Raw genomic sequence first — 60,948 nt, forward strand, 5'->3', positions numbered from 1 at the left:
TCTCCTAATGTTATCCCTCCCTCCTCCCCACAATAGGCCCTGGTGTGCGATGTTCCCCCTCCTGGGTCCAAGTGATCTCATTGTTCAATTCCCACCTATGAGTGAGAACATGCTGTGTTTGTTTTTCTGTTCTCACGATAGTTTGGTGAGAATGATGGTTTCCAGATGCATCCATGTCCCTACAAAGGACACGAACTCATCCTTTTTTATGGCTGCATAGTATTCCATGGTGTATATGTGCCACATTTTCTTAATCCAGTCTGTCACTGATGGACATTTGGGTTGGTTTCAAGTCTTTGCTATTGTGAATAGTGCTGCAATAAACATACATGTGCATGTGTCTTTACAGCAGCATGATTTATAATCCTTTGGGTATATACCCAGTAATGGGATGGCTGGGTCAAATGATATTTCTAGTTCTAGATCCTTGAGGAATCGCCATACTGTTTTCCACAATGGTTGAACTAGTTTATAGTCCCACCAACAGTGTAAAAGTGTTCCTGTTTCTCCACATCCTCTCTAGCATCTGTTGTTTCCTGATTTTTTAATGAGTGCCATTCTAACTGGTGTGAGATGATATCTCATTGTGATTTTGGTTTGCATTTCTCTGATGCTTTGCCCACTTTTTCATGGGGGTTATTTGGTTTTGGCTTGTTGAATTGTTTAAGTTTCTTACAGATTCTGGATATTAGACCTTTGTTGACTGTATAGTTTGCAAATATGTTCTCCCATAGGTTGTCTGTTTACTCTGTTGATAGTTTTTTTCCTTTTTTGCCCTGCAGAAGCTCTTTAGTTTAATTAGGTCTCACTTTTCAACTTTTGGTTTTGTCACAATTGCTTTTGAGGACTTGTTATAAATTATTTCCAAAGGTCAATGTCCAGAATGGTATTTCTGAAAATTTCTTCTAGGATTCTTATAGTTTGAGGTCATATATTTAAATCTTCAATCTGGCTGGGTGTGGTGACCCTCGCCTGTAATCCCAGTTCTTTGGGAGGCTGAGGCAGGTGGATAACCTGAGGTCAGGTGTTTGAGATCAGCCTGGGCAACATAGTGAAACCCAGTCTCTACTAAAAATACAAAAATTAGTTGGGTGTGGTGGCAGGCACCTGTATCCCAGCTGCTTGAGAGACTGAGGCAGGAGAATCGCCTGAACCCAGGAGGCAGAGGTTGCAGTGAGCTGAGATTGTGCCACTGCACTCCAGCCTGGGTGACAAGAGCGAGACTCCTTCTCAAACAATAAAAAATAAGTAAATCTTCAATCCACCTTGAGTTGATTTTTGTATATGGTGAAAGTTAAGGGTCCAGTTTCATTTTCTGCATATAAATAGCCAACTATCCCAGCACCATTTATTGAATAGGGAGTACATTTTCCCATTGCTTATTTGTGTCAATTTTGTCAAAGATCAGATGGTTGCAGATGTGCAGCTTTATTTCTGGGTTCTCTATTCTGTTCCAGCCATTATCCTAAGTGAATTATGCAGGAACAGAAAACCAAATACTGCATATTCTCACTATATACCAGTACCATGCTGTTTTGGTTACTGTAGCCTTATAGGATAGCTTGAAGTCAGGGGATGCCTCTCCTTTTTTTGGGGGGGGGGTTGCTTAGGATTGCTTTGCAGTTCCATATGAATTTTAGAATAGTTTTTTTCTAATTATGTGAAAAATAACATTGGAAGTTTGATAGGAATAGCATTGAATCTGTAGATTGCTTCGGGCAGTATGGCCGTTTTAACGGTACTGATTCTTCCAACTTATGAGCATGGAATGTTCTTCCATTTGCTTGTGTCACCTGATTTCTTTCAGCAGGATTTTGTAGTTATCCCTGTAGAGATCTTTCATCTCCTTCGTTAGATGTACTTCTAGAGGCGTATGTGTGTGTGTCTGTGTGTGTGTGTGTGTGTTGTAAATGGGATTGCATTCTTGATTTGGCTCTCAGCTTGAACATTATTGGTGTATGAAATAACTATTTTCATACATTGATTTTGTATCCTGAAACTTTACTGAAATCATTTACCAGTTCTAGGAGCCTTGTGGCACAGTCTTTAAGGTTTTCTAGTTATTATCATATCAACAGTGAAGAGAGACAGCTTGACTTCTTTTCCTATTTGGATGTCTTTTCTTTGTTTCTGTTGTCTGATTGCTCTGGCTAGGACTGCCAGTGCTATGCTCAACAGAAGTGGTGAGAGTGGGCATCCTTGTCTTGTTCCTGTTCTTAAGGGGAATGTTTCCAGCTCTTGCCCATTCAGTATGATGTTGGCTGTGGGTTTGTCATAGACGGCTCTTACTGTTTTGAGGTATGCTCCATCAGTGACTAGTTTGTTGAGAGTTTTTGCCATGAAGGTATGTTGGATTGTACTGAAAGCTTTTTCTGCATCTATTGAGATGATCATATGGTTTTTACTTTTAATTCTGCTTATGTGGTGAATCATATTTACTACTATGCATATGTTAAACCACCTTGCATCCCAGGAATAAAGAAAATAGGCAGCTATTGTCAGGCAGTGGATAACAGAGAGTGCAAGACTGTTATCCTTGAGAGAAGGGAAATTCCCATGGTGAACCATACAACTATCTGCCTGGGGACAGTTCCCCATGGTGCAATGAGCTGAAGTCCAAGCAAAGCACAGGACTCTCACTAGGTGTAGAAGGGAGAGATCAGAGCTTGGGGCAGCTAAAGTGGCTGGAATGTGCAGGACAGGTCACTGAAGAGGGAACTGATAAGTGGAGAGGAGGGGTAGAAGTCTGTGTGGGAGTCCTTGGCCAAGTGGTGCTTGCTCAGTGAGACCCCCTAAAGCCTGCCAGAGAACCACTGCTATGGGGTTGAAACAGAGACAGTAGGGGCAGAGCAGTGTTGTAGGACTTTGGGGGAGGAGAGAGGAGAGATGTTGTTAATACTTTATTAACACCATGAACATCCTAAGGCCATTGCTTAGAAATAAGGGTCACGTCCCAGAGTGAGACCTACCCAACAAAGCTTAAAATCAATCCCTATCAAGATGAGCAGGGGAGACAGAGTTTTGAGGTTGTATTTAGAAGGTCATAGGAACTGATCTATCCACAGATCTACCTAATAGAGCATAAAACCAAGCCTTCTAAAGTTCAGGATAGTTAACAGGTCATTGAATTGCCTACTGGAACAAAAATCAACACAGTTCAGGGGAAAATAACAGAATACAGAGTTTCTACAAGTGTCATCAATAATAGCCAAGATATAATAATGAAAAATCTCTGGACAGTATGGTGGTTTTGAAAAATGGCTGCCAATTCTTTGACACACTTCCCATCAAGAGGCAGAGTCTCTGTCTTCTCCCCTTGACTCTCGGTGGGTGCTATAGTCTCGATGTGTCCCCCAAAATTCACATGTCAGAAACTTAATCCCCAGTGCAACAGTGTTGGGATGTGAGACCTTTTGGGAGATGTTTAGTCAGACCACTCAGGCCAATGCTGTGAGAAAGCCAAGTCACATGTTGGTAGTAAAGCCAGTGGGCCTAGATATCAAATCATCCTAACCCCAGCATCAGACATGCTAGTAAAGGAATGTCCATGTAATTCCACTAAGAATCGAGTCACCACTTTCTGGTCTTCCCAGCCACGGAACAGAGACAAACAATACTTATTGTGCCCTCTCCAAATTTCCTGACCCACAGAATCTATGAGAACCCATAAAACGGTTGTCGTTTTAAACCATTAAGCTTTGGAGTAGTTGTTTAGTTTTGTTTAATTTTACAAAGCAAAAATAATCAGTGCAACCTGCAAAGTAGCAGGAAAATGTTACTCAAGGAAAAAAAGCAGTCAATAAAAACAAACTCTGAATTAATCCAGATGTTGGATTTAGCAGACAAAGCTTTACTACGTACACAGTCATTCATGTCATCTGAAAAGAGAAACAGTTTTATGTCTTTCTCTCCAGTCCTCTCCAGTATCTGGTCCCTACCCCTTTCCTATCACCTATTCAATCAGAAATACTGTCAGCTTCCAGTATTTTATAGGTGCCATGGAAACTTAGGTGCTTGGGCATTGAGTATTTCTTTTTTGGCAAAAGGGATGATATTCAGATTAACCAGGGAGAACAAACACTAGTTAGGGGAGGAACGAACATCAGGGAGTCCTAACTGCTCTCAGTGAGCCCAGGTTTCCTAATCTACATGAATGACAGCCCCAGATACCAATTTGCAAATGAGAGGACTGGACCATTGTTTGTGATCTTTGAGAGATGATGGACATTATCAAAGGTGTCTAGACTAGAGAAATGGGCAAAAGTTATTCCAAACGTCAAGAGGGGAGTATAGTTTATTTTGCAAAGACTATACCAGCAAAGACTATACCAGTCCGCTATCAATCCTGTACAAAATTCTAGCAACAGTTTTTGAGGGCCTATTTGGAAAATTCTGACAAAAAAAAAAAAACTCTCATCAGAACCTTAAATTGCTTACTAAATTCCCCAGTATATTTTTATTTTTTAATTGCTGTTATAAATTGGCAAGTATGAGAACACAATAGCCTCAACTCCAAGATTTTTGACAATTTTGCACATGTTTGTGGAGAAGATGGAAATATATGGGCTGGATAAGGGCAATTGGGTGGATTAATAAACTAATAATCGCCAGGCACGGTGGCTCATGCCTGTAATCCCAGTACTTTGGGAGGCCAAAGCGGGCGGATCACCTGAGGTCGGGAGTTTGAGACTAGCCTGACCAACATGGAGAAACTCTGTCTCTACTAAAAATACAAAATTAGCCAGGCATGATGGCGCATGCCTGTAATCCCAGCTACTTGGGGGAGGCTAAGGCAGGAGAATCGCTTGAACCCGGGAGGCGTTGCTGTGAGATGAGATAATGCCATTGCACTCCAGCTTAGGTAACAAGAGCGAAACTCCATCTCAAAAAAAAAAAAAAAAAAATTAATTAAAATAAAAGAACCTAATAATCATAGTCAGAGGATTCAAATTAACGAATTGATATCAATGTTGGCATAAGTTTTTAATGAAGTGTCTCAAGGCTCTCCCCTTGGCCTTCTCATAGTCCATATTTTACATAGATTTGTTGGATGAAGACATAGAAGGCAGGATCATCAGTTTATGGGGGATACAAAGCCAGGTGAGTAAAAAGTATCTTGAGACAAACAAAATGGAACCACAACATGGCAAAACTTATGTGATGCAGTAAAAGCAATTCTAAGATGGATGTTGCTATTGTCTGGATGTGTTCTCTCTAAAATTCAGATGTTACCAATGTGACAGTCTTAAGAGGTGGGCCTTTAAGAGTTGATAGGTCATGAGGGTTCCTCCTTCCTTGATAGAATTACTACTCTTATAAAAGAGGTTTCACGTACCATTTGGCTAGCTTGCCCTTCTGCCTTCCACCATGTGAGGATCCAGCAAGAAGGCCGTCACTAGACACCAAATGCCAGTGCCTTGATCTTAAACTTCTCAGTTTCCAGAACTGTGAGAAAATAAATTTATGGTATTTATAAATGACCCAATCTCAGGTATTTGTTATAGCAGCACAAAACAGACTAAGACAGATGTTTATGGCAATAAATGCCTAGATTAAAAAAGATTCAGCAGAACATTAAGTCTAATAATTAAATACTAAAAAAAGAAAAAATGAAGATCTCAAATAATGTAACTTTAAACCCCAAGGAACTAGAAAAAAGAAGCAAACTAAGCCCAAAGTCAGCAAAGGGAAGGAAATAATAAAAATTAAAGCAGAAATCAATGAATTTGAGACTAGAAAAACAATAGAAGAGATAAACAAAACGAAGAGTTGGTTTTTTGAAAGAAAAAATTGACAAACCTAGACCAGATTAATGGAAAAAAAAAACAGAGAAGACTCAAATGATTAAAGTTATAAATGAAATAAAATTATGAATGAAAGAAAGACTCTACAATTGGTATCACAAAAAGACAAGATCATAAGAGACTACTATAAACAATTGTGTACCCACAAATTGGATAACCTAGAAGAAATGGATAAATTGCTAGAAACATAACCTATCAAGACTGCATCATGAAGACAGAAAATCAGAATAGAACATTAGTGAGTAAGGAGATTGCATCAACAATAAAAAATCTCCTCATGAAGAAAAGGCCATGCTCAGATAGCTTCGTGAGTAAATTCTACATGACATTTAAAGAAGAAATAACATCTATTTTTCTCAAACTCTTCGAAGAAAATTGAAGGGCAGACAGCACTTCCAAACTCCTTTTACAAGGCCAGCATTACCCTCACACCAAAGCCAGATAAGAAGAATATAGGAAAAGAAAATTACAGGCCAATATCCCCAGTAATCACAGATGCAAACATTCTCAACAAAATACCAGCAAACTGAATTCAACAGCACATTAAAAAGATCATACACCATGATCAAGTGGGATTTATCCCTGGGATGCAAGGACGGTTCAACATGCAAAGCAATCAATGTGACATACCATATAAATATAATGAGGGATAAAAATTATACGATCATCTCAACAGACACAGAAAAAGCATTTGACAAAATTTAGCATCCTTTTATAATAAAAACTCTCAACAAATTAGATATAGAAGAAATGTATTTCAACATAATAAAGACTATATACAACAAGCCTACAGCTAACATCATACTCAAAAAGCTGAAAGCTTCCCCCCAAAATCAGGAAAAAGACAAGAATGCCCACTCTTAGTACTTCTATTCAAGGAAGTATTAGAAGTCCTAGCCAGAGCAATTAGGCAAGAGAAGAAAATATTCAGATGAGAAAGGAAAAAGTTAAATTGTCTCTGTTTGCATATAACATGATCTTATATATAGAAAACTCTAAAAACTACTCCCCCAAACCATTAGAACTAATAAATAAATTCAGTAGGCCAGGCATGGTGGCTCACAACTGTAATCCCAGTACTTTGGAGGGCTGAGGCAGGAGGATTGCTTCAGGCTAGAAGTTTGAGACCAGCCTGGGCAACATAGTGAGACCCTCATTCTCAGGAGGCTAAAAATGGGAGGATCACTTGAGCCCAGGAAGTCAAGGCTGCAGTGAGCCATGACTGTACCACTGCACTCCAGCCTGGGTGACAGAGTGACCCTGTCTCAAAAATAAATAAGTTAAGTTAATTCATGCAGCAAAGTTGCAGAATACAAAATCAACATACAAAAATCAGTTGGATTTCAATACACTAACAATATATTATCTAAAAAATAAATTAAGACACATTTGTAATTGCATCAAAAAGCAAACAATACTTAGGAATAAATTTAACCAAGGAAGTAAAAGGTCTGTACACTGAAAAATACAGACATTGATGAAAGAAATTAAAGTAGACACAAATAAAAGGAAAGCTATCCTGTGTTCATGGATTGGAAGAATTAATATTTTTACAATGTCCATACTACACAAAATGTTTTACAGGTTCAATACAATCCCTCTCAAAATTCCAATGACATTTTTCACAGAAATAGAAAATACAATCGTAAAATTCAAATGGAACCACAAGGCTGGGCGGAGTAGCGCATCCCAGCACTTTGGGAGGCCGAGGTGGGCTGGTCACCTGAGGTCAGGAGTTCAAGACCAGCCTGGCCAACATGGTGAAACCCTGTCTTTACTAAAATACAAAAATTAGCCAGGTGTGGTGGTGCACGCCTGTAGTCCCAGATACTCAGGAGGCTGAGGCAGGAGGATCACTTGAACCCAGGAGGCAGAGGTTGCAGTGACTTGAGATTACACCATGAACTCCAGCCTAGGTGATACAGTGCGATTCCATCTCAAAAAAAATGGAACCACAAAAGAACTCAAATAGCCAAAGCAATTTGAGAAAGAAGAACAAAACTGGAGACATCACAATTCTTGATTTCAAATTATATTACAAAACTATAGTAATCAAAACAGTATGGTAGTGGCATCAAAGCAAACATATAGACCAATATGGGAACAGAACAGAGAGCCCAGAAATAACCCCACACGTATATGGTCAACTAATCTTTGACAAGGGTGTCAAGAATATGCAATAGGGAAAGGATAGTCTCTTCAATCAATAGTATTGGAAATACTTGGTAACCATATTCAAAGAATGAAGTTGGACCTTTTTCTTACAACCTATACAAAAGTTAACCCAAAATGTATTAAGATTTAAATGTAAGACCTGAAACTGAAACTACTAGAAGAAAACATAGGGGAAAAGCTTCTTAACATTGGTCTTGGTAATAATTTTCTTGATATGACACCAAAAGCATACAAAAGCAAAAATAAGCAACTGGGACTGTAAAAACCTTGTGCACAACAAAGGAAACAATCAACAGAGTGAAAAGGCAACCCACAGAATGGGAGAAAATACTTGCAAACCATATATCTGATAAAGAATTAATATCCAATATTGGTCTTTAACACAGAAAGAACTCATACAACTCAATACCAAAAACAAAAACAAAATCTGATTTTTAAAAACTGTCAAAGGACACAAATAGACATTTTATTCAAAGAAAACACAAGTGAGCAACAAATACATAAAATGGTACGCCACATTATTAATAATCAGGGAAATGCAAATCAAAATCACAATGAGACATCACCTTGCCTCTGTTAAAGTGGTGTTATCATGTTAAAAAAAAAAAACACACAAGAAATAACAAGTGTTGGTGAGTGTGTGGAGAAAAGAGAACCCTTGCACACTAGTGGGAATGTAAATTGGTATAGCCATTATGGAAAACAGCACAAAAAAAGTTCTATTAGAAACAGAGCTAACATATGACCCAGCAATCCCACGTCTAGGTATGTATCCAAGGGAAATGAAAGCAGTATCTCCAAGAGATATCTGTACACCCATGTTTATTGCAGCAATGTTCACAATAGCCAAGATATGGAAACAACCTAAGTGTTCATTGACAGGCCAATTAAGAAAATGTGATATAGATACAAAGATAGATATAGATATAGATAGATATGCAACGGAGTATTATTCAGTCACAAAAAGGAGGAAATCCTGCCATTTGTCACAACATGGGTGAATCAGGAGAACATTAGGACATTATGCTACTTAAGTAAGCTAGACATCAAAATAAAACATTATATGAGTTTTCTTGCATGTGGAATCTAAAAAGTCAAACTTAAAGAAGCAGAGAACAGGCCAGGCGCGGTGGCTCATGCCTGTAATCCCAGCACTTTGGGAGGCCAAGGCGGGTGGATCACAAAGTCAGGAGATCGAGACCATCCTGGTTAACATGGTGAAACCCCGTCTCTACCAAAAATACAAAAAATTAGCTGGGCGTGGTGGCGGGCACCTATAGTCCCAGTTGCTTGGGAGGCTGAGGCAGGAGAATGGCGTGAACCCGAAAGGCTGAGCTTGCAGTGAGCCGAGATTGTGCCACTGTACCTGGGTGACAGAGTGAGACTCCATCTCAAAAAAAAAAAAAAAAAAGCAGAGAATAAAACAGTCATTGTAAGGGGCTAGGGGAGATGTTGCTCAAAAGGTCAAACTTTAAAGTTGGTCAAACTTTCAGTTATAAGATGTGTAAGTTGGATCTAATGTACAGCATGGTGACTATAGTTAATAGTACTGTATTGTTTACTTGAAATTTGCTAAAAGAGTAGACCTTAAGTACCCCCACCACACATACAACACACACAATGATAACTGTGTATGGTGATGGATATGCTCATTAATGTGTTCGTGGTAATCATATACAATGTATATGTACATAAAATGATCATGTCATATACGTCGAATACATACAATTTTTTTTTTTTGAGATGGAGTCTCACTCTGTTGCCCAGTTAGAGTGCAGTGGCACCATCTTGGCTCACTGCAACCTGGGCCTCCCGGGTTCAAGCGATTCTCCTGCCTCAGACTCCCAAGTAGCTGGGCCCACAGGTGCCAGCCATTATGCCCAGCTAATTTTTTTTTTTTTGTATTTTTAGTAGAGATGGGGTTTCACCACGTTGGCCAGGCTGGTCTTGAACTCCTGACCTTGTGATTTGCCCGTCTCAGCCTCCCAAAGTGCTGGAATTACAGGCGTGAGCCACCGCTCCAGCCTACAATTTTTATTTGTCAGTTATACCTCAGTAATGCCGAAAAACACAAAAATAACAAAGCCAGGTGGGATAGAAAGCAGGTGAGATGACAGAATGGAGATCTGCAAGCCTCATGATGTGATGAATAGATGAGCTGAGAGAGGACGATCCCAGCCAACACTTAGGAGCCTTTAGCACACACTCGCCATTGTGCCAAGTGCCTTACGTGCTGTGTTTCACTTAATCCTCACCACACTTGTGGGAAGCAAGGTGAGGCAATTATTCCTGTATTACAGAGGGGGTGATCTGGTGCTTGAAGAGGGTAAGTGACTTGCCCAAAGTCACACAGCCAGCACGTGTTGGACACTGTTATAAGCCACTCTCAACACTGTGCCATACTAAGCAGGCTGAGTTGCCTGAGCTTCAACGCATTTTAAAATTATTTAAAGGACCATCACTTGGGAGTAGGTATAGGTTGCTCTGAGTGGTCCCAAGAGAAGGAACTGGGACAGATACTTGGTAGCTACAAAACAGATTGTAACTGAACATAAGGAAAACATTCTAATGAATAGTAAGAGTTGCCCAAAGATGGAAAGAGCTTTGGTGTGTGAAGGGGAAACTAGCTCAATTTCCCCAGAGAACTGATGTTTGCCATTTTTTTCCTATTAAGCCTAGAAATGGACCCTGCTTTTCTTAATGCTTAAAACTTACATTTGTATTATCTGAATTCCTTTTTCAGGAAAACTTCTGACTTCCAGATAATATGGAGGAAGTGAAACTCAAATCACCATATCCAAATAATGAGACACCAGACTCTTCTCCTTACTCCTCCATAATTCCTGTTTTCCTAACCAACCATCTGCTTCCTGTAGACCAATTGTTCTTCCTTACCCCTCCTTATTTCCTGTTTTCCTGTGGGTAGCTACAGCCCTTCCCCACTATATACACACCCAATTTAAGTTGGTCAAAGATTTGAGACTTATCTCCACTCATCTTTATTTGGCAGCACCAAAAAACCCTTCTTCCCCCAAAATACTTGATCCAGTGATTGGCTTTCTGTGTTGCGAGCGACGGGACCTAAACTGAACTCCCGGTGTTTCAGTAACAAAATATTGCATTCCCTACCTGTGAACTGGGGGTAATAGTAGCATGTGCTGCGTAATTGTTGTTTTAAGTAAGTAAGTGACTTGCAGAACTCAGAACGGTTCCTGGTAGTCGTAGCACAGTAATTTTTATAAGTGTTTCTTAAATTTAAAATGAAAATTAATGAACATGTCAAGCAGACATGGGACATTGCCTTAGTCAACGCAGAAGACAACTTTTCAGGATTTTCCCCAGTTACTACCACGTCCTTCCTCTAAGAATGGCCTCTCGTTCCATCTTCAATGAGGAGAGGGAAGGCCATGTTTGTAGCCCTGTTTGTGCCTCATGGTCTCTGTACACTAACCTCAGTTTAGGGTGGACACAGGACCAAGCTGGACTCATCAGAGTCTCTCTCGGTACTGATGGTCACTGTTCTGAGTTTCTGTTCATTGCTGCAGGTGAGGTGAGATAAACTTAGGCTCTGTACATGGAGGGCAGAGAACGTCAGACTCAGAGAAGCGTGAATCAGATGTGCAGAGAGAAGTGGAGATCTCGGACTACTTGGTCCCAGAAGAGAGAAGCGACAACTGGAAGACCAGCTGCCTGATTGCTGAGGGTTCTGCCATGTCTGGTCCAGGCTCTCCTAAGGCCCAGCCTCATTTCCTCTCTGCCTGTGAGTGCATGTGTGTAAACACGGTAGCTATTTTTTCTTTAAACCAATCTAAAATGAGTTTCTGTTGTTTGCAATCCACAGAGATTTAACTAGGACGAACCTAGATCACTGAGCTGCAAGGCAAGAACTCCATGAGAGGAATTCCAGGTAGAAGGACAAGTAGGTGCTCAGTGGAGAGATTTGAAACCAGAAAGTGTCAGGCAACTCCTGTCTTCACTCCTTCCCTTTCTCAGGGCCATGTTTGCACTGTTCTCTACTTCCTCTTTTCACTGTTCCATTTGTCCCCCTCTGCTGAACAGTTTCTCTCTGCTATCGTCCCCTTCCATGTCCTCTGGAGCTCACCTGGCTTCCCAGTTACACTTCCCTCCCTGACTCAGTTTGAGTCAATTTGCTGAGTCAGTTTGTTTCTCAATTCTGTTTTTACGTTCCCTAGGGAGAATATCTGATTGGCTATGCTTGGGCCAGGTGTTCATTATAGATTCCATCCCTAGTGAACAGGGGGTGTGGTCACCTGGGGGTTGCAGCTGCCCCTTCCAGGGATGTGAGCAGAGCAGATCCCATGAAAGGGGTACTCCGTGAAAGGGATATGGAGAAGGAGGAATCTTAGTGCAATGGCCACTCAGTTGGGATGCTGTAGAGGAGATTCAGGCTTCAAGTGGTTTCATGACTTCTAATCTTAGGAAAGGTCCTTCATTTCTGTTGCAATAACAACAACAACTAGCATTTATTGAGCTTGTACCATGTGTCAGATGCCCTTCTAAGCACTTCACATGCACTGATTTAACTTATTCGATGCCTGTAAAAGTATTTAAGATGGGCAGTAGTGGGGAGGGGAGGGCAACAAAAAACGATGGTCACTAGGGTGTTGCTATAGATTGGATGTTTGTAACCCCCCAAAATTCCTATGTTGAAATCTAATGTGATGACATTTGGAGGTGGAGACTTTGGGAGATGATTAGGACATGAAGGTGGAGCCCTCACAAATGGGATTAGTGTTCTTATAAAAAAGATCCCAGGCCGGGTGTGGTGCCTCACGCCTGAAATCCTAGCACTTTGGGAGGCCGAGGCAGCCAGATCATAAGGTCACAAGTTCAAGACCAGCCTGACCAACATGGTGAAACCCTATCTCCACTAAAAATACAAAAATTAGCTGGGCGTGGTGGCACACATGCCTGTAATCCCAGCCACTAAGGAGGGTGAGGCAGGAGAATCGCTTGAACCCAGGAGGCGGAGGTTGCAGCGAGCAGAGATTGTGCCTCTGAACTCCAGCCAGGGCGACAGAGCAAGACTCTGTCTCAAAAAAAAAAAAAAAAATCCCAGAGAGCTCCCTAACCCCTCCCACCAGGTGAGGACTCAGTGAGAAGATGGCTGTCTATGATCCAGGAAGTGGGCCCTCACCGTCTGGTGATGGTGTCTGCCAGTGTGGTCATCAGTGTCTGCCAGCACCATGATCTTGAACTTCTCAACCTCTAGAATTGTGAGGAATAAATTTCTGTTGTTTATAAGCCTCCCAGTCTGTGGTATTCTGTTACAGCAGCCCAGCTATTATACCTGTCATCTCATTCTAACATTCAACAAACTGACCAAAGTCCAAATCTCAATTTGATCCACTCTTACTTTTTTTTTTTTTTTTTTTTTGAGACGGAGTCTCGTTCTGCCACCCAGGCTGGAGTGCAGTGGCCGGATCTCAGCTCACTGCAAGCTCCGCCTCCTGGGTTTACGTCATTCTCCTGCCTCAGCTTCCCGAGTAGCTGGGACTACAGGCCCCCGCCACCTCGCCCGGCTAGTTTTTTGTATTCTTTTAGTAGAGACGAGGTTTCGCCGTGTTAGCCAGGATGGTCTCGATCTCCTGATCTCGTGATCCGCCCGTCTCGGCCTCCCAAAGTGCTGGGATTACAGGCTTGAGACACCGCGCCCGGCCGATCCACTCTTACTCTTAATGATCTATCTTATAAAAGAGAAACATATCTTCCTACCATTTTCATCCTCACATAAAAATTCTTCTATCTATTGATAAGGTTTTGATGTTTAGGCTTTTAAAACAAAGATAGTTTATTTCTGAAAAAAACTGAAAGGAGAACAAGAAGAAGATAAATCATAACGCACAATGCAATGAAACTTGGTTTTTAAAAATAGCCTTATTAACATATAATTGACTATACCCACTTAAAATATACAATTTGATTAACTTTGATCTATGTATTCAGCAGTGAAACCATCACCACAATCAAGATAACAAACACACCTATCACCTGCAGAAGTTTTCATGTGCTTCTCTGTAATCCCTTCCCTTCCTACTCAAACTCATGCCTCTTCTATCACAAGGTTTCTCCACTCTGGCTGTTGAGAACATGAACTAGATTGCCTGGCCAGTGCAAGCTCAGAAGTTTTTCTGCCGGCTTTTCTCTAGCGGTTGCCTCTGTGTCTTGGGAAGTTTCCTCACATGCATGTACCTGGTCGAACTTCTGCTGAAGACTCAGAGGAACCCTGCGCAGATCTCCAGAACTCCCTCCTTCCGTTGCACTCTCTCCTCTCTGGTACTCTAGCCACCCTGGCCCTGGCCTCCCTGAATTCTCAGCTCTATTTTCCAACTCAGATGCTATCTCGGTTCCCCTGTCTGCATTGCAGCTTGGAAACCCTCTCCAGGCAGCAAGCTGGAGCAAGCAGCATGTTCACTTCCTTTGTCTCCCTTCTCTTGGGCCCTGCATTGCCTGCTGCCCAATGTCTGAAACCACTGTCTCATACATTTTTTCCCATATTTTTCATTTCAGGCTACAGAGTAAGTCCAGTCCCTGTTGCTCCCTCTTGGCTGAAGCAGATGTCAACACTTATTTTTTAAAAATAGAAAATAATTTAGAACAAGCTCATTGTATAAAAAATTCGACAGATATAGTTTTATAAATTATAAAAGTCAATATTTCCCCTTCAGTACTCGCAACTTACAGCCCAGAAATAACCACTGCTCACAGTAAACACAACATTAAATAATTTTCACTTCTCCCAAAAAGGCCTACTGTGAAGTTGCAGATGCCGGAAAATCTTTGGTGGTGCTGGAGAGATTTAGAAATGAATGCACCTGAGAAATGCTGGCCTCTCCCCTGTCCACTTCCCTACCACGGAGCATGTGAGCTAGGGCTCACTCTGTACTGACTTCTCTTTCACTGTCCCAGAGGCAGGAGTGAGGTGGTCAAAGTCTGTGAAGTCCACGTAAAATCATGTATGTGAAAGTGTTTGGCAAACTTTGAAATCATATACAATTCTTAGTTACTATTACATATTATCATATATGTTATTTTAAATATTAATAACTTATATAACAACTAGTCCTTGGAGGGTTTGATGATACCCTCAGTCAGCATTTTCATCACTGGTGAAAGTTTCTCCTCATAACAATCCTGCTCAAGCTCTCCAAACGTTACGGCAAAAAATAAAAATAATAAATAAAAAGCATTATGTTGTTTCAAGGTCATCTTACAGTGACTGCAGTTGTATGGGATGAGTATCCCCTATGCGGAAGAATCTCCAGGTCAAAGTGGTACAGTCCAGACACAGCCTTTAGAGCTAAGAGACCATTTCTTTCAGCCTCAGAAATCACTCAAATATAGCCCTGCAAAAACTTTGTAATTTCTCCCTTTCATGGAATGGCGAGTAACATTGAGCTTTTTTCTTTCTTTTCTATTTCTGCCTTTTACTTTTACCTCCTACTCTGGTCTGGACCTGCAAGCAATGAGTTCCTAAATGTTAGCTCTGGAGATAATAAAAACATAGCAGAGACTGATATTTTCCCATCCAATTATTTATTCTTTCCCTCCTAAAATATACAGACACTTAACAATGCTCTATTTACAAAGTGCGCATCCACGCAAAAATTTCTGGACAGGCTAAAAACCATAAAGATGTGATCCATAATCAGGAGAAAAATGAATCAACAGAAACTGATTCAGAAATAAACAAGAGGCAGACGCTGCTCACAGAAGTCTAGAACTCCAAGGTGAAGCCCCCACTGGGTTGGACATTTTCTTATTCCTTATGTCATTTAAAGCACAACTCCCGAGATTTTACGTGACCTAACAGCTAGAGGCCTCTCCGTCACAGGTTGTAGAGATGACTCCCAGGTCCCTATGTTGGCTCTGTTCAGATTTTTAGTTATATTTGTGGAAATCTGAGTGCATGTTGTCACACACAACGACTGCTTTTTATGGGTTTTGTTTTTATTTTTAAAGACAGGGTCTTGTTCTGTCCCCTAGGCTGGATGGAGTGCAGTGGTGTGATCACAGCTCATGGCAGTCTCGAACTCCTGGGCCCAAGCGATCCTCCCAGCTCAGCCTCAGGACTTACAGGCGAGCACCAGCTCACCAGGCTTGATTTTTGTGTTTTTAAATAGACTGAATATCTTTCAGTACTTCCCATCCCCACCCCACCCGGCCCCGACTCCGTCACCCCTAACCCCGCCCCACTTTGTACTACCCAAGCACATCTTGGGAACCTGATGCGGAAAGTCAGGGACGCTGGAGGTGAAGGGCTCATGACGCTATACGGCGGTCCTAGGTGCGCGTGCCCCCTCTCTGGAGTAGTCCCTGGGGTCTACTAGGATTTGAAGAGAGGCCCTCCCTTCCCACTGCCCCCGTTCTCCCGAGTGCCAGGCCCCTGTGGACAGGCGCCCTGGGCAGGTCTAGTTGGTTGCTAAAGCCTGCTGGGCCCAGACATGAACTCTGCCCTGGCTGGGAAGCCGAGCGGGAGCAGAGCCGTTCTGAGGCTGCCCTCCCCCAAGCCGGCTCCCCCAGCCCTGGAGAGGCCGGCGCGAGACGCGCGGGGACAGGGCCGCGCGGAGGGGCGGGGCTCACCAAGGCTCCACCTCGCCGCGGCCACTGTTCGCACACCTGGTGCTGATCAGCACCGCAGCCGACTCGCCGCCACCCAGAGCGCAGCGGGCCGGGGCGGAGAGGCTCAGAGCGCCGCGCAGCCTCCGGAGAAGGCAAGGAGCGGTGCCCAGCTGGGCCGGCTATGCCTCCCGCTACCGCGGTTCCCGCCGGCGCCCGCGCGCCCGCGGCCTGGGGGAAGCAGCCAGGTTCCGGGGGTGCCGCGCTGTGAGGCCGGGGCCTAGAGTCAGCCGCGGCCGCGCAGGAGGGTCACAGGGTCCGCGGTCGCCGGCGCCCGCGTCCCCGCCTTCCTCCCGCGCTCGGCCCCGCCTCGGCTCGCTGCTCTCGGCTGCCGGCCGCCATGGCCTCCACCGCCCGGGAGAGCGCGGGCTCGCGGCGCCGGCGACCGCCGCGTCACGGGGCGCTGCGCGGGCTGCTGCTGCTCTGCCTGTGGCTGGCGAGCGGCCGCGCGGCCTTGCCGCCCGCGGCGCCGCTGTCCGAACTGCACGCGCAGCTGTCGGGCGTGGAGCAGCTGCTGGAGGAGTTCCGCCGGCAGCTGCAGCAGGAGCGGCCGCAGGAGGAGCTGGAGCTGGAGCTGCGCTCGGGCAGCAGCCCCCAAGAGGACTGCCCGGGTCCGGGCGGCGGCGGCTACAGCGCCATGCCCGACGTCATCATCCGCACCAAGGACTCCCTGGCGGCGGGTGCCAGCTTCCTGCTGGCGCCGGCTGCCGTGCGGGGCTGGCGGCAATGCGTGGCGGCCTGTTGCTCCGAGCCGCGCTGCTCCGTGGCCGTGGTGGAGCTCCCCCGGCGGCCCTCGCCCCCGGCCGCCGTGCTCGGCTGCTATCTCTTCAACTGCACGGCGCGTGGCCGCAACGTCTGCAAGTTCGCGCTGCACCGCGGCTACAGCAGCTACAGCCTCAGCCGCACCCCGGACGGCGCCGCCCTGGCCACAGCGCGAGCCTCGCCTGGACTCGGTAAGCGCACGACTGAGGGGTGGCCTTGGCGAGGGCGCTTGGGTCCCGCAGCGCCCTCGCCAAGTTGGAACGAAACACACTCGTGTCAAGTTATTTTAGGTGCGGGCACCCAGAGGAGTTTCTGGCATGGGTTTCTCTGTCTTAAGAGGAAGCCCAGTAGATTGGCAGAAGCGGGCGGGCGCGTTGAGGTGCTGCTGGAATTTTTCTAGGCTTGAAGAGGAAGGCTGATCTGAGAGGATTCGTGGAAATATGGTTTAAAAGAGGAGAAAAGCTCAGAGAAAAAAGTTTGTTTTAGTCTCATGGGTTGTATAAGGCATGGTTTCTGTTACGTAATTGCAAGAGCAAAATCTAATTAGATGCCTGGCTTCTCATAACACCCACTCCTGTTTCTTAACGTGGCTCTCCTGACTTTGCTTGCGGTGGCTTTCATCATACAAAAATGGGAGAAAAACTACTGCTCGCTTTTGTAAAAAGTGAAAAGAGGGGAATTGATTTTCATTGAAAATAGGAAACTTTAAGGCTGGGCGTGGTGGCTCATGCCTATAATCCCAGCACTTTGGGAGGCCGAGGCGGGCGGATCACCTGAGGTCAGGAGTTTGAGACCAGCCTGACCAATGTGATGAAACCCCATCTCTACTAAAAATACAAAAATTAGCCAGACCTGGTGGCATGCGCCTGTAATCCCAGCTATTTGGGAGGCTGAGAGGGGAGAATCGCGTGAACTCAGGAGGCGGAGGTTGCAGTGAGCTGAGATTGGGCCATTGCACTCCAGCCTGGGCCACAAGAGGGAAACTCCGTCTTAAAAAAAAAAAAAAAAAAAAGAAAGAGAAAATAGGAAACTTTAAAGCATGTTTCTTAAGGACTAAAAATGATGCTGAATCGATGGTTTGACTCTTTGTAGATGCTCTGAAGGAGAGAATCAGGACACATACAGGAGGCACAAAAATGGTAGTGGTTGGACACCAATGTCATGGAGGGAATAAGAGACCTTGACTGTGCCCACGTGTGGTCATGCTCTGTGTGTTTAATCTTGCCCTGTTGCCGTTTGATTTGTAATAGCAAGAATGATATCAGCAAGATGGGGGCAGAGCTCAGCCCCTTTGGAAGTGTGCATTCTCCAAAACCTGTGGATCCATTAAGAGAGTCGGGAAATCTGTGTCTATCACATCCTGCCTCCCTCCCCACCTCTACCTTAGATGAGGCTCAGAACCCTTGTCAGGGGAGCAGGTATTAAAGGGTCACCCTGTGACTGCTTGACCCTGAGGCAAACACTGGGAAGGACTCTGTAACTTTCCCGCTGAAGTGGGAGCAGGCAGCACTTTCACTTGGACCCCCACCAGCATCGCTGAGGCCCACCACGGCTGTTCCACACACATCCTCTCTGCTCAAACACAGACCAAAATATCCCAGCAGCAAAGAAACAAAGTCTCTTCTCTATGTTCTCACTACTTACCTGGAAGAAACTGACACTGCCTACATGAGCTTTCCTATAAACCCAGAGGAAACCTTTTAGAAGGAAAATAAACAAGGAAAGAATATGCCATAGAAAAAAAATTTAAAGTTTAGATTACTGTAAGAGGCTGGGCACGGTGGCTCATAACTAACCCCAGCACTTTGGGAGGCCAAGGCGGGTGAATCACTTGAGGCCAAAGAGTTAGAGACCAGCCTGGCCAACATGCAAAACCCCGTGTCTCCTCAGAGGTGGAAAAAGGCAGAAGAACAAGTTTCTTCCTAGGCAGGGGATTGTTTACTTGGCTTATTTAAATCACAGTTACTAGTCCTCACTCTTAAGTGACTGGAAAAGTGGGACATGTCTTCTCCATAGTTAATAATAGGATGTAAAAAGCAACTGTGCTTAATTCCTTGTGATGTGTTTTAGAAAAGGAAAAAAAAAAAGGCATCTTCCCTTTGTGACTGGCAGCAGCATTCTCATTCAGAAAAGCCCCATTCTAAGAGCCCCAGGCCCCTCACATAAATCTCCTTGTTCCTGGATGGACAAGATCCGGCTGCTTTTTCTCACAGTCTGATAATGAAATGCAGACAGACTGGGAAAGAAGGGAGTTTATTTCTGCAACTGGTGGCAGGAAGATGGTTGGAGTAACTCACCAGACCAACTCAAAGTTACAAGTTTTTCTTCAGTGCTTATTTACATTCGATTCCATCTCTATGCCTGCGTGAGAGTGCGCACCTACAAGCAGGAGTGTTTCATTCACTCTAATCTTTAGGATCTGGGGTCTGGAAAGTTTCTCTAGAGCCTTGGAAAGATTTCTTTAATTGTAAGTGGCCCTGATACAAGGTGTATGTGTAAGAATGCCTTCGATCAGATGTTAGGGTCTGAGAAAGCCCAGGTGAGGTCTTAATGTATTTGTTTTCACATTCCAGGCCTTGTACTCAGGCACCAGTTTCTCCAGCTTGAGTGTTTAACTTATACATTCATCAGAATTATAGGAAAGGGTTAGTGGAAACTGGCTGCTCTGGCTGCTAATGGCATTGGTGCTGGGCATTGAGGGAACCACTAGAAGACAAGAGAAACCTGGAGGGTTAGGTCCTAAACATCTGAAAGGCAATGGTAACTTGCTGAAGGGTTTTTCCTGCTGGCAGAATGACCCAGTCGGATTAGCATTCCAGAGGAGTCATTTCAGTTGCAATGTATCAAGAATGGTCACCCTTTGTTCTGTAATGAGAAACTGAGGTGGGATTCCAGTAAGCCCTGAAACTCAAGCACTGGGATGCCTGGCTTGGCCCTTTAGAAGTTTGTTTAGGTAGCAACATTGGGCCCTGTGGAGGAAAGTGATGGGCTCAAAAGCAGGAGGAGAGGCGGTGCCTTGCAGCACTGTGCAGGGTGAGCCAAAGAGGGGCAAGCCCAGCCAGCACTTGAACCAGAGTTTTGGCACTGAAGGAATGGGGAAGTGGATGCCAAAGAGGGTGTATTACACAAACCTGTAGAGTTTTTCCAGTTCTGTTGCTGCTGCTTTAAAATATGTGTGCATTTGGGTGAATTTACTAAGAAGCTTACATCAATTAAAATTTTGGTAACTATGCTCTTAGAAATGTTTTCTTTGTGTAGCTTATCCTTTCAGTCATCCCTGTAGCAGCTGTCAGTCAAGTATTAATATTGAAATAAACATAATTAACCTTATATTATTTAGTACCATTCTAGGTTAAAGGTAAATATAGGCTGGGTGCAGTGGCTCACACTTGTAATTCCAGCACTTTGGGAGGCTGAGGTGGGAGGGTCACTTGAGGTCAGGAGTTCAAGACCAGCCTGGGCAACTCTCACTACAAAAGAGTGAAAATAGCTGGGCATGGTGGCGCATACCTGCAGTCCTAACTACTCCAGAGGCTGAGGCAGGAGGATCACTTGAGCCCAGGAGTTGGAGGCTACAATGAGTAAGCTATGATTGTGCACCAGCCTGGATGATAGAGACCCCGTCTCAAAGCAAAACAAAACAAAACAAAACAAAAACAAAGGTAAATACAGATTTGTTTTGCTGTTGTAGTCATCTGAGCATGCTGGCTTCTGTTATAAAAATTAGTTGTTAGAGACCAGGTGTGGTGGCTCACGCCTGTAATCCCAGCACTTTGGGAGGCCGAGGCAGGTGGATCACAAGGTCAGGAGATCAAGACCATCCTGGCTAACGTAATAAGACCATCCTGGCTTAAAAAAAAAAAAAGTTACAAAAAAAAAAATTAGCTGGGCATGGTGGCAGGTGCCTGTAGTCCCAGCTACTTGGGAGGCTGAGGCAGGAGGATGGCGTGAACCCAGGAGGCAGAGCTTGCAGTGAGCGGAGATAACGTCACTGCACTCCAGCCTGGGCGACAGAGTGAGACTCCATCTCAAAATAAATAAATAAATAAAAAATAAATTAGGTATTAGAAGCGGTGGACCTCTTCAATTTTCCTAGATGAAAAATTGGATTCCAGAGAATTTCGATGCAGGCTTTATTTTGTATGGCTCTGAGAATCTGCCTTAACTTTTCAAACTTAATATATTTTCCATTCATTGAATACTTTATATCACTCCTATTTTTAAAGCTTGAAGATAAGAAAAAAAGAAAATCCATATTAGAGTGAATTTGGTGTTTTTCAGGTTTGTTTTAATAATCTTTTCAAGGCCAGGCGCAGTAGCTCATGCCGGTAATCCCAGCACTTTGAGAGGCCGAGGCAGTTGGATCACCTGAGGCCAGGAGTTCGAGACCAGCCTAGTCAACATGGCAAAACCCTGTCTGTACTAAAAATACAAAAAATAATTAGCAGGATGTGGTGGCACACACCTGTAGTCCCAGCTACTTGAGGCAGGAGAACCGCTCGGACCTGGGAGGCAGAGGCTGCAGTGAGCCGAGGTCGCGCCATTGCACTCCAGCCTGGGGGATAAGAGCAAAACTCCATCTCAAAATAATAATAATCTTTTAAAATAAATTTATTTAATAGTACTTTGAACTTAAGTGATTTTAAAATTAAGTGAAAAATCCACTCTAGAAAATAAAACTGCTTCTCCATATTTATACATTGGTGGGACCTAGTATGCTGCCTTGTCCCCAAAATTGCTACCAGCCAGCACTCCACGCAGCCTCTCCTGCGCATATTATAGCAAATTCCACAGTCTTAAAATAAATAGAAAGACCATTTCCATTTAATATGCATTCTCTTAGCAGTTCTTTGCTGCATCATATCTATTCAGCAAACAAGATACCTCTCCATAAATTAGAAAAAATAAGAAATCATCTTTTATGAATTATTTATTTTCTTTCTTAGAAAAGGATGCGCCTCCACTTAGCAAGGCTGGGCAGGATGTGGTTCTGCATCTGCCCACAGACGGGGTGGTTCTAGACGGCCGCGAGAGCACAGATGACCACGCCATCGTCCAGTATGAGTGGGCGCTGCTGCAGGGGGACCCGTCAGTGGACATGAAGGTAATGCATGTTGTCACTCAACAAAAACAGATATTTCAGTGAAGTGGTCTTTTGTAATGTCCTGCCCCTTCATGCTCCCTAAATGTCTGTACGCTAGCAGAAGGCATAAAATGAAGAATGTGTAAAACGGATTGTGCCAAAATGGTTTATTATCTCAGTGTGCTTTTCTGCTGAGTGAGCAGCAATCTCGATCATTTGTCTTGGAGCCTACCCTCCTTCTTGCTGATGTTTGTGACTTGTCTAGAGGACAAAGACACTTCAAGGAAAAAGACTCATACTTTGTTTTAATGACTCAGATTACTTTTTTAAAGTTCTATTTCTTTTTCTTAGCTCAAGATCCAGGTAGAAAATTTGAAAACTACAAAAGAGTCTAAAGAGGACAATAACAATAGGATGAACTTATCCTTCACACGAGCCAGAAAGTAAACAGCTTACCTGGCAGCGAGGTCTGCTGGGGTGCACCAGGCCTGTGAGGGAGGGAGGCCAGCATGCGGTGCTCCGGCCGGGGGCCCCTGGGATTGCAGCCGACGGAAATCAGCCATGTGCCCGGTGGCTGCCTATGCTCAGGAAGTCTTGAGTGGTGAGACAAGTGGGTTTTCATTCACCCTGTCAGGGTGAATTGCTGGCTTAGGCAAATAAGCACTTCCTGACTTAGGCAGGTAAGCGGCATCCAAACCACTTCAGTTAGGGGAAGTGGAGAAAGAGGGTGAGGTAAGGAGGCACTGATTTATATTCTACTGGAACCAAAACAAAAACAGATCAGGAAGTCCCTCACCACTGATTTAAGTAAGAGTGGTTTTACTCCCCGATTATATTGTGTTAGAATTGGACTCACCCTTGTCCAGTATGGTTTGCCTTTGTCCCCACCCAAAAATCTTATCTTGCATTGTAATCCCCATAATCTCCATCTGTCAAGGGAGAGACCAGGTGGAGGTTATCGAATCCTGGGGGTGGTCTCCCCCGTGCTGTTCTCATGATAGTGAGTTCTCACGAGATCTGCTGGTTTTATAAGTGTTTGGTAATTTCTCCTGCCATCTTGTGAAGAAGGTGCCTTGCTTCCCCTTCGCCTTCTGCCACGATTGTTCTAGTAAGTTTCCTGAGGCCTCCCCAGCCATGCAGAACTGTGAGTCAATTAAACCTCTTTCCTTTGTAAATTACCCAGTCTTGGGCAGTTCTTTATAGCAGTGTGAGGATGGACTAGTACATCCAGCATCCTTCCCAGCCTCTCCTCCAAACAAGAGCGCCTTCCACAACACCTCTTCCAAGGCTCATCTACCGTCTGCCTGACTTTTCCAAGGGCAGAAGCTCACTGTTTCACATCATGTCCATGACATTGCTCATCACTGTATTGGGCAAGCAGGCTGCGCCTCCCCTTCCTTCTGTGCATTGGTGCTGGGTCTTCCCTTTGGAAAAACACTGAACTCATCCTTTTATCCTGTGTAAAAGTTTTGGAGGTCTTTGGGGAAAAAAAAAAGAACATCACCACTTGGTATGCTGTTCTCAGAACTCAGCACCCCATGATTTGTCAGATGTTCCTCATATGAATTGATTTTCAGGCCCACCACTATCCTGCCTTGTCTGGATTTTCTCGTATTAATCCGTACCCTTCTTAACATCTAATACCCCTAATTGAACCCCATATTTAAACTTTGGTTTTCTGACTCATCCATTACCTCCTGTGATCCAGATATTGCCTCTGCTTCTATTAATGAGCTTCATTACATGAACTAGCTACATCACACAATAGGTTCGTGCTGCATTTTTTCAGTCATGTGTATAACAGCGACGGCAGGTAGACCTCAAGTTATGAAGCCATCTAAATGACAGAGCCTACACTAGGGAAAGCATCTGTTACCAATTTGTAACTGTCTTAGAATGATATACATTCATGAATGTCCCCCAAAGTTAACACTCATCCTGCTGAGACTTCATCACAATCAAAGCCCCCATGGGTTGACCACCCACTGAGTGCCAGGCAGCTTAGAGAGCTCTGTAATCCACTGGGACACCCTCACTTGTAGGCACATCCCCATTTGGTGGATGAAGACTGTCAGGAAACACTGTGGAAGACTTTGAGGTGGGCAAAAGGTTACCAAGTACCTTTCAATGGAATGCTGGGGTTGGTTAGTGGATCCTTCAGGGTTAACATCTGTAAGTTGCAGAAAACTGATAGTAACCAAATGATTCTTGTCCATAGAAATGCAAAAAAACAAAAATTTGGCATATAGGGGTAACTGACTTTTACCCTGGAGAAAATAAGATTTCAAACATGACATTTTAGTACATGTAGATACTAACCAATCTATTAATAGATTCATTTCAGTACTGATTAGCAAACCCATTTCAGTTTTGCATCTCCTAGCAACTTCTTTTTCGCATTGATGATTGACTGTATATATGTAGTCTTCAGATTCTTTAAATCAGTTGAACACCTTATTGGTTCCCTCTTTAACTAATGTCTTTGAAAAATATTCATGCTATATTTGTGTGAGAGTCATAGCTTTACCATTTTGAGAATTTTCCTTTAACAGTATTTAACCTTCAGGAGCTATACCTCTGACCCCTTTAACCTGAGCAGCCTGATTTCACACCCCAACATTTCTGCCAGGAGAATTGGGCCTCTCAAATCAAATTCCTTTTTCTCTGAGAATGACTTCCTGCTGACTGGAACACTGATGCACTCCGCCCTCAAGCTGCAAAATGGGGCTAAGTTTGAAAGTTGCTGGGAATGGAGGGAGGGCAGTCACACAGCAAAACAGTTAAGTTAAAACCTGATGTTGGATGCCCTTGTTCCTAAGTCCCTTGACTGTCCCTAGCACCCAGGAGCATGCATTCATTGGGCTCTCCCTTGAGGACCCACCTCCTCCTCTTCTTGAGCCATTCATCCCTCCTCTCATCTCCCCTGCTCTCCACCATCTGCATGGGCTCCTTATCCTTGTTCTCTCTTCTCAGGCAGAGTAGTGATCTCTCCCTTTGTCTCGCGATACTTTAAGATCAGGCTCTAGGGCCCATCTTTGCATGTCCAAGTGACCCAGACGGTATTCAACCTGCAAGGAATTATGCTGTCAGATTAGTTAAGAAACAATTAATAGCGAATTTTTAAGCATCTGGTATGTGTCCAGTACTGTACTAGACGCTAAGCATACAGGAAAGCTCATGTTCCTGACTTGTCTCGTTCATTCATTATTCATTCATTCATTCATTGACAGGGTCTCACTCTGTTGCCCAGGCTGGAGTGCAGTGGCACAATCATAGCTCACTGTAGCCTCAAGCAGTCCTCTCACCTCGGCCTCCTGAATAGCTGGGACTATAGTCATGGCTAATTTTTTTTTTTAACTTTTTGTAGAGATGAGGTCTCACTATGCTGTCCAGGCTGATCTCAAACTCCTGGGCTCAAGCAGTCCTCCCTCCTTGGCCTCCCAAAGTGCTGAAATTAAAAGCATGAGCCACAGCACCTGATCTGTGTTTTTCATTTGTGAAGACAGAATAGATGATTGGTCAGAACCAAGAGGCTATCCACTGGATTTAAAGTTATATATTTTCTGCCCTTGCACAGGATATTTTACATCCACTTAACTGAATATTTATAATACATCAAAATGCAACATGACACATATTTTTCAGGCAGCCCATTAAATGACACTGACTTTCATGATTATTAAACATAATACATTTAAATCTGAAGTCAGAATGTAAAATATGACATTTAGGAACATGATGCAAAGTAGGATATTCAAGGAGATTTGGAATTCATAAATCAGTACATTGACTTACATTCATCAGTTGCTTAAAAGTTTCTAACTAAATGATTATCTTAGTCCATTTGGTCTTCTGTAATAAAACACTGTAACCCAGTGGCTTCTAAAGAGCAGAAATGAATTTATTTCAGTTCTGGATGCTGAGAAGTCCAAAATCAAGATACAATCAGATTTGGTGTCTAGTGAGGACCCATTTCCTAGTTTATGACCAGCCGTCTTCTCACTGCGTCCTCATAAGGCAAAAGAGGCAAGGCAGCCCTCTGGGGTCTCTTTTATTTTATATTTAAATGTATTTTAACTTTTATCTTAGGTTAAGGGGTACATGTGCAGGTTTGTTATATAGATAAATTTATGACTTAACGGCTTGGTGTACAGATTGTATCCTTACCTGGGTATTAAGCATATTACCCAATGGTTTTTTTTTCTCTAAACCTCTCCCTCCTTCCATCCTCCACCCTCAAGTAGGTCCCAGCGTTCTGCTGTCCCGCTTTCTCTGTCTGTGTGTTCTCATTTAGCTCCCACTTATAAGTGAGAACATTTGGTATTTGGTTTTCTGTTCTTGCGTTAGTTTGCTGAGAATAAGGACCTCCAGTTCCATCCATGTTCCTGCAAAGGACATGATCTTGTTGTTTTTTATGGCTGCATAGTATTCCATGGTGTATATGTACCACATATTCCTTATCCAGTCTACCATTGTTGGGCATTTAGGTTGATTCCATATCTTTGCTATTGTGAATAGCACTGCAGTGAACATATGCGTGCATGTGTCTTTACAGTAGAACAGTTTGTATTTTTTGGGGTATATACCTCGTAACGGGATTGCTGGGTCAAATGATAGTTGTTTTTAGTTCTTTGAGGAATTGTCACACCACTTTCCACAGTACACCACTTTCCACAATGGGTGAACTAATTTGCACTCCCACCAGCACCGTGTAAGCATTCCACCAGCATCTAGTGGTTTTTGTTTTGTTTTTTACTTTTTAATACTATGGGGCCTCTTTTATAAGGGCACTAACATGCCCTTCATTCATGAGCACATATCTCCAAATGCCATCACACTGGGCATTAGGTTTGAACATGTGACCTTGGGAGGGCACTCAGCCATTCAGTCTACAGCAGTGACTTCAGAAAACCACACGTAAGGAAGCTTGCTAAAGGATGGACATTATTTAAACCAACAACTTCATTATTAAATTAAAACTAACTGCATCCTGGCCTACCTGCTGTACATAATTTTTTTAAATAGGTACTACTAAGTTTTTGTAACCAAGTATATACAATGTGTGTGTGTGTGCGCGCATGCGTGTGTGTGTGTAATTTAGTCTATACGTATATGAGAAGCCCAAACGTGTATTCCTAGCCACTAAATTCCTAGCTAGGAAGATGGGGTTGAGTCAGAAAACAGGCTGAGTCATTCATTGATTTGGCCAGAAGCCAACCACCAAAGGCTGCTACTGTTGAACAGGGATCTTGAGCAGAGATTGGAAGCTCCTGGTTTCATGATCATGTCTGTTTCCAGGTTACAAATTGGATATGTTGTGTGTACCTATGTAGATAGTTTTTTATCCTGAAACTTGAAACATGTCTGTGAAGCACTTTAAACCCTCTCTCCAGTGTCATCTTAATGGGAGAAAATGTATAGAAGGGTCACCTGGGCCCTTAGAGGGAAAGCATCCATGTGACAGTTCTACATCTTCTAAATCACCGAGTGCAAAGAGAGACAGCTCTCGTTAGCTAAAGAAATGAAAGGAGCCAGAGAAGGGACACTTAATCTGGATAGATCTAAATTGGAGTGTGCTCAGGAGGCTGAGGTGATTATCATAATCTGCATCTGGACCCAGTGTTGCTGCATCAGAGAGGCAGTGCCTGGGCAGGCAGTGGGGAAGCATGCCAAGGCCAGGTGTGGGGATGGCCCCTGACCCAGGGATGCTCTGTCCTTTCAGCCCCAGTGTTGACAAGAGGCTTCCTAGTGAACTGCAGGCCTGCAGAGTTTTAGTCTGACGTTGGCACTCTGAGTTTTGATGCCCAGAAGCTCAGTGACTCACTGACTTGCAGGGAGCTCTGGCACAGGGTGACGCCAGCAGCCCTCATGGATGGCACATCCAGCTCCTTGGCCTCAGTGCTTCCTTGGTTTATTTTATTTTATTTTATTTTTTATTTTATTTTATTTATTTATTTTTTTTTGAGATGGGATCTCCCTCTGTTGCCCAGGCTGGAGTGCAGTGGTGCAATCTCAGCTCACTGCAACCTCCACCTCCTGGGTTCAAGAGTTTCTCATGCCTCAGCCTCCCAAGTAGCTGGGACTACAGGCACACACCACTTGGCTAATTTTTGTATTGTTAGTAAAGATGGGGTTTCACCATGTTGGCCAGGCCGGTCTCAAACTCCTGGCCTCAACTGATCCGCCCACCTCAGCCTCCCAAAGTGGTGGGATTACAGACGTGAGCCACCATACCCGGCCCCTTGGTGTTTTTTAAAATCTCTGTTAACTTTGTCTCCACTCCGATGGCCACGCTCAGAATCTGGTCATGACTCGGCGTCCCCCTGTCACACCCACCTTCTAAATCTCTGCTCTGAATCAATCCTGCAGCCCAGCCCTCCACTCACATACCATGGCGGGGGGCCAGCACTTGCTGGTCCCTGGCAGTCTCAGGGCTTCTTGTCTGCTTTCAGGCCGAGCAGCTGGGACAGAGCAGCTTTCTTGTATCACCTTACTTGACTGAAGGCTGCAGGGCCTCACCTAGACATTCTCCAGCATGCCTGTCATTTGCAGCCATGCTCCCTTGTGTTCCTCAGTCCCAAGAGACAGTAAATGAGGGTGTAAGCTATTGTACTGCTGCCCGCCAGCAAGGTCTGCCTGGTTCTGAGCCAGGCTTAAAGAGAGCCAGAGCCTGCCACATACCCGCCCACCCCTCCACTTAGGCAGCTCTGAGCTTCTTACCCTGTCTTTGTCTCACCTTGGTTCAGCCTGGTGCCCATAGGAAGAGGCCATAACTGACCCTCCTCTCACTGCAGATGGAGGTAGGAGGGAAAGTTTCCAGAAAAAAGGAGACACCAGGCTCTGGTCCTACCAGAGCTCAGGCCTCCTGGCCACTGCAGTGACCCAGGCAAGAGACAGGGTGGGGTCAGAGCAAGGTGGTACCTGTGGACAGGGTGATACATGGTCAAATTCTGGATGTGTATTTAAGGCAGACCCCGTGGGATTTCCCAATGGATTGGAGGTGAGATATGAAAGAGGGATCATTAAATGCAATCTTGAGGTCTCAAACCAGAGTTCTAGTCTTGTTTTCAGTCTTATTTATCTGATTCTCAGATCTTATCTGACCGGATAAGATCTGGTCTTATCCGACAGATAAGACCTGAGCCCCAAGTCTTATCCGATCAGAATAAGACCTTATCCGGTCTTGTCCTGAGTCTCAGACTGACTTCCACTTTTATTTCAGTGGGTTCTGATTCCTAGCATCAGTGGCCCACTCCAGGCTCTTTGGAAATTCTCTTATTGTCATTAGAGTGCTCTCTGCTGCCCTTAGTATTTTAGCACTCACATAAATGACCCATTTGGCATTCTCTCAGTGTAGTTGGGCCTCAAGGTAATGTAACAGCATGGCAGTGAGCACTGCTTAACATCTCTTTGAAATAAACAACAAAGGGCAGGTGGCCATCGTTGCCAGCCCTCCAGAGTAAGGCTTTTGCAGGGAAAGTGATGGACAGCTTGTAGGCCAGTGTAGACTGTTTTACAACTCGAGGTCTCAATTCTGTCACTGTCTCAGTGAATGAAAATCACTCCATGGGGATTCATTTATTTATCTGTAAAGAGTCATTGTGTAATGTCCTTCAGTTAGAGATAAGAATCAACCAGTGGAGACAATGGATATATTTAAGCGCTTACTATGGCCCAGCTTACAGGCCCAGCTCTTTTACATGAGTTACCTTATTTGATCCTCATCAGGTAGGTACTGTTATTATTTCCATTTTACAAATGAAAAAAAAAAACGGAGGTTTAGAGACATTAAGTGACTTGTACATCATCACCCAGCTGGTATAGGGTAGGGCTGGCATTCAAACCCATGTCTATTGGACACCGGCTTCTGTGCTCTTAACCATGCACCAGTGTTTCTTTCAATGTGGATCATGGCTCACCTGGGTGGGCTGGGTAAGTGTAGAATCCTGGGTCCCGCTCTCCTGACCAACCCACTGACTCGGACTCTCTGAGGCTGGGACCTGGAAATCCATACCTTAGCTAAAGTGGCATAAAATATGACAACCACGGTATCTCATTGTATCACCTCTAAATGATTGTGAAGCATCCTGTGGGTGTGTATATGTAGTGCTGACAAATCCTCTAAGCCTAAGTCAGTCTAAATTCTAGGATTCCCTAATTAAAAACAAGCAGATGGTTCTTATAATAGTGCAATCCTCTGTAATTTCAAAAGTCCATTATTAATGCATCAATGTAATAGAATGTCGAATGGTCAGCATTTGGCAGAGGACACTATCCAGACTAGTTCATTTAAGCAGAAATGACTTTTTTTAAGTAGAATATTAAATGGGTAATAGAATCATTAGGAAAGCTGAAGAAATAGTCTTTTGGCTGAATGTCCAGCAAAATCCTACCACAGAGCTGAGCCTTAGAAGCTGTTGCTCCAGCGTGCTCAGCAAGCTGCCTGTGGATGTTGGGAGAGCAGAGGGCAAGCATGGAGCCCTGGGTTAGGGAGTGATCAGAACTGAAGCCCAGGAGGGCCTCTGCAAGGAATGAGTAGGGGAGCTTGGATAGAAAAGGAGGCCAAGGAAGCAGGGGTTTTCAAATAGCCAAAGTGGCCAGCGTGGCCAGATACAGTAAAAGGGCCAGTTAAACATGGATTTTTTTTCTTTTTTTTGAGATGGAGTCTCGCTCTGTCACCGGGCTGGAGTGCAGTGGGTGATCTTGGCACACTACAACCTCCGTCTCCCAGGTTTTCAAGTGATTCTCCTGCCTCAGCCTCCTGAGTACCTGGGACTGCAGGCACACGCCACCATGCCCAGCTGATTTTTGTATTTTTAGTAGAGATGGGGTTTCACCATGTTGGCCAGGATTGTCTCCGTCTCCTGACCTCATCGTCCGCCCGCCTCGGCCTCCCAAAGTGCTGGGGTTACAGGCATGAGCCACCGCGCCCAACCAAACATGGATTTTTAAAAAATAGTATTGCTGGTCTTGACACCTAGATGACTTTTGCTAGGTTAGTGAGTGACTTTTGCCAGCACTGTTTCAGGGGGACGGTGAGGAAAGCAGCTCCACCGGGTGGGCGAAGACTAAATGGGAAGTGAACCAACAGAAACGGCAAGTGCGGCACAGAGAAGCCTTTCAGTGAGCCAAGTGGAGATGGGAAGGAAGTGGGGCTGTGATTGGCGAGCCCTTGGAGCTCAGGGAATTTTTTTATTTTTTGTTTTGTTTGTTTGTTTCTTAGGATGAGAGACACCTGGGCATTGTAATAGCAGAGCCATTTGAAAGAGAAATGAGTCTATGTGTCAGTGTTCTAAAAGTCCTAGCAAGAGGGCAAGGACTAGAAGGAGGGGTTGGCCTGGAACACAGGAGGGATAGCTACTCCCTGCTGGCTCTCAGAAGGAGGTGACAGTGGGTACAGGTAGGGCCCCAGGAGGAGGTGGGTGGTGGAGCCCTAGTCATGGTCCTGATTTTCTCCCTGAAGCAGATGAGGCCCCCTGCTGAAACGGAAGGGCCTGGATCCTGAGCGTGAGGCTGGGGATGAGGTGCAGGTTTGGAGCAGCAACTGCTGCAGACAAGAGAAGGGATTGTCAGTCAAGGTCTTGGCCACCTAAATAAGCTAGAACTGATGAGTTCAAGGTGGGCCAGCTGCCAGCAGCGTGTGATGTAGTTCAGCAGCCTCAGGCTGGAGTGCAGAGGCAGGTCCCGGGGCTGCTCTGAGGACATGGACTTTCAGTCGAGGATGGTGTTGGACTCAGAGCTCAGGACTGCTGCTCAATGTGATGTGTCGCATCTGTGTGGCAGGTGCCTCAATCAGGAACCCTGAAGCTGTCCCACCTACAGGAGGGAACCTACACCTTCCAGCTGACCGTGATGGATACTGCCGGGCAGAGAAGCTCTGACAACGTGTCAGTGACGGTGCTTCGTGCGGCCTACTCCACAGGAGGTGAGAAGAAAGCCCTTCCCTCGCTTCCCACTGCTTAAGGAAGGCGGCGTCGGGTTGGTGCTTTGTCTTCTGGCTCTGCACTCCATGGGCTCTTTCACTTTATTTTTGGTTATTGCTGAATGAGAGAGTGTTTGCTAAAAATACAATAACAAAAGCAGGCTCTCTTCTGTTTTGGGCTTAGCTGATGCTACTGGGTTGGGATGGAGGGAGCACTCCTGGGGATGAGAAGAGATGCTCCCGCTTTTCTTGACTTCATCAAAGACAACTGCCCAGCTATTCTGGGAGAGGACTTTGTTTACAAATGGATGCTCCATTTGATGCATCTGTTCCAAGAGGGAAGCTAAGGAGTTTAGTGAAACCAGCTGAACTCGTGGAAGCAGAGAGTGGAATGGTGGTTACTGGAGGCTGTGCGGGGGACCGACTGGGAAAGGAGAGACGCTGGTCAAAGGGTACAAAGTGTCACTGAGACCGGAGGAACAGGTTCTGGTGATCTGTTGCACACCATGGTGACTGTAGTTAATGATAATGTATTACCTGTTTCAAAATTGCTAAAAGAGTAGGTTTTAAATGTTGTCATCACAAAAAGATTACAAGTAGGGGAGATGATAGATATATCAGTTAGCTTGATTTAATCATTCCACAATGCAAACATATATCAAAACATCACATTGTGCCTCATAAATATATACTCTCCTTTTTTGTCAATTAAAAATACATATAAAAAAACAAGGAAAAGGCATACCACAGGATTGAAGAAAGACTTGGCTCTTGGGTGTAATCAATTGCTGATATAATAAATCACTTCAAAAATATTAGAAAGAGAAAGAGTGCAGCTAAGGAGTACGGTTAAAATTAATTGAAATATGCAAAGGACACGTCAATTTGAAAGTACTGCCTACACATTTTCATAGACTACACAGATGCATAGCTATATTAATAATATAACTCTAAATACATTTGGTGGTTGTCACATTCTGTTGTACAATGTAACAATGTAAAACTTATTTCATTCATCTATGTTTCTTTTCTAAAGATCTACATTTTTTTTTTTTTTTTTGAGATGGAGTTTTGCTCTTGTTGCCCAGGCTGGAGTGCGATGGTGTAATCTCAACTCACTACAACCTCCACCTCCTGGGTTCAAGCAATTCTCCCGCCTCAGCTTCCCAAGTATCTGGGACTACAGGTGTGTACCACCATGCCCTGCTAATTTTGTATTTTTAGTAGAGACAGGGTTTCACCATGTTGGCCAACCTGGCCTCAGATTCCTGACCTCAGGTGATCTGTCTGCCTCAGCCTCCCAAAGTGCTTAGACTACAGGCATGAGCCACCGCGCCCAGCCCAACATCTACATTTCTAAGAAAGATTAGGTCATCAAATTTTTTTAAATATCCATTGCATGGAACTTAGCGACACTAAAGATATTGTAGTATTGTAGAGGGAACCCCTCACCACATACACGATTCACTTCTGGAGAGGTGCTAAGATCTTGTATATTTAAATATCCTGTTACTCGGGCATTATGTATTTTCTTAGTGTATGCAGCATGCAGGGACCTTGCCAGGCACTGGGGATAGAATGGTGCACTGGTGGCCCTGACTTCCTGTCACTAGCCATCACTCTGGTAAACTTGCAGTAAGTCTCTGACATTGTTGAATTCTCAGTATTCACTACTCAGGATCTAGATGGTAATTAAGCCAGCAGTGTGTAGAATGAGGATAAAAGAGTTGGAACAGGACTGTGATTTACTTGTACTATATTGGATCTAGACCTCTATCAAAAACAGAGGTTAGTATGCATACTCGAAATGAAATTTTCCAAGGAGTTAAGAGAATTTAGAATCCTAAGGACTTGTCCACTTTGGTAATTTTCTTTTTTTTTTTTTTATTTCAACTTTATTTATTTAACAAATATAACATTTGTGGGTATTTATGGTCCTTTAAATTTGAGAGTAATTATAAATAACATTATGGTGAACATCTTTTACAGCCAGAATTTATATCAGTTAATTTCCTGAGATAATTTCTAGACAAAGAATAAAAGGATGTAAGTTTAGAGTTTTATAGAAGACAATTAACTTTAGCAGACAGGAAAAAATATCCCACAACCTTGATAACTAGTATATCAAGAGTTGAATCTTACAACTATTTGAGCTTTATAATGAGCCACTTAAATGCATTAAAAATGTTAATTCGATTGCAACTTGTTTGGCTTTTCCTCAAAAATAGCCAGTTTTTGAACTTGAGTTAGTGTACATGAGTAAGCCCTTTAGTGTTCCAATTGATATGTAGACTGAAGTTGTCCACTAATCACCAAAGCCCCCAGTGCATTAAAGACAAGACAGGGAATATACCTCAATTCTTTTGACTTGCGGGGGGCTCTGTCCATTAGTTCCATTGGTCTCTTTGCCTATTTTTAAGCATAAAGTGGTGAAACGACAGCCTGTTCAACAAATGGTGCTGTGATAATTGGCAAGCCAAACGTAGAAGAATGAAACTGGGTCTTTATCTCTCACTGTACACACAAAACAACTCAAGATGGGTCAAAGACTTAAATCTAAGACCAGAACCATAAAAATTCTAGAAGATAACATGGGAAAAACTCTTCTAGAAATTGGCTTAAGCAAAGAGTTCATGACCAAGAACCCAAAAGCAAATGCAATAAAAACAAACATAAACAGATGGGACTTAATTAAACTAAAAAGCTTCTGCACAGCAAAAGAAATAAGCAACAGAGTAAACAGAAAACCCACAGATTAGGAGAAAATTTTTGCAAACTATGCATCCAACAAAGGACTAATATCCATAATCTTCAAGGAACTCAAACAAATCTGGAGTCCACATGGCTGTGTTTTTCCAGATAGAAAATCCACGTTGTGGCTGGGTGCCATGGCTCACGCCTGTAATCCCAGCACTTTGGGAGGCCGAGGCGGGTGGATCACGAGGTCAGGAGATGGAGACCATCCTGGCTAACACGATGAAATCCCGTCTCTACTAAAATACAAAAAATTAGCTGGGCGTGGTGGCGGGGGCCTGTAGTCCCAGCTACTCGGGAGGCTAAGGCAGGAGAATACTTTGGTAATTTTCTTTTCTTTTTTTTTTTTTTTTTTGAGACGGAGTCTCACTCTGTCGCCCGGGCTGGAGTGCAGTGGCCGGATCTCAGCTCACTGCAAGCTTCGCCTCCCGGGTTCACGCCATTCTCCTGCCTCAGCCTCCCGAGTAGCTGGGACTACAGGCGCCCGCCACCTCGCCCGGCTAGTTTTTTTGTATTTTTTAGTAGAGACGGGGTTTCACAGTGTTAGCCAGGATGGTCTCGATCTCCTGACCTCGTGATCCGCCCGCCTCGGCCTCCCAAAGTGCTGGGATTACAGGCTTGAGCCACCATGCCCGGCCAACTTTGGTAATTTTCATAGGCGACATTAAAAATTTGTTTGGCTGATCACTCCCTGCCCAGCCAGGGGTTAAGCTTACTGTAAGTTATAGAAGGAGGGTAACCATTCACAGACAGGACAGGCACCAAACTCCAGCCCATGCCAGCACTGTGAGGTCACCAGTGATAGCGACTAAACAGAGTCTGTCCAGCCCAGCCTGGATTCCATCAGCCCTGCCGATTCATTGCAGCTGGACAGGAGAGCCAGCCAGCTACTCAAAACATCATTGGTCCCTTGGCCACCAGGACCAGTGGAGACATGACACTGGCTCCAGTGGGGATGACTCACTTCTGTAGAACTGGGCGCCCTCTAGAGGGCTTTCCCCCTGGGTACGAGGACTCACCTGGACAGGGTCTGAGTCAAGTGCTGACTCTGGGAGGAAAGGACTGTTGGGAAGAAGACACAGATACCCTGTCATCCCCACAGAAATCAGAAAAGGATAGCTCTTGTACAACTGAGGTGCCTGGGAGGGAGGAAGGGCCTGCACTGAAATGAGCAGATGGCCAGCACCTCACCAGCCACTTGTTTGCCCTGGTTTATTTACTCAGGCAGCTTTCTGGGCTCCAGAGGTAAATTACCAGCTGTAAATTTCTGGCCCTTCTCCAAGATGGTAATAAACTGTATTTGAAGTGGCAGAGAGTGATGCATGAATCATTTTTGTTTACTCAGTGGCCGCTTGAGTATATGTCCTGTGTGGGTAACTTTATATGGAAAATAAAAAGGAATTGGTGTAGTACTAACTGCTGTCTAGAATCACTTACTGGTTATATTGGAATAACATGCCGTGAATTAAAGTTAATAAAACACCACAGAGAGACATTGGAAAATAGAGGTAGAAGAGACAAGTGTTTCCCTCCCGTCCACTGTATATATTGGTCTTGCAATGAATGACCCAGATGTTATGGTAACCAAGGGTGACACCAGCTGAGGTAGACAGATGAGCAGGTACCTTGCTTATATGAATATAACTTAGTTCAATTTTTAATAAGTTGACATTTTGAACATTTTTCATGTTTAGAAAAATGATCTATTCAAACAGCAAGCCAGCAAGCTCTTCCAACATGATCTAGCTCAGCAGTCTCCAAACAGGATGCCCCTGAGTTGTTCAAGACATTTTTAGGGTGAGAAAGAAGATAGCAGAGTTTATGTTTTTGTTGATTTTTAATTTTTTTCCTTAAAATTTCAGTATATTTCATAAGATACACCCATGTTAGTATAGTAGTATGCACATATTATTTATAAATAAACTGGACTAGCCGGATGTTGTGAGATACGCCTGTAATCCCAGCTACTCAGTAGGCTGAGATGTGAGAATTGCTTGAGACTGGGAGCTGGAGGCTGCAGTGAGCTGAGATTGTACCACCGCACTCCACCCTGGGCGACACGGCGAGACTCCGTCTCAAATAAATAGATAAATAAATAAACTGGAGATGCCTGTTCAACAATATATTATTGATCAGGATGCATGATCAAAAAAGTTTGGAGGCTGCTAATCCAAAAATAGAAAATTTACAAATATGGATCCATCTCCAAAACCACCAAGGAATAAATAAAACCTTGAGATATTTGGGATTTTCATGCCATGAATTTAAGAAATCTGATGAGGAACTGTATCCCACTTGATATCTAGCGTGTCCCCCACCTCCACTCACTGCTTCTTCCCAGTGGCCAGAGCTGACTCTCCTTCCGGCCCATATTCTCAGTCATGACTGCAGGCTCTCTGCTTCCTCTTCTTCCACAGGAGCTTCTATCAGCATTTATCAGCATTTATTTTCTTTAACCTCTCTTCCTCCTGGATCAGTATATCTACAAATTGCCTTACACCAAGATAGACTCCTTTCCCAACCTCTTCATTTAACCACTTCTCAGTAAAAGATGTGTCCAAGGCTGGGCGTGGTGGCTTACATCTGTAATCTCAGCACTTTGGGAGGCCGAGGCAGGAGGATTGCTTGAGTCCGGTAGTTCAAGACCAGCCTGGGCAACATAGTGACACCCCATATCTACAACAAACAAACAAACAAACAAGTGTATGTCCAAGATTTCACTTGGGTTTGTGAACTCTGCTCAGCCATTTGGTTTTGAAGGAATGTCATGTAATCTGCCACTCCCCCATGTTCCTGAGAGAATTGTCTAGTCCATTCTGTCCCTGTAAAACTGTGGAGCTCCTATGAGCTGCTTCTAGCCTTATGCTTTAGTCCATGTTGCCAGTACCAGATAGTCACCTGGTTCTCATCTAGCTAAGTCATAAAGTTGGCTTAATCAAGGGAGAGGAAAATGCATTTCAGGAAAATATTTGTAACTCCTATAAATTCCACTGCAAATTAAAAGCTCCTAAGAACTCCAGAAGGGAGAAAATGTCTTTTTTTTCTTTTTTCTTTTTTTTTTTTTTTGAGACAGAGTCTTCTTCTGTCGCCCGAGCTGGAGTGCAATGGCGCAATCTTGGCTCACTGCAACCTCTGCCTCCCACACTCAAGTGATTCTCCTGCCTCAGCCTCCTGAGTAGCTGGGACTACAGGTGCATGCCACCTCACCTGGCTAATTTTTTGTATTTTTAGTAGAGATGGGGTTTCACTGTGTTAGCCAGGATGGTCGCGATCTCCTGACCTCGTGATCCGCCTGCCTTAGCTTTCCAAAGTGCTGGGATTACAGGTGTGAGCCACCACGCCCGGCCAATGTCATTATTTCATGAAACGAAATTCATGCCAGCCCATAACTAAATATTTTGTTTATTCTCTACAAAATACAGCATCCTAGTATCAGGGATGTTATGATAATCAACAAATAGGATTCAGTAGTAAAAAGTTAATCTCAATGAAAAGTATTACTTAGGAAACAAGAATGTAAGACATAGCACATGTAAAATAGTACCTCTGGGCCAGGGATGGTGGCTCACACCTGTAGTCCCAGCACTTTGGGAGGCCGAGGCAAGTGGATCAGGCGAGGTCAGGAGTTCGAGACCAGCCTGGCCAACAAGGTGAAACCCTATCTCTACCAAAAAATACAAAAATTAACCAGGTGTGGTGGTGCATGTCTGTAGTCCCAGCTACTCCAGAAGCTGAGGCAGGAGAATCTCTTGAACCCGGGAGGTAGAGGTTGCAGTGAGCAGAGATTGCGCCACTGCAACTTCAGCCTGGGCAAAGGTGAGACCTCATCTTAAGTAAGTAAGTAAGTAAGTAAATAAATAAATAAATAAAATGGTACCTCTGTTAAAACATAGCCAACTGCCATCCATTGAGTGGGACGGTGTTAGGTGGCCTCCTGCAGAGCAATCAACAGCCAGAAGAAGTGGTTCCAACAATGGCGTGTACGAATGAATGTGGAGGGAGACAGCTGAGGCGGGGAAGCAAGGGTGGAGAGAGACCTGTACTGCTGCTTCTCTGTGCCACCTCCTGAGCAAGGCAAGCATGGAGAACAGCCCTCAGACCAAGAGCCCCTGAGGAGTCCAAAGAATTAAGTCGGGAGGCTCAAAAAGAGCCCTCCCGCCTCTTCAGAACCTGTTGCCCAAACTGTTAGGTTTGCCTGATTATTTGCATCTCTTCCCCCAAATGCATTTTATCATCCCCACGGACTCCCCTTTGTCATCCCCATCTTGATTTTATCATCCCCACGGACTCCCCTTTGTCATCCACATCTTGAGAATCTGAACTTCTCCTGCACTCCTGTGACTTGAGATTTGTTTACAAACAGGATGTTTGCACACTTGCTCGCGCTACCACTTCTTCTGTGACGATGGCTGCTGCATTGACATCACGCTCGCCTGCGATGGAGTGCAGCAGTGTCCTGACGGGTCTGATGAAGACTTCTGCCAGAATCGTGAGTTGGCTGTGTCACATTGCCAGGCAGTGGCTGGAAGGGATGGAGTTGGGAGGTCTGTGTTCTGAGAATAAAACGCAAATGCAGTGTCCTTCCCCTGCTTGATTTTGGTTATAACTTTACATGTAAAAGCTATGCCTTAAATGAGAATTCAGTATGTCTCCAGTCTAAGTCACAAATGTCAAATTTTCTTCTTTTTTTTTTTTTTTGAGACGGAGTCCTGCTCTGTCCCCGGGCTGGAGTGCAGTGACGCGATCTCAGCTCACTGCAAGCTCCGCCTCCTGGGTTTACGCCATTCTTCTGCCTCAGCCTCCTGAGTAGCTGGGACTACAGGCGCCCGCCACCTCGCCCGGCTAGTTTTTTGTATTTTTAGTAGAGACGGGGTTTCACTGTGTTAGCCAGGATGGTCTTGATCTCCTGACCTTGTGATCCGCCCGTCTCGGCCTCCCACAGTGCTGGGATTACAGGCTTGAGCCACTGCGCCCGGCCTAAATTTTCAATATTGCTTATGTTTTTAATGTTTTTCAATTTTCCAGGTTTTTTCTATCCTAAAAATGCTGCATATCATGTGCTTTCTTAAAAACTGACATGATTTGATGTTTTGTTTTGATACTTTTTTAAAGAAACTTTACAATACACCAGGGTATGGCTAAGTCAGAGCCAGAGCTGTAAATCAGTCTTACAATGTCATACACATAGAAATGCCCTGTAAGAAAGAAGAAAAACTGACAAAAGTTTAATGAAGTATGGATTTGAGGAAGGACAAAGAGTCGCAAAACCTTAAGTTTACGTTTAGTATTTGTCCATTTCTTTTTTTTTTTTTTTTTTTTTGAGACCAGTTCTCGCTGTCACCCAGGCTGGAGTGCAGTGGCATGATCATGGCTCACTGCAGCCTCGACCTCCCCAGACTTAGGCGTTTCTCCCACCTCAGCCTTCCCAGTAGCCAGGACTGCAGGCATGTGCCACCATGCCCAGCTAATTTTTGTTAATTTATTGTAGAGATGGGGTTTTGCCTTGTTGCCCAGGCTGGTCACGAACTCCTGGGCTCAAGTGATCTCCTACCTCTGCCCCCCAAAGTGCTAGGATTATAGGCATGAGCCACCATGCTGGGCCCTGTCAATTTCTTTATGTGTAACATTTGGAAAGCTGACTATTGGAAGAAGAAAGAACAAATTACCCATTTGAAAACAAGAGAGAATAGATTTTTATGGTCCTCTGACATGTCTTAGATGAGTGGGCTATTATATCCAAATATCCATGATTCTAAATGAGCTGCAGATGTAGTGCTTTCAGTATTAAAGCTCAGAAAAGAAATCCAGCAAGTAACAGTAGCTCTTCCACACTTCAGTGGGCCTGGACCGCAAGATGGTAACCCACATGGCAGCTAGTCCTGCCCTGCCAAGAACCACAGGGCCGAGTGAAGATGCAGGAGTTGACTCCTTGGTGGAAAAGTCTCAGAAAGCCATGGCTCCAAACAAGCCACCTGCATTATCAAACACAGAGAAGAGGAATCATTCCGCCTTTTGGGGACCAGAGAGTCAAATCATTCCTGTGATGCCAGGTAAGGATTCAGGGCAGGTTCTCAATGAAGAACCTTGTTTTCTGTAGTCAAACTTGGCTCACAATTAAGTTTATGTTTGAAGAGTATTAAGGAAGTATCTTGAAATAAGAGTTGAAATTAAGAAGTTAGCCAGAAAGGGGGGAAAAAACCTTGACATTTGCACTGATGTATAGTAAGGGACACTTACTAAATATACTCATACATATATACCTACTCCAGAGATACCAATACATTTATTTGTAAATACATTAACATTTAGCTTACAGAAACCAGTACCCTGAAGTGTTAAATTTTAGGTTGCTTTGAGATGAAACAGCATAATCATTATGTATTTGTGTAAATCCTCTTCACCCAAGCAAGGGAACATTTAAAAAAGTCATCTTGAAAGGGATGCATGTGCTAGTAATTCAATGTTATGCCTCCAATTTAACTAAATCTATCACTAAAAAAAGTAACGGTAATAAGATTATTTTATTTTATTTTATTTTATTTTTTGAGACAGGGTCTCACTCCGTTGCCCAGGCTGTAGTACAGTGACACGATCACAGCTCACTGCAGCCTCAACTTCCCAAACTCACATGATCCTCCCACCTCAGCCTCCTGAGTAGCTGGGACTATAGGTGTAGTAGCTGGGACCATCATGCCTGGCTAATTTTTGTATTTTTTATAGAGACAAGGTTTTTGCCATGTCGCGCAGGCTGGTCTTGAACTCCTGGGCTCAAGCGATCTGCCCACCTCAGCTGGCCTCCCAAAGTGCTAGGATTATAGGTGTGAGTCACTGCACCTGGCCTAAAATACATTCACATGACTAAAGCATTACAGAATTTAGCCAGGTGAAGTGACTCACCTATAATCCCAGCTACTCTGGAGGCTGAGGCAGAAGAATTGCTTGAGGTCAAGAGTTTGAGACCAGCCTGGGCAACATAGTGAGACTTTGTCTCAATCAATCAATCAGTAAGTATTACAGGATTCCATCATTTTTTTCACACTTATTATTTGCATGATTATGTGACATGAGACAGAAAGAGATTATCACATTTCCAAAAGCTTTTGTAATGTCTTTTCAGACTCCGCATAAATTGTATTGAAATAACCTGACATGATTTTAGTAGGTTTATTAAGAAAAATTTTTGTTCATTGTACAAGATATGGAAGATGCAAAATAATTTAAGGAAAGTGAACTTAAAATGCCACCTCTTTTGAAAACTGCTTTTAATATTTGTTATTTTCCTTCCACTCCTTTGTTTATGTGCCTTGTAGATTTTAAGTGCCTCCATAAAAATGTGTCTGCAAAACATTGCATTCTAAGGGGCTTTTCTTTCTGAGTTTTGGTTAAGTACACTGCAAGTGTCTGCTTTTTTGGTCCATTCCTTGTTGGTACTGCCACCTACTGGTAAAATCGGCAAAATCGGCAAGCCTTTGGATGTGGTTTTAGTGGGTTTTCTCTGCTTAAGACAGTTTGTATGGAGAAGAGCATCACAACCTAAGAAACAGAGTCAGGGGAGACCAGGCGTCTTTGGCAGGACTGCCAAAGGGGTGAAGAGTTTATGGAGAGATCTGTGTTATCAGAGGCCAGGATGGATGAATTCCTACCATATCACTGTGGTGGAGAGAACCGCGTGAGCATGAACAAATTAGCTGAAAGTAGAGTCGAGACCAAAGCCTGTCTTGGCTCTACCTTTAGAACCTTGAATAAGTCCCTTCATATCTCTGGACCTCAGTTGCCTCATCTGTTAATAAGGGACTTCAACCAGATGTCTTCCAAGGTGCTGTCCAGCACTGAGGAATGATAAATAGGCTGACATGATACTTTACCCCATCAGCCCTTACCCATGCTAGGTGTTGCTCATTTATCCCAGCACTGTCCCATGGGGAATGTGGACTTAGCTCAGAATCCTTTTGAAAATAGTGCTGCAAGCTAGAAGCCATTATTCTCAGCAAACTAACGCAGGAACAGAAAACCAAATACTGCTTGTCCTCACTTAGAAGTGGAAGCTGAATGATGAGAACACATGAACATATGGAGGGAAACAACACACACTGGGGCCTGTCAGAGGGTGGGAGGTGGGGTGAGGGACAGCATCAGGATGAATAACTAGTGGATGCTGGGCTTAATATGTAGGGATGGAATGATCTGTGCAGCAAACCACCATGACACATGTTTACCTGTTTAACAAACCTGCACATCCTGCACATGTACCCCAGAACTTAAAAGCTGAAGGAAAAAAAAGACAATAATGCTCCAGGCTGCCACCTGCAGCTGATGGGAGTCAGCACCCAATTTCCAATCTATTTATGATCTCCCCTTTTGCTTTTTAGATAACCAACCTTTGGATTTGGTTATGAAGATGTAAAGAACGGCCTTTCACAGATGCAGAGAGATTAGATGTCCAGTTATTGTAACATATTAGGGTTTTTTCAAATTATTAAAATACAGATTTACTGTAGAAAATACAGAAAAATACAAAGAAAGTTAAAAGCATCTAGCAAAACTCACCATTAAAATTTTGTTACATTTTCTTCTGGTTACTTTTATTCATACACATATACATATTCATTTTTAACAAAAGTAGGATAATGTTTTTATAAAACTTTTTTCTTACTCATGAGCGTTTTCATGTATTATTTCATCAAAAACACACTTGTTGAAAGTCCTGGGGTGAAGAAAGTGGGAAGAAAATAGCAAAACTTTGAAAATGTTAGAAAGAGCCCTCACAGCCTGTAGTTTCTGTTCAGACAGCAGCTGTCCCTGCCCTCCCCCTCTGCTATCCCTAAGACCACCAGACTAGAGTCCCCAGCCTCTGATTTCATGTAAGTTAAAGACCCATAAGTAGATTTAAAAGTGCATTATTGGCCAGGTGTGGTGGCTCACACCTGTAATCCCAGCACTTTGGGAGGCCAAGGCGGGCAGATCATGAGGTCAGGAGATAGAGACTATCCTGGCTAACACAGTGAAACCCCATCTCTACTAAAAATACAAAAACTTTGCTGGGTGTGGTGGTGGACACCTGTAGTCCCAGCTACTCTGGAGGCTGAGGCAGGAGAATAGTGTGAACCCAGGAGGCGGAGCTTGCAGTGAGCTGAGATTGCGCCACTGTACTCCAGCATGGGCGACAGAGCGAGACTCCGTCTAAAAAAAAAAAAAGTGCATTATTGTTCATGACACATGCCTGGAGGACCATCAGCTAGTACAATAAATATGGATGAGTTAAATTCACTGCTGCCTCCTTCCTGCACAGACATGTGGTGAGGACAAATAAGACTTAGCTCAGCTGGGCGCAGTGGCTCATGCCTGTAATCCCAGCACTTTGGGAGGCCGAGGCAGGCAAATCATGAGGTCAGGAGTTCGAGACCAGCCTGGCCAACATGGTGAAACCCCATCTCTACTAAAAATACAAAAAATTAGCTGGGCATAGTGTCAGGCACCTGTAATCCCAGCTACTCAGGAGGCTGAGGCAGGAGAATCGCTAGAACCCGGGAGGCGGAGGTTGCAGTGAGCCAAGATTGGGCCACTGCACTCCAGCCCAAGTGATAGAGTGAGACTCCGTCTCAAAAAAAAAAAAAAAACTTAGCTCATGGAAGACTTGTTAACAAGATACTAAAATTAATACTAACAGTGTAGCATGCAAAGTAGTGAGATGTAGTTTTTCACCTATGACATTGACAATGATGAAGAATTATAATAATTAATGTTTCTAAGAGTAGAGAGAAACAACTCTCACACTGCTGGTAGCAAGGCAGTTAGTCTGTCCTTCCAGAGGCCAGTTTCTGAAGTCTTTTTTTTTTTTTGGTTTTTGCTTCAAAGAGCTTTTCTCAAAGAGTAGGGATTTATTTTCATTACATGCAACATGGACAAACACTGTTCTGGTTTTCATGACAATTTGAATTCAAAGTAATATGTTTTTCTAAAATTCAGTGTGTTTATTTGAACATATGGATATTCCTTGTGTTCCTGGTCACATTAAAGGAACTGGCACTTTGGCAGCAAGAACAAATAAAAACTGGTCTTTGATTTGGGTCTAGGTTAATAACTAAAGAACCATTCAGCAATAACGGCTTGAAACATTTATACATCCTATGAAACTGCAATTAGTTAAGAGGCTACTGATTCTAATAACTCTGACACGAGTAAGGGAGTGAGGGGAGAACTATTAACTCTGGATGCCAAATTCACAGCAAAATATCTATTACCTCCTTCTCACTTTTGCAGTATCTATAAATAAAGTGTGTGGTGGGGAGAATTACATGAATAATGTTAAATAAAAGTGCATACAGAACTGAGAAATTTTTCATGGAATTTGCCACTTAGTTCAATAAAATGCTCATAAGGAAAAAACCATTTACGGCAAAAGACTAGTTACACTGCTGCTGTTTAGAGCATGAGAGCAAAATGAATAACAATCAAATTCTCTGGTTTAAACTTAATTGTCTTAAAACACGTTATTCTGTAAGTTGACATCTATGCCTTGAAAATTCAAGGCAGAAAGTAAAATCATTTAGAAAGTCAGAAATTCCATCAATACATCTAGACAGATGTTTGCTTGTAGTTTTTGGTATCCAAAACCTTTTTTCCACACATCACACAGATGCCTTTTTTGTAGGCACAGCCCTGGCAGTAATGAGAACCTGGTTGGTGCACAGAACTTTTACAAATTCTGCAAGTGGAAAACTTATTCTTTCCATATGGATCAAATCTTGCTTTTTTTGAAGTCAAAGCTTTATTTTCATTCAGCTTTCTCCCACCACTTTCTGTGGTATTCCTAGCACCATCTTTCCGTGTATCTGGAGTGATAACAGTACCAAGTTTCTTTTCACATTTTTCGCACACCATCCTTCCCCACGACAGTTCCCCTAGCCGCGACAGCAGCAGCAGCAGTCTGTTCTGAAGTCTTAAAACTGTATATGGTCAGGCGCAGCGGCTCACACCTGTAATCCCAGCACTTTGGAAGGCCAAGGCAGGTGGATCACTTGAGGCCAGGAGTTCTAGACCAGCCTGGCAACATGGCAAAACCCCATCTCTACAAAAACTATAGAAATTAGCTGGTCATGTTTACCTGTAATCCCAGCTACTTAGAAGGCTGAGGTGGGAGAATCACTTGAGCCTGGGAGGTCAAGGCTGCAGTGAGCTGTAATCGCACCACTGCACCCCAGCCTGGGTGACAGAGTAAGACCTCATCTCTAAAACAAAACTATGTGTGCCTTGACTCAATTATCCCACTTTGGGGGATTTATTCCACACAAGTTACTGAGGATAAAATGAAGGTTTGTGCAGACATTCGGTTACACCAGAGAATGCATGCTCAGTACACTCTGAGCCCCCGGGCAGGAGGAGCACAGAGCTCCAGTGTGGCCTGTGTTTGCTCAGCATGTAAAGGCACAATGGCTGGATTGTTAACCATGGTCACAGCCTTAGGGCCTGTTCTCTGTGTGGTCCAAGTCATTTATTAACAATTCCATCCTCTTGTATGCAAGCTACCCCAAGGAAACACATCTGGTTTCCAGCCCTACAAAGGGCTAGAAAAGTGGTGCTATATCCGCATTCACGTGGAATCTGATTTTTTGAAACTTGAGAGTTTGTGGACATGTTAAAGTATTTCTTCCGGATCATCCTGCATGCTCTGTGGCAGCTAGAAATGAAATGGAAACAGTTTCCCTCCAGCTGCCAACTCCCTCTGTGAATGTGTCGCCATGCATAGTAAACATAATACATTCAGAAGAGAGGAAAAATAGTTCCTAAGACATTAACTCTTCCAGAAGGATCATTACCAAAAGTAACTATTTCCAGGAGCAAGTGATGTCATTGTTTTGTTTTGTTCTGATTCGCCACACTGGCTAGAGCCTGTGATTGGATGTGTGAAAGTGAAGCATTTCTCTATGGCGTTCCTTATGCTGAAATTTAGGAAAAATGAATCAGGCAGTCTGGGAAATCATAGTGAATTCCTTCATGGAATGTAAAGCGCAGAAATTCACATTTCAAATACCCAGAAGGCAGGGCAAGGTCCCTGGGTAATCCCAGAGTCCATGGCAACTGCGCCTTCTGAAGTCTCCTGTGCACACTGCCCGCTGCCTGATACCTGATCCTCCCACTACCTACACCACCATCTTCCTCTCCCCAGGGAATAAGGGCATTTAAGAAAATGCTCTTAAAAAGAAAAAGAAAAAAAAGAAAAAAAATTAAAAATAAAGTGCTCTTTAATTTTGACAACTGAAGATTCAGAAAGAACTTGCATAGTTTTTTAAATGAACCCACCTCGAGGTTAGGTCCCTTTTGCAAGTACAGTTAGCCAGTTTCTCTACTGCATCCTTAATGAAGCTTTGTCCAAGACTTTCCCAAAAATAATTTAAAAGTGTGTGATTTTGCCTGAGTATGAGTAAATAAATATAGTATCAACTTGGTTCTTGGAGTAAAAGACTCATATTTGCTAGCTGTGACCTTAAGAGCAGTATGGTTCAATGGAAGACTCCTGCCTTGGGTCAGTCCTGGGTTCTAATTTGCACCACCAATTACTAGCTAGTAGGTAATCAGTTTCTCTAAACTTCATTTCCTTACCTGTAAGAGAATAATAATCTCAGCTGGGTGTGGTGACTCACGCCTGTAATTCCAGCACTTTGGGAGGCCAAGGCAGGTGGATCACCTGAGGTAGGGAGTTCGAGACCAGCCTGACCAACATGGAGAAACCCCATCTCTACTAATAATAAAAAAATTAGCCAGGTGTGGTGGTGCATGCCTGTAATCCCAGCTTCTCGGGAGGCTGGGGCAGGGGAATCACTTGAACCCAGGAGGCGGAGGTTTCAGTGAGCCCAGATCGTGCCATTGCACTCCAGCCTGGGCAACAAGAGCGAAATTCCATCTCAAAAAAAAAAAAAGAGGATAATAATCTCTCATAATATGACTACAAAGATGGCATGAGATATTATATGTAAACATAATTTATGTCTCTCAGTAAATGTTAATGCGATACGAATTTTTGCTAGAACATTCAAGTCCAGTGGTATTCACTAGGAAACCAGGGTAAGAGAGCACCAAGTGTATAAGGCAGTTAATTCAAATAAAAATTAGAAATAGTGGGTTGGGCATGGTGTCTCACGCCTATAATCCCAGCACTTTGGGAGGCCAAGGCGGGCGGATCATGAGATCAGGAGATCGAGACCATCCTGGCTAACACGGTAAAACCCCGTCTCTACTAAAAAAAGAGAAAAAATTAGCCGGGTGTGGTGGCAGGGGCCTGTAGTCCCAGCTACTCCAGAGGCTGAGGCAGGAGAATGGTGTGAACCCGAGAGGCAGAGCTTGCAGTGAGCCAAGATTGTGCCACTGCACTCCAGCCTGGGCGACAGAGGGAGACTCCATCTCAAAAAAAAAAAAAAAAAAAAAATAGAAATAGTGCAGTGGTGTTTCCAGTACCGAGTTCCTTTAAGAATTAAGATGAGCAAGCTCTCATCTTCATTGAGAAGAAACAGAGTGGGGTGAGCACTGTAAATGCAGTTATTTTATGTTTTTTTGTTGGGTGAAAGACAAACCAGTTAATCCTCTGAAAAAAATAGAGAGTTAGTGAATTTTGGCACTTTGTTTTTATTCCTGACTCATTTTTATTTTTATTTTTATTTATTTTTTATTTTTTTTGAGATGGAGTCTGATTCTGTCACCCAGGCTGGAGTGCAGTGGTACTGTCTAGGCTAATTGCAACCTCCACCTCCCAAGTTCAAGCGATTCACCTGCCTCAGCCTCCCAAGTAGCTGAGATCACAAGCGTGTGCCACCATGCCCAGCTAATTTTTGTATTTTTAGTAGAGATGGGGTTTCACCATGTTGGTCAGGTTGGTCTCGAACTCCTGACCTCAAGTGATCCACCCGCCTGGCCTCCTAAAGCACTGGGATTACAGGCGTGAGCCACCGTGCCCAGACCCTGGCTCATTATTTTTAAAAAGTAGGACTTGAGTTTCCAACCATGTGATCTTCCCACTTCCAAATTTATTATTGGAGAGAGAGATAAAGCAGAATGCATAGAAGTCACTTTGCAAGCTAACCTGGCATTATGGCATGGGCAGGAAGAAAAGGATGAAGGGAGAAGTGCCACAAGTGGTTTTTAGGTAATTTAGCAGTTTGATTTCCAAGCTGTTTCAGGGCTGCTAGTTTTGTGTGTGCGGCTGCTGGATGGACTCTTTTGCATATCAGTGATTTATATCTCTACAGAACAAATCTTGTGTTTCTTTTGGAGATCCACGAGCAACTGGCATTTGAAAAAATCAGGCATTATTAAGTTTAAAACACAGTAATGTTTTCTATATCTCTACCAAGCAAAAACTCAGGAACATTCACTGAAGTTGAGTGTCTGTAGTAATCTAAACAAGGCTTACATTGAACCTTCAAAATATTATTGAAAAGATTCATATTTTTAGGTCAGGTGCTCACACCTGTAATTCCAGCACTTTGGGAGGCCAAGGCGGGAGGATCGCTTGAGCTCAGCAGTTCAAGACCAGCCTGGGCAACATGGCAAAACCCCGTCTCTACAAAAAAATAGAAAAATTACTCAGGTGTGGTGATGCTTACCTGTAGGCCCAGTTACTTGGGAGGCTGAAGTAGGAGGATCACTTGAGCCTGGGAAGTTGAGGCTGCAGTGAGCTGAGACTGCACCACTGCACTCCAACCTGGGCAACAAAGGGAGACCCTGTCTCAAAAGGAAAAAAAAATACTCATATTTTCAATATGGATATCAACACCATGAGATTTGCACCATAAAAGCAGTGGTTAAATATGTACCTTTTAACTACCTCACCCTGAGAAAAAGTGTAAAAAATTACTGGCCAAAAAAATTGCACTCTGTCTACTAGCAGTAAAAGTATAATAACATAAATAAGCTTCATGGTCTTATTTTTCTGTATTAAATAGTGTTTTCCTATGTCAGCAGCTGTTTGCAATACTTGTAGTATAACTTCCTAGGCCAGAATCATATATAATAAAATCTTTTTTCTTTTCTTTTTTTTTTTTTTTGAAAAGGAGTCTCACTCTGTTGCCCAGATAGGAGTGCGGTGGCACGATCTTGGCTCACTGCAGCCTCTGCCTCCCAAGTTCAAGTGATTCTCCTGCCTCAGCTTCCCAAGTAGCTGGGATTACAGGCATGCACCCCGATGCCTGGCTAATATTTTGTATTTTTAGTAGAGATGGGGTTTTGCCGTGTTGGCTAGGCATGGGACACTGCATGCGGCCCTTATATAATAATATCTTATAGAACTACCTGGCCTGGGATCAGGTATGATATGAGAGAATCCAGGTGGCTGGAGAGGCCCTTGGTGACCACTGTCCTGGCTATTGCAGTGAGTTGGACACTAACAGAACTCTATTTGCAGGGAAATCTGATCCTGCAGCCTATGAGCAATGGCTGTGTTTTCCTCATCTCTCTCCTTCTGTCTGAGCTCAGAGTTTATGGAGAAAGCCCAAATTATTGGCTGTATGTAGGACCAACATACATGGATCTTTCTAGAGTAACAAGACACAGTAGACTGTCCCCAAAGTGCCAGGATTATAGGCATGAGCCACTGCACCTGGTGCCACTGCACACTGCAACTTTGTGACTTAGTAAATTTGCAAAATGCAAGTTACCAAAGAATTTTATATACCAACTTTAAATAGTCTTATTTCAGTTGCAGGAATTGGGAACATTTATGTTGATGCCATATGAGTAAAGAAGCTTTAAAAATGTTTTTGTTTCTCAATAAAATTTGTCATTAGATTATTTCTAATTCATTGCCATTAAGCATTGTAATATTCAAAAATCCCACTTGAGGCTGGGCGTGGTGGCTCACACCTGTCATCCCAGCACTTTGGCAGGCTGAGGTGAGCGGATCACTTGAGCCCACCTAGGGAACATGGCAAAACCCCATCTCTACTAAGAATACAAAAATTAGCCAGGCATGGTGGCATGCATCTGTGGTCCCAGCTACTTGGGAGAATCGCTTGAGCCCAGGAGGTCAAGGCTGCAGTGAGCCATGATTGCGCCATTGCACTCAGGCCTGGACAACAGAGACCTTGTCTCAAAAGTAAATAGGCCGGGTGTAGTGGCTCACACTTGTTATCCTAGCACTTTGGGAGGCGAAGGCAGGTGGATCACTTGAGGTCAGGAGCTCAAGACCAGCCTGGCCAACATGGTGAAACCCCATCTCTACTAAAAATACAAAAATTAACCAGGCATGGTGTGCACCTGTAATCCTAGCTACTCAGGAGGCTGAAGCAGGAGAATTGCATGAACCCAGAAGGTGGACGTTGCAGTGAGCCAAGATCATGCCACTGCACTCCAACCTGGGCAACAGAGAGAGACTCTGTCTGAAAAAAAAAATAAGTAAAATAATAATAATAATTTCCCCCTCAGTATTATAACGCAATAGTTAAGTAATACATCATTAAATTAGAAGTACTGGTTTCTACCAAGAAACCAGTTTGCATCCCAGCCCTGTGTGAAACTGGGTAGGAACCTGATTCTGAGCATAACCAGAAAAAAATTGAGCTATTTATACCTGCTATCCAGAGTTGTGGTGAGAAAGAGAAAGAGCCTTATATATACCATTGTTTGTTCTTCAAAGAAAAACCTTTCTGGTTTCTGCTTTTCACGGCATGATATCCAGAGACTCCCTGTGACTCTTCTAGCCTGAGATCTCCCTTCTCCAAGAGGCGTGGTAGTAGTTCTGGTGCAGGGTGTGTCTTCCAGTCTCTCTGTGGGTGTTTTCCTATTAGCTGCGTCCTCTGCTTTATTCAGTGGCTCACCTTAGTTATTTACTGCTTAACTATCAAACATAGGCCTTTGTTTAGTAGAGAAATAAACAATTCTTCTCTAAGGCCACCTTAAAAAAAAAAAAGGCTGTCTTTTCACATGTGTTTCCTGAAGTTTCTGATGCGTACACCTTCAATATATATTCTTTCTTTTCTGCAGATAGTAGTTCCTCAGGGAAGGACAGAAAAGAGGAAAATTACATTTTTGAGTCAAAGGGCGATGGAGGAGGCGGGGAACACCCAGCCCCAGAAGCAGGTAAATGTCCACCTTGGAAACTCTTTGCAGACTGTAGTCTTCTCAGAACTTCATGGCCTGTGGCTGAGGATATTCCCTGAAGCCATGAGAGCTCCTGACAGGAGCAGTCCATCAGTGGACTGGAAGAACTGGCTCCTTGTTGCTTGTATTGCACTGCATCTTTGGGCTCCTGATAGTAACCTACCATCTTTGGACCTCAGCTGCCTTTTCTATACACCCTTCCAGGTGTGACACCTGTGGAAAATGTCATACTTGTGGCATGGTGGGAGATCACAAACTTTAGAGTCAGATGCCACAATCCAAATCCTTGCTCAAAGCTGGGCACAGTGGCTCACGCCTGTAATCCCAGCACTTTGGGAGGCCAAGGCAGGAGGAGTTTGAGCTCAGGAGTTCAAGACCGGCCTGGGCAATGTGGCAAAATCCCATCTCTACAAAAAAGTACAAAAATTAGCCGAGTGTGGTGACACTTGCCTGTAGTCCCAGGGAGGCTGAGGTGGGAGGATCACTTGAGCCTGGGAGGTTGAGGCTGCAGTGAGATAAGATTGTGCCACTGCACTCCAGCCTGGGTGACAGAGTAAGGCTGTCTTAGAAAAAAAAAAAAAAAATTCTCGCTTACCCACTAAACTGTGTGACCTTGAGCAGGCTGTCTTATCTCCGTGGATCTCAGTTTTCTCTTTGGTAAGGTGAGGATAGTAACAATACCTGCCTCATAGGGTTGCTAAGAAGAATATATGGGATAATTAATCTAAAGCATTTAATGCACTGTGTGGCTCATATGATGAGCCAAATATAGAAATAATGGCAGTTATTACAGAGTTATGATGAAAGAAGAGTAAAGGTCTTAGAGTACCTGGTTCTCTTTCCAAGTGCCCTAGTGACAAAGACAGAAGACAATAGGAATGAGGGAAGGGTATAGGAAGTAGAATATTTACTAAGTGGAAGAAGAATACAATAATGTCATTAATTTTGGTTGATTTTAACTAGCAAGAAAAGACTTTGGACACCATCCTGTAGAAAGGCAGGCTTTAGTCTTAAATCCCACAGACTGAAAGAAGCTTTAGGAGAATAAAATACAAACTTAAGTTATAAACATTGAGAAAACTTTCTTTTTACCCTATTTATAATATCAGGACAGGCCGGGCGCGGTGGCTCAAGCCTGTAATCCCAGCACTTTGGGAGGCCGAGACGGGCGGATCACGAGGTCAGGAGATCAAGACCATCCTGGCTAACACAGTGAAACCCCGTCTCTACTAAAAACTACAAAAAACTAGCCGGGCGAGGTGGCGGCGCCTGTAGTCCCAGCTTACCCGGGAGGCTGAGGCAGGAGAATGGCGTGAACCCGGGAGGCGGAGCTTGCAGTGAGCTGAGATCCTGCCACAGCACTCCAGCCTGGGCGACAGAGCGAGACTCCGTCTCAAAAAAACAAAGAAACAAAAAATAATAATAATATCAGGACAATATGAAAATATAATGTTTAAACAAAAGATAGCTAAGAATAATCCAGATGTCAAGTACGTGAGTGACCCCCTTGGTCTGCTGGCCTCCTAGACTTAGCCTGTCCCAAGATATTTGAATAAAAGGGGCCCTGTGCCCTATCAAGGGAAGAGGGAAACCAGCCCCCCTCTTGCCTCTCCACCCATATGTATCCAGAGAGTCTCAGCTGTAGTTGACTGTTGCCTATTCTGGTTGTTACATATATATTTTTTTAAATTTTGTTGTTGAGATAGAGTTTCACTCTGTTGTCCAGGTTGGAGCACAGTGGCACGATCTCAGCTCACTGCAGCCTCTGCTTCCCGGGTTCAAACGATTCCCCTGCCTCAGCCTCCCTAGTAGCTGGGATTACAGGCGCATGCTACCATGCCCGGCTAATTTTTGTATTTTTAGTAGAGATGGGGTGTCGCCATGTTGGCCAGGCTGGTCTCAAAACTCCTGACCTCAAGTGATCCACCTGCCTCAGCCTCCCACAGTGCTGGGATTACAGGTGTGAACCACCACGCCCAGCCTGTTACATATTTTAAATGTCACCCCCATTCATATGAACGGAATACATAATTCATCACCCTAGCTGGTTACTGAGAATACCATCTTGGTGTGTTTTAGAAGGAGCTAGAAAGTTGTAAATCTCAAATTATCCAAACTAAGCCAATTAAATATTACAAGTCAAGAATAGTTTTCAATATTCTGGCAAGTACTTTTGGGAGATTTCATTTTCCTTGTCATAAAAGCATTAAACAGGAGTCAGATCAGACCATTCAGCAGCCTCATATCTGACTTAGCAAATAGAACATTTTCCCAGATCTTGTCTGTTTCATTGTTACCATAGCTAAACCTGAGCCCCGGCATTGGGATTGGCCTCTTCAACCACAGCTTCCTAACCCTTTAGCCTAAATGCTTGTGCTCATCTTCAAGCAAGTCCCCTAGACTGGGGCTGGGTGTTGCAGTCCAATTGGTGAGAAATGATTTGGGGTTCCTGGGGTTTCTGTGGGTATTGACCAAAGTCTCTTTTTTTGTCCCGTTCCTTTGTAACACATGCACCTTATAGGAAGGTGGAGGGAGAATGACACCTTGGGGCCACTTAGCCTTGTCAGAACTTCTTTCATCAGATGGAGACTAGGAGGCAGTAGTAGCTACTGAGGCCCCAAACTGCTGACATGGAGAGACCAGGCAGCCGTCTTGACACCTCCAGGGCTGCTGTGTGTGGAATGAGACAGCTGTAGAATCCAATGCCAGTCCATAGGTTTATCACCGATTTGTGTCTTTCACAATTCTCTGGAGGAATGCTGGCCTCTTCCAGAACTTTGTTTGATACCTAACAGTCTCTAAAGCAGCTTTCCCATCCCCTCCTCCGGCACCCAGACACTTTCAAACTGTTCTTGAGAATCTTGTTCAGGAGTTTTACCTGGGATTCTAAAAATACACCAGAGTTGAAGTGCCGTGAGTGTGTCATCAGCTCCAGGTCCTTTTGTCTTCAAGAGGCTGCCACCTATACCTGGGACCAGATTTAAGCCCAGTAAATCAAGACTGTCTGGAGTGAACTTCCTCAGCTACCTGCCCCCCAAATGTAAAAACTCATTTGGTTGCATTCACCCCTCTTCCTCTCCTCCAATACTAAAGGAAGAGGGGTCCCCTCTTTCCAAGGTCTCTCTCCCTGATCTGGATATAGCCCCTGATTTCCTCAGGTGCATTGCTCATCATCTCCTAGCTCTCCCACGTTTTTCATCTGTTTCTCTACTGGCTCATTCCCCTGACTGGAATCACCTTCAGATTTCTTAATATGTAAAGAAACAAAGTAACATCCTCCCTCTTCTGTCCTACCATAAATGAATTACTAATTGCTAAATCCAGTGGGCTCTCCAGGCTTTACCTCACTTGACCTCTCCTTAGCATTTGATTCAGCTGAGGACTTTCTTCTTGGACTAGTCTCTTTCCTCAGCTTCCAAAAGCCCACTCCCTACTACAGTGGTCGTCCTCCTGTTTCTCTGACTGGTCTTTTTCTGTTCTTTTTGGTCCTCTTCTTTTGTCTGCCCTCTAAATGCTGGTGTTTCCCAGGACCTTGTTCCTGGCTCACCTTCCTTCTTCCTTTCTCTCTGGCTGTCCTACCCACTACCGTGACTGCAGCTACCACCTTTATGCAGAAAGGCTCCCACATATTTAGGCCCAGATAATCCAAAAACCTAAGAGAAAATTCCACCTGACCGCCTGTAGGCATCTCAATCTGAAAATGTCAAAAAATAAACTTATCTCCTTCAACCACCCAACAGTCTCTATCATACATCAAAATCACTCAAGCAAAAATCCTACAGACCAGATAGATGGACCACCGATTTTATTAATACATCTATGCTTCATACATAATTTTATCATAGTAACATTAACACTTTGTTGCATTTTTTCCCATTTAAATGTCTGTCTACCCAGACTTAGTCATTCAAAAACTGTCTCATTTACATTTTGCAGAAGCAGAGTACCATAGTGGTTAGAACCACAGGCCCTGGGGCTGTCCTGTCTGGGGTTATTTACTAGCTCTACCACTTAACAATCTTAGACCTAAGTCACTTCAGTCTTTCTCTTTTTTTTTTTTTTTTTTTTTTAAGACAGGATCTTACTCTGTCATCCAGGCTGGAGTATAATTTAAGAGCTCACTGAAGCCTCTACCTCCCAGACTCAAGTGATCCTCCTGCTTTAGCCTCCCAAGCATTGGGATTATAGATGTGAGCCACTGTGCCCAGCTTCACTTTTTTTTTTTTTTTTTTTTTTTTTTTTTTTTTGAGATAGGCTCTCACTCTATCACCCAGGCTGGAGTGCAGTAGCCTGATCATGGCTCATAACAGCCTCAACTTTCTGGGCTCAGGTGATTGTCCTCCTTCAGCCTCTCGAGTAGCTGGGACTGCAGGTGCATGCCACAACTGGCTAATAATTTTTTGTAGAGACAAGATCTCGCCACGTTTCCCAGGCTGATCTTGAACTCCTGGGATCAAGCAATTTGCCCACCTTTGCCTTCCAAAGTGCTGGTATCACAGGCCTGAGCCACCGTGCCTGGCCTTCACTTCATTCTTGATACCTTACCTCCCTCATTTGTAAAATGGGGATAATAATAGCACCAATTTATGTGGTGGTTGTGAGAAATCAATGATTTCACCTATAAAGCTGGTATTCTTGGCATTAGCTTATCTTGCGGGGGGTGGTATTTATTTACGAATAAAAGGATTACCAGCATTTAGTTCAGTGTCTGGCACCTGGAAGAAGGCTTTTAATGAATGCAGAATGAATGAATAAATGAGAGCAAATGTTATAGAATGAGCTACACAAGGGAGATGTTTCTCCTCTAGTTCCGCCAGTCGGCAAGATCCCTACAGCTAAAAACAGTTCCACCATGTCATCTCTAGACCCGGCCTGGCCACAGAGTAGATCAGACTAAAAATAGAGCCTGCTAAGCTAGATAAAAAAGACTGATCTTGGCACACCCTGTCCTTCCAGACTCCTGGAAGCCTCGCTACTTCTAGTCTGGTGTCAAGGATCTGCCTCACAGGAAAAACTAAAGAGATGTTTTCCTTTAACGTCCAAAATCACGCCAGCATATTTGGAAGTTAGTTTTCAACAAAGGTTCTACTGACTGAGTCAGTTCCCTGGATTTAGAAAGGAAATAAATTTCTTAAGCCCTAACCAGAACAAGAAATCAGGAGTTAGTTCATAGTTAGTTGAAGAATGATCATGTATGAATCCATAAATATAGTCGATGACTACACAAAAAAAATTCATGATGAGAATGCCTATTTCAGTTGGATGTAAGAGTGATCAGATGGTAATATGTGTACCCATTGATGCCATTCAAATTTTGTAGGAAGCTGGTACAGAATTTGGTTTTAAAGAGGTCTGTGTTGGCCGGGCACGGTGCTCACACCTGTAATCCCAGCACTTTGGGAGGCCAAGGCTGGTGGATCATGAAGTGAGGAGTTCGAGACCAGCCTGGCCAAGATGGTGAAACCCTGTCTCTACTAAAAATATAAAAATTAGCTGGGTAGAGTGGCAGATACCTGTAATCCCAGCTACTTGGGAGGCTGAGGCAGGAGAATCACTTGAACCTAGGAGGTGGAGGTTGCAGTGAGCTGAGATTGAGCCAATTCACTCCAGCCTGAGCAGCAGAGCAAGATTTCATCTCAAAAAAAAAAAAAGTCTAGGTTTGGGACCTGAACCTATAACTTACAGCCTCCTAGGCAAATAAGCAAATTACAGAACCTCGGTATACCTTAGTTAACCTGCAAAACAGTGGTAAAACTAATACCAATTTGTTTGGATGAAATAAAATAGTACATGAAAAGCGCTTATCATATAGTGACCAGTAGCTGTCACTGTGACTAATCACTGGCTTGCCCTCTTCATGTCTAACCTTCTCAAGGTGCGGTGCTACCCCTGGCGCTGGGTTTGGCTATCACTGCCCTGCTGCTTCTCATGGTTGCGTGCCGACTACGACTGGTGAAACAGAAACTGAAAAAAGCTCGTCCCATTACATCTGAGGAATCGGACTACCTCATAAATGGGATGTATCTATAGGAATGTAATTTAAATAGCTTGGGGCAAGGACATGTTTTGTTTATAATTTATACATCTATTAAGTTCTGGATATTTACAGCTTCTTTCGTTTTTAATTAGGCGAGAAGATTCTGCAAATCCCAAATCTTTGTCTTTATTGTAAAAAAAAGTTCCTTTGGAAGTTGTAACAGATTTTGCAATTTAGAGAGGAATTCATGATTAAAGATTTCTAAAAATATAATTCTGATTTATGTAAGCTGTCCCTGAAAATAGAAATTTGTACTTAGCTGAGAGAAAATTCAGCATTTCAGGAGGTGGTATTAGGATGACTGTGTTAACCCCTTACTTTTTAGAAGCCAGCTGTTGGCCCCTTACCATGCTGGACTGCTATAGGCCCAGCTTCCTCTTGTTCTGTGGCCCTTTTCTTCCTCTTTGAAGCTCCCAATGTTCTTTTTCTTTTCCCCTCTAAACCTGTTTCTGAGAGTGGATCTCAAGTGAGTTCATGCCTTTAATCAGATGTTACTTATGGCGGGTATACCTAAATTATAAACCTTATGTACAGGTCAGTGAGCCTCGGGAAGATGAGTGTGGGTCCTTCCCAGTCCTCTGACATCATGTCATATAGGTGGCTGCCTCCTTAGACTGACCTTCAGGAGAAAAAAACCCAGACTTTGAATTGGAAAAGCTCTAAGATGGTCATGCAGTGAGATAGGAAATCAAGATGAAAGCAGAGAATCTGCCATGCCAAAAACGAACAGAAACTTAGTTGAGGGCAAAGAGAGCAAGGAGGACGTTTAATACTTCGCTACATCAAGTCAACACTGCTCCATGGTGAGATCACAGCAACTCATTTATATATGTAGAGCCTTTGTTGATGAAAGAGAAAAATGCCAATGGAAGAGAGGACATTGGGTGGATTCCTGGGTACAGCTTTTGTAAAAATATCATCATGGCTTTCATCCAGTGGAGTTGATTTCTTTTAATGTTATAAAATGTTAGAATGTGCCATCAGCTAATGCCAGGCTTACGTATTTCTAGGGCATAAAACAGTTTTTCACAAATTCATCTTTATAGAAAACCAGCATCTAGCTTAGCATCTTTCCCCTTTTAATTTGTAGGCTTTTAAAGGCAAATTATTCCCACCATCACTTAACGCCGGGATTATACACATTCTAGAAATGATTCTGAGAGGAATGTATAGTATGGTGCCTATCTACACTCACATGATGTTCTTATTTACATATGTTTTAACCATAAGTGGCAAATATTTAAAAATATTTGAAAAACACTCCAAAATCTAGTACACTTTATTTTTAGACTGACCCTGAAGTAGGTTGTTCTTTTAACAAGGGGTTTAATTTGGGTGGGGAATATAACATATCAAAATACATGAACAAATGGAAAGTTACTTCTAGAAAAGCAAAGAAATTGGGTATCATTTTTGTTTCTTGGGAAGCTAGTTTTGTTGAATGTTTAGAATTGAGCAAAGATTTAAATTTTTCAAGGGCAGTTTAGAAAAATTAACTTTGTGAATGAACTTAAGATGTCTGTACTCTATATGTGATGCTGTGCAGTTTGTTTTTGTATGGAAAGATGTCACCTATAGCCATAACCAATAAAATAAAAACTGATGAGGCATGCAGCTTTCAGCACATCTTTTATACATGAAGAAATTAATTTTGTGTTGCTATGGTGTTGAAATATCTGAGAAAAGATGTTCTGTATCTATGTAAACATGATTCCTTTAATAAATTGTATTTTATTATTAAGTCTTTTTTTCCTTTTAATGTAAGTTGCTATTATTGACTGAGCTGTTACTGCATTATTTGGATTAAATCATACCAATCCTATTTTACAACAGGGGAAATTGAGTATTACAGAAAGTGACTTGCCCACGGCCACATAAAGCATACTCGAGGGAAGGAGAATCAAGGTCTACAAAATATTTATATTACCAGGTAGACTGAATGTGACTTTTAAAAGTGATCTTACCTGTAGATGATTGAAGGAGTTCTGAGTGATACTCGTGCCTCAGCCTCCCGATTAGCTGGGACCACAGGTGTGTGCCACCATGCTCAGCTGATTTTTGTATTTTTTTAGTAGAGATGGGATTTCGCCATGTTGGCCAGGCTGGTCTCAAACTCCTGACCTCAGACGATCCACCTGCCTCGGCCTCCCAAAATGCTGGGATTACAGGTGTGAACCACCACGCCCAGCCGAGATGTATATTTCTATTTGTCTTTCCATTTTGCTGTTCAAGGCCCACTCTTGATTACTTCACCTGTGTAAACAAACAGGTGTGCTGTGCTGCAGAACACAAGCCACCATCCTTACCTTCAGATGTTCGCTCAACATCATGTTGATGATGCCTCTTAACACAGCATCTGAGCCTGAGATTCCATAATTTGGGCTCCTTGTTAAATTCAATCATATTGTCTCAAAACAATTTCATGTTTTGGTTTGCTTTCTCAAAGTGGATTATGCCACTTTATTCCTAGCAGAATTAATGTTTTGTTTTCTGGACTCCAGGTTTTCTACAATTTTTTGGATTAAAATTGAACGAGAATTTCTAACAAAGACCTGCCCAAGCTGAATACAAAGAGGGAAAAGCTTAGTTTGCAGTTTGCCATTCACAAATTTCTCGTCTCACAGATGCTTTTTAAGCATCTGTGTTGCAGACTTTTCTGTTCCTGTCCCCATTTTTCAACCTA

At 43.5% G+C, this 60,948-nt stretch overlaps 2 protein-coding genes and 1 long non-coding RNA gene across 4 annotated transcripts; 1 reads left to right on the forward strand and 2 right to left on the reverse strand.

The window, feature by feature from the left end:
- The first annotated feature begins 16,563 nt into the window (after positions 1-16,563).
- Positions 16,564-60,006, forward strand: LRP11 (LDL receptor related protein 11). 2 transcript variants are annotated; one of them, XM_033235092.1, is made up of 7 exons: positions 16,564-17,572; positions 22,328-22,485; positions 32,248-32,389; positions 39,504-39,629; positions 40,978-41,190; positions 52,112-52,207; positions 58,104-60,006. In XM_033235092.1, the coding sequence occupies exons 1-7, from the start codon at positions 16,960-16,962 to the stop codon at positions 58,256-58,258; spliced, it is 1,503 nt and encodes a 500-aa protein (XP_033090983.1). In that variant the 5' UTR covers positions 16,564-16,959; the 3' UTR covers positions 58,259-60,006. The 2 variants fall into 2 exon arrangements, with proteins under 2 accessions (XP_033090983.1, XP_033090984.1); XM_033235093.1 differs by having other exon boundaries at positions 40,981-41,190.
- On the reverse strand, positions 22,294-23,339 carry LOC117097291. The gene is made up of 2 exons (XR_004442904.1): positions 22,921-23,339; positions 22,294-22,501 (listed from the first exon to the last, which is right to left on the reverse strand). It is a non-coding gene; the product is annotated as an uncharacterized LOC117097291 (long non-coding RNA).
- LOC117097290 (cysteine-rich PDZ-binding protein-like) lies at positions 44,989-46,081 on the reverse strand. The gene has a single exon (XM_033235094.1). It carries the CDS (start codon positions 46,019-46,021, stop codon positions 45,716-45,718), a length of 306 nt encoding a protein of 101 aa, XP_033090985.1. The 5' UTR covers positions 46,022-46,081; the 3' UTR covers positions 44,989-45,715.
- Positions 60,007-60,948: the final 942 nt, after the last annotated feature.

Source organism: Trachypithecus francoisi, unplaced genomic scaffold (assembly GCF_009764315.1).
Source record: "Trachypithecus francoisi isolate TF-2019V2 unplaced genomic scaffold, Tfra_2.0 Lachesis_group15, whole genome shotgun sequence".
In the NCBI taxonomy this organism is placed as follows: domain Eukaryota; kingdom Metazoa; phylum Chordata; class Mammalia; order Primates; family Cercopithecidae; genus Trachypithecus; species Trachypithecus francoisi.

Excerpts from the sequence above, each read along its gene's own strand:
- LOC117097290 (XM_033235094.1), bottom strand. The coding sequence starts at position 46,021 with ATGGTGTGCGAAAAATGTGAAAAGAAACTTGGTACTGTTATCACTCCA.
- LRP11 (XM_033235092.1), top strand. The coding sequence starts at position 16,960 with ATGGCCTCCACCGCCCGGGAGAGCGCGGGCTCGCGGCGCCGGCGACCG. Across the intron at positions 17,573-22,327 it reads GCGAGCCTCGCCTGGACTCG|AAAAGGATGCGCCTCCACTT; the intron begins GTAAGCGCACGA and ends TTTCTTTCTTAG. Across the intron at positions 39,630-40,977 it reads TGAAGACTTCTGCCAGAATC|TGGGCCTGGACCGCAAGATG; the intron begins GTGAGTTGGCTG and ends TCCACACTTCAG.